Genomic DNA, 62,227 nt, shown 5'->3' on the forward strand with positions numbered 1-62,227 from the left:
CAGGAATCAGACTCACTGGACAAGACTTCATACAGAACCCGAACAAAGGCACTGGGAACGCCTTTCTCTGCTTGTGCGGCGCAGATGGTCACACGAGATGTGGAGGAGCGGGGTTACGATGTGAAACAATATCCCGAGCTTTGAGAACCTGCAGGACGACAATTCGCGGAGAACTCCTCAAATCTAGCCTTTGGGAAAGTGCTGCAAGAGAGCCAAAAGAAGTCATGTCTGCCACGAGCGATAGGAAGAAGGCGCTCTGGTAGGACCGTTTGGTCTACAGGCAAAACAGCCACAGAGAAACACGGAAGTGGCAGCAGCATGATGTGGGAATGATTTTCTTCAGCAGGGAATGGGAAGCTAATCTGAGTTGATACAGGACAATCCTCCAGGCCCAAAATGAAGGTACTCCACCAGCCGGTCCTGTGCTGAGGCTGTTTTCCAGCAAGAGAGAGAGAGAGAGAGAGAGACCATTTGATGAGTTAAACTTTTTATCAGCCAAAGATAATAGGTAAATATATCTCCAACTTTTCTCTTTAAGTAATTAGAGATTCAATTCCATTTTTATTTATATAGCGCTAATTCATGACACATGTCATCTCAAGGCACTTTCCAAAGTCAAATTCAATCAGATTATACAGATTGGGTCAGATTATACATGTTGGCCAAAAAATGTCCTATATTAAGGAACCCAGTTGATTGCATTGAGTCTTGACAAGCAGCATTCACTCTTCCTGAAAGAGCGTAGAGCTACAGTGGACAGTCGTCTGCATTGTTGATGGCTTTGCAGCAATCCCTCATACTGAGCATGCATGAAGCGACAGTGGAAAGAAAAACTCCCCATTAACGGGAAGGAAAAACCTTCAGCAGAACCAGAACCAGGCTCAGTATGAACGGTCATCTGCCTCGACCCACTGGGGGTAAGAGAAGACAGAGCAGAGACACAACAAGATGATATCAGCTAACAGAACGTCAGACCAGGTGTACCTACTATGAAGAAAAAAAAAACAAAGAACAAATAGTTAAAAGTTCAAATAACAACTAACAATGCAAATTGGAGAACAGTAGGAGAACTCAGCAGAGTGAGAGAAGTCCTCCAGTAGCCTAAGTCTATAGCAGCATAACTATAGAGGTAGCTCAGGGTAACATGATCCACTCTATAAGCTTTGTCAAAAAGGTAAGTTTTAAGATTAGTCTTAAAAGTAGACGGGGTGACAGAGATCATGTTTAAGTCTTCTTACTTCATCGATCATCATATTAGTGCCATTGCTAATGGTTTAGTTTTTAGCCTCTTTCAGGAATTTCCAGCTGTTAATGTGATGATTTTGAGAATAAGCACATTTGTGAGGCCAGACACTGATGTTGGACGAGAAGGCCCGGCTCTCAGTCTCCGCTCTAATTCATCCCAAAGGTGTTCTGTCGGGTCGAGGTCAGGACTCCCTCGTCCATGTCTTTATGGACCTCGTTCTGTGGTCTGGTGCACAGTCGTCCCTGAAGAAGGAAGGAGTCGTCTCCAAACTCTTCCCACAAATTTGGGTCCATGGAGTTGTCCAGAATCTGTTGGTCTGCAGAAACATTCAGAGTTCCCCTCACTGGCACCAACCCAGACTCACAATGACTACAGTGTAGGATATGGTTCTGATCCAGAGAGGGTTTGCCGCTCGTGAGAACAGAAGTTCACATGGTCCTTTCTGTTGCTATCCCTCTTAAGTAATTAGAAACCAGCCATGGTTTTCCTTTACTGTAGGAAACTTGTTGTCTGTGTGCATAAATATCCCATTTCATCCCCCAATAGCCCCTCCGTTTCCTGTGTTGCCGTTTTGTTTACACTTGTCAAGTTAGCGTGCGTTGGTGGGGTGATTTTATTCTGAAATTCAACAGAACTTTATCCTGTCTGGCGCCCGACGTTTCCCATTTGGCTCGTAAAATTCGGGAGTTTGATCCGGGAACCGCTGCGGCATCCGGTCAAACTTTCTTCTTGTGTAATTTTTTGCAGCGCTGCACAGCCTCGGTAGCCGGACACCACCTGCATGTGGCTGACGCGAGTGGACACACTGATTTTTAATGATCTGGGATCCTTGAGCCCGGGCTGAGGGGTCAAGCCCAGCTCCTGAGAAGCAACCGCACACTAGGACTCCCAGTTAGCTTTGCTGTTCTGTTCTGTAAACACACTATGTTTTTAAGCTTTAACCTGGTTTAACCTTGTTTAACCTGTTTTAATCTTCTTTAACCTTCTTTCAGCTGCTTTAACTTTGCATAACCTTCTTTAACCTTCATTAACCTGCTTTAACCTTCTTTAACCTGCTTTAAACTTCTTTAACCTGCTTTAACCTTCTTTAACCTGATTTAACACTCTTTACCCTAGTTTTACCTGTTTTAACTTTGTTTAACCTTCTTTAACATGCTTTACCCTTGTTTAACCTGCTTTAACCTTCTTTAACCTGCTTTAACACTCTTTACCCTAGTTTTACCTGCTTTAACTTTGTTTAACCTTCTTTAACATGCTTTACCCTTGTTTAACCTGCTTTAACCATCTTTAACCTGCTTTAACAGTCTTTACCCTGGTTTTACCTGTTTTAACTTTGTTTAACCTTCTTTAACATGCTTTACCCTTGTTTAACCTGCTTTAACCTTCTTTAACCTGCTTTAACAGTCTTTACCCTGGTTTTACCTGTTTTAACTTTGTTTAACCTTCTTTAACATGTTTTACCCTTGTTTAACCTGCTTTAACCATCTTTAACCTGCTTTAACACTCTTTACCCTGGTTTTACCTGCTTTAACCTTGTTTAACCTTCTTTAACCAGTTTTACCCTTGTTTAACCTGCTTTTACCTGCTTTAACCTGCTTTGTGGTTTTAACCATTCTAGACACCGGATTTATTTTTATTTGTTGTTTTCTATCTAATCTTTAAAATTTTCTATTTCTGAACCGATGAAGAACGGTCAACTGTGTATAACAAACTTCATTAAAACATACTGTATATATATATATATATATATATATATATATATATATATATATATAGATAGATATTTCTATCTATCTCTCTCTCTCTCTCTCTCGCTCTCTCTCTCTCTCTCTCTCTATATATATATATATATATATATATATATATATATATATATATATATATATATATATATATATATATATATACACGTGTTATTAAAACTATTTTGTGTCTCTACTGTAGTTCTGGCAAGAGCTCAGGGTAACATCTTAGACTTTCCAGACTGAGGTGAGATAACAAGGTTTGAACAATTACACCCAAAAACATGCATGGCCATGATATAACACTGTATATCATAATTAGAAGAGGCTGTGGTCTCACTCCAGCACCCCCAACGCCCACCTGGCCTCATTCCTCAGCAGCAATTTCACCAAAGAAGCAGGTGGCACCCAAACCTCCTGTAATATTACCCAAACAGAATCAGCGTGCAGATTATACAGCGAGCTGTCTCATCGCATAACGCCACCAGGCAGGTACAGCAGATCGTTCATTTGCCAGAGAGCGCACCCAAAGGCAGGGCCTGATCTGTGTCCGCGCGCTGCAGCTGTTCAATTTCACGAGCGCGTGCTGACACGGACACGCGAACACACGGCGCTGCAGAAGGGGGGGGATTATGGGTCAGCACATGTAAATGCCAGCAGTGTGTTCCCAGGCAGAGAGGAGTAATTAATTGCATCAGTTCAACTGATGAGAGCAGAGTGACTGTGTGGCTTCACTGAGCAGGTGGCAGCAGGCTCAACCTGCTCCATATTATCCCGATCTGGCATTTCGTGAGCCTCGTACCTGCACTGAAACGTATCGCTGGTAAAAGACGGAAGTTTAAAGCGAGCACCGCTGACAGCGGAATGGTGACTGAGAAGAGGACACATGTTGACTAATTTGTTTTTACTAATCTTGTCCTTTACCTGCTCATTAGTCTGGAGGCTCTCTGGGCACCTTCAGCTGTCAACAGGTATTAAAATAATTAAAAAATAAATCATGATCTGACAGTGTTGCGTTCTTCACCAAAAAGGGATAATAGTAAACAAATAGTAAATCTCCTTTTGCGAGAATAAAGTTTGACAGGTTTCAATGTAAATTGAAAAGCATGAATTACCCCATTATCTAATATTGTAGGATGTTACGGTCCCTGGCCTCTGGAGGCTGTGCAGGCTTCATCGTTATGCAAATTCAGCTGTGTTCCAAAAAAAGGTAAAAAACAAAGCAACTGGACTAGTTTTCCGTAGTTGAAGACGTTTCGCTTCCTCTCCAGGAAGCTTTCTCAATTCAAAAAGTCTGGAGTAATGTGGAGTACCAAGCTTTATACTACTGCCCAAACAAAGGCCTTGTAATGACTTAGATAACATGCTAATTCAACAGAAACAGGTCCACCCCTTAGTAATGGGCGGTCGTTAAAGCCATTAAGCCAGCAGATTGGACTAAAACTGGTCCACTCCTCTGTAACGAGGAGTTTTCAGGGTCGTTATTGGCTTGGCTTAAAGGAACAATGTCAGCTGTGTTAGAACACCTACCCGATTGGCTGCCAGGAGGCTGCAGAGGAGCTGCAACCTCATTGGACCAGCAGAGGACTGCCATGCCAATCAGACTGCTCATGAGACCCAGAACCAGTATAAAAGACTCCAGAACTCATTCCTTCTTTAGGGGGACAGCTAGTAGGAAGCGGCTTTTATTAAGCTGTTCCCCTACCTTTGGTGTTTTCAAATTGTTTTGGGCCTCATTTTGAATTAGTTGTGCTTCCTAGTTTGGTTAAACACATAGTAATTTAATTTACACTAAGCACTGTTAAGATTATCAGACCTTTATTTTGTGTTAAACTGCGTTGTATTGTATTGTTTTGTGTTTGTGAAAACCACTGAGCTATATAATACACTGGAGTGCTAATCGCCCGCTGTTAGAACGAGTCGCTTTGAAGCCACCAGCCGCCATATTGGTACTCCCTATTTTCCTCCAGTAACTAGGGAATATGTGCGCTACAGCATCGAATAACGAGGATTTTCTCCTGTTTAGGGGGGCCTAAAGCTTTTAAAATGTCAAATGCCATATACTTTTATGTTATGTTCTAAAACCTTTAAGTACTGAGAAAGTCATGTGCTGAAATGTTTAGCATTTTATTCATTTAAATATATAACATTTATAAATATATAAATAACAATATACAAAAACATACATATATATATATATATATATAATATGAATAGCATGTAAAATATTTTAGCACCTAATTTCCTAGTATTTGATAGTGTTAGTACATCCACTGACTGTAGAATTACCTGTGAAACGTTTTCACTCAGCCAGAAAACTGCTTGTTGTTGCAACCAAATCCTGTGGGATTCTGTGAGAGTAGGGAGTAGCAAGATGGCAGCCAGTGACTTCAGTTTTTTGATGAAATCAGCACTCCAGTGTATTATATAGCTCAGTGGTTAAAACCCATTGTTTTTGTAATAAATCACCTTTTTATTATATTCATTTCTCTGGACACATTTTTATGTTGCCGCCCCTGAACCCCTAGACCTCGGGAAGACACAAAATACTGTACCCTTAGCCCCTATAGGTATCCAGGCTAATAGTATGTAAAACGCCTTAAAGATCAGCTTTGTTGCAATAGCATAACATTCAAACTCATAAATCCAAACTTTAATTTGAGTAAAAAAAAGAAAAAAATACAAGATAAAAACTTCTTCCTGAACAAAATAACTTTATCGCAGAAAACTTGCATTTCTCTAAATGTACCTACAACAATTACATGGCCCAATGGCAGCGTTTACAGATGATCGGGTGTTCTGCCAGGTATGAAAACACCTGAGCGTCTTTCAAAAGAGGAAGAAAAGAAAAAGAAAAAAAATCAGAGGAATTGACAGTGCCTGTGGGGCACTCGATGAATAATTTGTGGACAGAAAGAGCTGCAGGCGGGTGGGGAATTCATAGACAAAAGTAATAAAATGGCGGAGTCAACAGCTTCATGAACTATTTATCTCCCTTGAACTGATATGTCCTCCTCGAATCTCTTTTTGTTCCTCCATCCACCTCAAACGTCAGAGCCCGCAGCAGACCAGACTTTATTGAAACCTTGATTCAGTTTCCCCTAGCTGTCACTTTCTAAGGACTGTGTGTAATAAAGGAGACAGCTTATTGGGGAATAGAAAAGAGAAGATGGGAGCTAATGAAAAAAAAAAAAAAAACACATACCTTTGTTGGAAAGAAAAAGACTAGAGAGACTGCTGGGCGGTGTGATCAGAGGCTATAGGAGACACGGCAGCTGACGGTGATCAATAACATTAATATGGGCTGCGGCAAAGTTTCAGCTTCTGGCATATTAACTATCTGCTGGTGTAGAAGGAAAACATCAATGTGATGTTTAACCTTTTATTAAAAAAAAAATTAATAAACTGGACTCATTAAGCACTCTGTTTTTAGCTTCAGCCAATTAGTGCGGCAGCTAAAGTTTATTTTCCACTAGAATGGTTCACTTCTTAGAGGAAGCTTGAAAGCGTGCGTAAGAGAACTGACATACCTGAGGTCATGAAATAATGAACATTAAGAAAATCCAACCAGAGGTTTGCATACAATCAACTTGAATGTTTTATCATTATAGGTGATTTAATGATTTACTTAGAATTTATTATTTTTCCAGGTTTGAGGGACCATACAACAAACAACTTCTGTTCTAAAAGGAAATCGCGTGTAAAGGTTAAGGTTAATATTCAAAGAGCCAAAACATACAGAAGGACTAAACTATACAGTATATTTACACCCGTCAATAATATTTGTTGACAAAGTCTCACCTTAAATTTGGACAGAAATCATGTGGTTTTTTTAAAAACCTCTTAAGCCCTGGCCTTGAACTAGCCCCCATAGCCCCCAATACTGAGGGAGGTATTTTAATATTTTTGGTACCATCTTACAATAAGGCTCCCTTAATAGATGACAAAAATTTTTTTTTAAATTAATATGTGAGCATTTTATTACTCATTCATAAGTGTTTATTTAGCATTAATTAGCTGTGAGGAAGATACAAAACTGACCGGTTTCTTGCCAAATAGTGAGCCTAATCTTTTCAACTATATTTTTCATCTAGAGTTGCTTATAATTATACATTTCAGACTAATTTACTACATCGTAAGCATAAACCAATCTTGCTCACCCTTCAAGCCCCAGTGTGTAAGATTTTTCCGCTGTAAATGAATTGCGAAGACCTCGCCGTTAAATGCGTAATAACTAAGGAAGCCTCGGAGCATAATAAGTGTGACAATGTGAACGTCATCCTTGCATTAGCTACTGTCATCGTGATAAATGGTTTTTTTTTTTCCTAAAGTCCGCTTGTAAATTCAGAGTCGCATTTTTTTTAGGCTTGTTTGTGAACCTACAGTCGATTATTTGGGGTCTAATATAAGCAACTATAAACACGAGTAGAGACGGTTTTTCTGTTGCACTACAGACAGCGAACGGGTTTTCTTCTCCACCGACGTCCCATCTTCATATAGGAGACAGATAGGATAAATGTGTCAGGCTGACAAGTTTGGCCCCTTTCGGCAACTGAAATCAGAAATAGTAATGCAACATGGCGCCTCCCAGTGGGTGCACCTATGCATTTATGAACTACTAACTTATGAGAACGCTTTCATTTTAGATGTAAGGTTATTAGACTTTGCCAGCATATGTATTTATGAAAGCAATACTTGATTTTTGCTGATAAAAGGCCAAATTAGTTACACACTGTCCCTATAATGCATAATAAACAGCTATGAATGAGGTATAACGTGTAAAAGATTAATAACATATCTATAGACTATTTACTATCCATCTAAAAGGGTAGCCATTTTGTAAGGTGGTACCTATTCTTTAAACAATTAGAAATTTCGGTAGATTCCGCAAATGTTTACAGTGGGGTTTGTGATTGCTAAAGTAAACGCATTTAGATTTAAGCATGTTATTTTGAGCACATACTCAGGAAAAAAAACGCCCTGAGCCCCATTCCCCAGAACAGGGGCCGGGACTTAAGCCATCAGAAAACTTCTGGCGTAATCCTGTCTGGATATTTTGCAGAGTTGGTAGAACCAACCAGCTTTGGTTGGCTTCCTATCACAGAGAGGACCACCCAACCGTGTTCACGTTTCAATCATCTAGATGTTGATTGAGCTGAAGTCAAGAATTGGGGGGAAATCCTTCATCTTTTAAAGAAATGTAAAACAGACCCAACATTCAGTCTCAGCATGATGCTGCCACCGCCATGCTTGAAAGCGGGTGAATTGTTCTTAGGTATAAAATCCTCACCTTGATTCCTCCAAACTGATATCTGTGTAAATACAGATCAATCTTTGTCTCGTTTGACCATAAATCTCTGTTTGACTTAAAGCTGCCAGATGTTAAATGTTATTGTTAAACTGGCTTCACTGTGGACATTGGCAGCTTTCAGTTCTTGATAGCCTTGGTTCTCAGTAGTGCCTGTATTTTTTTCTGAACATCCTAACCAATGGATTTCGTTACGTGATAGTGATTGTTAAGGTCTGGTGGCAGAAACTTGGACGTAACTGTTTGATACAACTGGGATGAACTGTCTGTGGAAGAGATCACGAAAGATTACACCTCTCAAATGACCTTCTATGCTTAAAAGCTGGATCTGTGACAGAAAACCATCCAGTTTACACGAGATCTGCCCGTTCTATTCTTAAGTCTGGGAAACATATTGAGCTTTTTATCTCCAAAACACTGGTAGCTAACTACATACCCAGATATATAGATACACACACAGCAGCACACCCTATGTATAAGACATCTCCCAGCTACGCATACGTTAGCAGAAAATCCAGAATACGATCACAGAACTGTAGACATTTTACATAAAGTCAACTGAGTCGAAGATGGTAATACATGGAGAACGGTCTGAAAACATATTGCTTTGGTCTCATTCAGTTTTAATTTTTTTGGATTCGTAGGTTGATCTATGGATTTAGCCCAAAAAAAAAAAAAGAAAGAAAAATCTAACTTTTCAAGGAATTTTTGCACAGTGCTGTATGTATTTGTATTCTGGGTACAAATACATACATACTGAACTGGGTAAAAAGGCCTTTGCTTACTCTGCTCCCTTTACATGGAATGTGCTGCAAAATAACTTGAAACTTAGTAAATTGGTTCCTTTGAGTATTTTTAAGCTGAGAATGAGATGCTTTGAGTTGGACTCCCTCACATGTCAATGTTTTAATTGAGATCTCATTGTAAGTGCATATTTGGCTTTTATGTGTGTGTCTTTGTACGTATGTAATGATGTGATGTCATTTTGATGCCTATCTTGGCCAGGTCTCCCTTGCAAAAGAGATTTTTAATCTCAATGGGTATTATCTGGTTAAATAAAGGATAAATAAAAAAATAAAAAATAAAAATTCACCGGGTTTCAAGTACGACCAAAATACAGTGTGATCGTTTAACAGCAATGTGGGAAATGCCGCAGCTATCTTTATAAGACAGCTGTGAATTTCATGTCGTGAAGCCATTTCTACTTTTCTCCTCCACGCCGAGCTGGAATGACTGACGCCGGGCCTCGAGGCTTCAGGGAAGTCGATTCAGAGGCGCGAACCAGCATCAGTTATTGAATTTCTGTGGCGACACGTGATGCGACTTGGAAGTCTAGCGCTAACTTTGTCAAAACACTCAGCGACCGCTTCGAAGCATCCCCCACATCCCCCGCGGTCCAAATGCTTCTTCCATTTACGCAAATGAATAATTGAGAAATAAAATATTTGGAGGGAGAAAAGAAAACGGCCCTCCATTTTTGCTTTCCCCTCTCAAAACGCTGTTTGCATTTGGCACCGTCGTCGTTTTCAGTGTTTTATTTAAAGAACAACTTTTCAGTCTCACTGTCCATCTGTCTGCACACACACACACACACACAAAACACTGGTGCCGTTTTTCCTTCCCAGATGCCTTGAAAGCCCAGAAAGAAGAAAAAGAAAAAGAAAGGAGGAGAAAAAAAAAACAGAAAAAGGAATGCACTTTCACGAAGGTAAAAAAAAAAGAAAAAGTAAATATCAGCCACAACTGTTCTGTTATACTGCTACAGCAAGGAACACTGTCTAGACACACAGCTGGTCTTGTCTGATTCATGGCATTCAACAAAGTCTTTTCAAACACTCCGGTGTTCCAGCTTTTACCCAAATTAGCCCCCTTTGTGCAGCTCTGCTTAGCAACAGCGAGCGTTGCCGCAGCCGTCTCTCCACAGAGGCCTCCTGCGCGGCTCAGACCTGTAAAAAGGGCAGCGTGCTGCAGGTACACTCCGCAATGAATAAACCCGTGTGCTCAATTTAGACAGGCCGATGATGGAGCTGAGGTTGTCTGCTGTGAGCACATCAATCCTGCTTATTCCAACACCAGCTCCCAGCTGGCTTCGCCTTCACATTTTATTCAGGTCAGAACGCTGACAAACACATGCATGTCTACATCGACTCACATCCAGCCGAATGCGACGCCACTTACAAGGAAAAGGCAGGTAGGAGTAAAAAAAAAAAAAAAAAAGAAATCAATTTACAGTTCTGTGAAGCAGTCCCGCTTTCTTTTCATCCAGTTTACCCGAGGAAGACGTAATACAGTATGTGCCAGTGTAATTAATGTTTAGACCACCAATGGTTTAAGTATTATTCTTTTAAAGGGGACATCTCATGCAAAATCCACTTTTCTAGCCCTTAAAGTTATAGTGGACGATTTTTCCAGAAATGTAGGTAAGAAATGCTCAAGTCCCTTTGTGGATAACAGCCATTGCACAATACCATCCTTTAAAAAAATAAAATAAAAAAAAAATATTATATATATAGCCCTGCGACAGACTGGCGACCTGTCCAGGGTGTACCCCGCCTCTCGCCCAGTGAACGCTGGAGATAGACACCAGCAACCCCCGCGACCCCATGAGGGATAAAGCGGTTCGGAAAATGGATGGATGGATGGATTATATATATATATATATATATATATATATATATATATATATATATATATATATATATATATATATATATATATATATATATATATATATAAAACACCGACTAGGTTTTAGCCTGACAAACTAGCCGTTAGCTTGTCCAATTAGCTAATTATCTTGAGTCTCACCAGCTCCTATCTTGACTTCCACGAGCCTGAGTTTATTATCTTGACTGTGACTAGTTGTTAGCGTATCTCTGTGTAACATCACTACATACTCTATCGTTATTGCACATTGCATGTTTTCCTAATATGGTGCAGCGTTAACTACTTTAATTCATATGTGGAAAGTCTGACATCTCCAAGCAGCCCCAGGATCAGTGTCTACTATGGCTGCCATCCATTTAAATTCCATTAAACTGCAGATAAAAGCTATTTAGAAGTACTTTAGACCTTTTTGTACCACCGTAAACCATGGGCACGCATAGTATTGTATGATATTTTTAAGACGTCTTCTTTAATTATTCAAACTAATAAGATTAAGAGAAATGTTGTTATTTTTTTGGCTTGTTTTGCCATGAATAGTTACCACCTCAACAATTATAAATTCCCACTGGTGTTCCGTCTAGAACGTGCTCAGCTCGGGTGGGACCGCAATTCCCAGAGCTGAGCGCCAACAAACCAAACACAGCATTAATTAGCATAAAGAGAGTTTATTTGATCTCAGAGGAGGAGGAAACTTTTGATAATTCAATTGGCCGTTTTGGCCACAACTCGGATGCTTTTACTTAACTAAAACCTTACATGCTGTACCTGTGTTTACTCAGGATATTTAGATGATGGAAAACACCAACTCTGCCATTCAAAAAAGATATCAGTCTTTTCTTTTTAATATTTGTTTCTGCTTGCCTCTTTTTTTGAAAAGAAAATGAAATAGCCATTAGCACAAAATTTTTTTTAAAGATGAATTAAACTGAATTATCTAAAAAAGGGAAATTAACATTCATTTTAATTTCCTTTAGTGGCTTGACAACCAACACCAACTGCAGTTTTCTTCTCACATGAAAAGTCTTAACCACGTTTTAATGTATAATCCTTGTTTTTAAATAAAACATGACGTAAAAGGGGGAATGTAAACTTCCTGTCTTCTCCTTTGCCCTGTGTGATGGGTTCACCTCTTGGTCTGGCCAAAGTGATTGGTAAGAAGAAGAAGAAGAAGAAAAAAAGAGAGAGAGTGAGACAGCAGGAAGAGCACTCAGAGCACAGTCATCCCAATTACAGCACAGTACTTGGCCTTTACAAGAAAATCATAGAAGTGACTCAACTGAGGGTCAGCTCGCTGATAGAGCTGCTGAGGGGGCCCCTCCATTTTCACCTTGCTTGCTGCTAAGAGCTGGAGACGGGTCAGGAGAAAGAGCCAGCCTGAAGTACATGGAAACAGATGTTTGTTGTGTTCGACCGCAGGGAGGACTTGCTGACTTGAGTGAAAAAGCAGAGGGATAGCCGACCACTTCGGAGCGTTTATGTTCATGCTGAGGACTAAGAGTATGCTTTTGTGGATTTCGACCTTTTTTTTTTTTTTTTTTTTTTTTTTGAAATGCACTTTCTGAGCTCACCCAAACATCACGAAAGAGCTGAAGTGAGTTTTAGTTTTTTTTTCTTTCCCCCTCCAGTCTCCTGATCTCTGTGTATTTCTGCTATGATCCTGTGGTCCTCTTGGTTTTAACAGACCCGTTTCACAAATACTTCATATTCCTCAGAGTATTCTCCTCCCTGAACACGGTGCTGTGAAAAATACACCGGCCCGTTTCGAATTCCCTTCGGGTTTTTGCTTCTCTGCCACACGCAAATATCTCAGATCAACAATCAAATTTGATTAACAGACAAAAGGGTAGCCACAGAAAAGACAAAATTCAGTTTTCAAATGATGGTTTCCTTTTAAGTTGCGGGAAATAGCCCATCAAAACCTATATGTGGAAAAAGTAGCTGGCCAATTGTAAACCTTGCATTAACATTGAATATCCATATTTTGACTCGGTCAAGGTCAAATGTATTTATTCCAGAGTCCGAAAGGTGACGTGATTTGTATGCGACACAGACAACGCTGCAATGGAGGACATGGACGCATGGCTAACGCGTCGTCTATGGCATTCTCTCAAACTCGAGGTAAAAGACGATGTTCTCCAAAGTGACATGCAAATGAGGATGTAAAAATGCACTTAATATCAAATCCACGATTAAGCTACTTAAGCCGGGCGTACACTGTCGATTTTTTTTGCCCTTTTTGGGCTGATTCTTCACTCCTGCGAGAATTTTCTGGATCGGGCCGAGTTTCAGCTTCGTCGTGCGTCCTGCGTCATGTAGTAAACAGGGTGGTACCGAGGGGGGGTTAGCCTCTCATAACCACCTCCTGATCAGGAATCGGACGGTCGGATAAAAATCAAACATGTTTGAAACTCAGTCGGCCCTCGTGAGTGATCATGAGCTCCTGCTGTTCAAGCGGAGCTCCAAGTGTCTACAAGCCAGATTCCCCCAACCTCGCGCACTGCGCACGGGCAAACAAGGAAATTCTTCTTCTTCTTCTTCTTCTCAGACGAAAACATAGGAGTGGAGAGAAACATGGCGGTGGTACGTGTGCCATAGCGGTGCGTTTCGTTCTTGTGAGCCTCATATTTAACAGTGAGCTTTGACACTTCCGTCTTTTTCTTCTTCTACTGTTTACATTCGGCTTACGGGTAGACGAGTCCGAGTAGCGCCATCTCTCTGCGGGGCTGAGTCCCACATGTGGTTTTTAGACCTACGGTGTGAGCAGTCAGATCACATCAGAGCGTCGGGCCGTACAGTGTGAGAACAGATATGGTGAGCGGTGAACTTTTAAACCCTGTGGTCTCGTCGTACAGTTTGAGCTGGATATGAGTACGATTGAAAATATCGTACAGTGTATGCCCGGCTTTAGAGGAGCACTATTTAGGGTGACAGCTTAGAAACAGTGCAGAGACAGAGAGAAGACATAATGCAGCAGGGAAGTACAGGGCTGGTACATGTCTGCGGTTCACGGAGGCCGTGAGAGAGCGAGACATGAGCGGATAACAGGAAGGCTCAATGCTTTATTTGATCTTTTTGGGATTTTAACAAGGACATTTGTCCTTGAGCATGCTGGATTTAAAAAATTTCCGAGTAATGTTAATACTTCATAAAAAACACAAATGATGGCAACAGTTTGAGTGATGCTAGCACCATAAACCGCTAATATAAGATGCTAAAGGACTGTTTTGAAATGTCAACTCTCTCTTTTTTATAGCGATTGCTCACCACACAATGCTTGATGACGGACCTGTTTCTAATATAAACAGAAGATGTCTATGGCAGGGGAAAAAAACAGGATTATTGATTTTAGATCATTTATTCTAAAAACTGTCCCCTTCAATAACTCGTCGACCTCTTGAATTCATCAAACACAAAATTTTTACATTTTAAGTCACGCAACATCAGTGAAGTTTCTTGCCAGTAGTATAAGGGCACAGCAGATCAGCAACGGCTTTAAGAGATTAAAAGGTTCCCCATCCTCTCCATGTTGTCGACACGCTGTAACGCATCATTAGCATTTCGCTGGTTCATCAATAAAAACACTCCCATGAGCCACCGGTCTTCCTCTGAGGAACCTCAGAAGGCCCTGTGCTGGGTCTAGTGTTTTTCAGACAAAGGCAGTTTGTGTTAAAATCCTCAACCACTCCTGGATGCCAGGAAGGCGGTTCTTTTTCCGCGGCGCTCTTGTTTGTCGTCTCTGTCGACTTGATCAGTCCCTGGAAGTTTCTGTGTGGGTGCAGATGTTGGAAGAGAGAGAGAAACCAAAAAGAAAAAAAAGATGCCATTGATTTTCTCTGAGTCGGAGGTTTAAGCTGTATCCGTCAGCTTCAGTAATGTCTCGTACAGAGTTATCATTTATACATGCAGCATAGGTGTAGCTCTGTATGTGTGACAGTGTAAATGTCGGATACGGTGGCGTCGGTGTCAGTCAGCCAAAAGACTGTGGCGGTGTCAGCGTATGACAGCGTGATGTGAAAGTGTGCCGCGGTGAATGACAACGACTGCACTCAGAATCCAGCAAGCTGTCTCAGGCAGAGGGGCCGGGGAGGAAACGAACAAAAAAAAAAAAAAGACAAGAAGTAAAAAGAGATGCTACAATTCATCATGTAGGAGTTCTCCCTCAGCGTGGTCCAGAGCGCCCATCAGCAGCAGGGCTCCGGTGGCGTTGTCTCTGACCAAGATGATAAACGGGTGGTCGGCGTAGAACATCTTGGGCTGCTCTACGTTCTCCTCCTCTAGATCCGCTTCCCCTTTGCCGGCCTTGGGACCAAGCTCCAAGGAAGCCCAGTGGAGGACGCCGCCGAGGTGAAGCTTCCCTTTGCTCTGGTCGGACATCCCGGAGAAGTCTGCGACCTTCTGGTCCCAGGCATCGGTCAGGCCCAGAGCAGCCAGCTGTCTCTGGAATTGGGAAAAGGGGAAAAGTAATAGTGTTATTAGACTGTCTCAAACGTGGACATAGGCACCACTTTGGCTTTAATGCCCTGTAAGGGGACACGCCAGGGCTTTGGAAAGAGCATGCTCTTAAAATGCTCTTAACTGTGCAGTAGCACCCAATATAATTTAGTGGTAAAACTGTTTTTAATTTTTCAAATTGTTTTTTTTTTATTAGTCTTCAAGTGGTGGATATGAAACCCTTTATTTTGTTTTTCAAGATGCAGATGGATGGATGGATGAATGGATGGATGGGTGGAGGGACGGATGGATGGAGGGACGAACGGACGGATGAATGGACAGACAGATGGCTGGATGGACGAACGGACAGATGGATGGACAAACGGATGGATGGATGGATGGATGGATGGATGGATGGATGGATGGAGGGACAAACTGACGGATGGATGGACAGACAGATGGATGGATGGTTGGACGTATGGATGGACGGATGTATGTATGGATAGATGAACGGATGGTTGGACGCACGGATGGATGGATACGGATGGTTGGATGCACGGATGGATGGATGTTTGGTTGGATGGATGGATGTATGGATGGACGGATGGTTGGATGGACGGACGGATGGTTGGACGGATGGATGGACGGATGTATGTATGGATAGATGAACGGATGGTTGGACGCACGGATAGATGGATACGGATGGTTGGACGCACGGATGGATGGATGTTTGGTTGGATGGATGGATGTATGGATGGACGGATGGTTGGATGGACGGACGGATGGTTGGATGGACGGATGGATGGATGGTTGGTTGGATGGATGCTTGGATGCACGGATGTATGTATGTATGGATGGATGGATGGACGGATGGATGGATGGACGGATGTATGTATGTATGTATGTATGTATGTATGTATGTATGTATGGATGGATGGATGGATGGATGGTTGGATGACGGATGTATGGATGGTTGGATGGACGGACAGATGGATGGTTGGATGGACAGATGGATGGATGGATGGTTAACCTCTGGAGGGACCTCAGGATCAAGATGGGGGCAAGTAAGCCTTGCAACCTCTGACCTCTGACCACATCACCAAAGAAAGTCCAAAAAAGATTTTCCATAGATTACCGAGAAGGGTCTAAATCATTTTCTACATGCCATTTTTTAAATAAAATGTAAACAAAAGCACACAAATTATTCAGAACATTTTAACTTCTTGTACACAGTTTTATTATCTGAGTGTCAGTAACAAATCTTTTGCTTGGGTTATAGTTTTTACTCTAAATCTGCAAGGCGTTTAGTGCTCAACTGTATATAAACATAAAAATAATTATACTATTATGTTTAAATGACATATTTCATTAACTATTTCTTCCATTCATTTAGTGTCCCTGCGATAGACTTGCGACCTGTCCAGGGTGTACAACGCCTCTCGCCCATTGGCAGCTGGACATAGGCACCGGCACCGCTCATGACCCCACAAAGGATAGACGTGTTAGAAAACAGATGGTTGGATGGATTTAGCATCCATTTTTAAACTTTTTCTCACCAGTTTCCCAACAGAGCTCACAAAAAGTCGCCTTTACCTAAAACCCTTCCACGTTTGAACGGTCTCGACTCGGTCGCCCCTGAATCTCCGGGCCGTGCGACTCGGAGACGTCCAGCAAAGCGTATGCAAACAAGCATCTGCCAAGACGCTGATAAATTATGCACTCAGGGAGACCAAACGACGAGTGGGAGGGGAAGCATATTTTAAAATTTTTATGACGCCGTGACATTCAGAAGTGAAGACGTGCTCCTTCTCCTGAACCGCGTCACGTGATTTACCCGAACCCAACACACCCTCCCAGACAAGGGAACGTCGTCTCCGCAAGGGGTTCCGGGCGTACCGCTTATTTACTTTGTATCCTAAAAGCGGGAGACGGGGGAGGACGCTGACAGTTGCCCTTGTTGTGATCCGGCAGAACAAAGTAGGCGACAGGCCGAGAGGAGACGGAAGGAGGAAGCAGCGGATGAATAATGTAAGAGTGATGCCCCGTGACCTCGGCACCTTCTTTGTTTTGCCTCTGATATGAATTCCAGAGAAAGTAGCCGGCGTGACAGGTAGTTTATCCTCGCGTGGCAGAAGGCCACTCACGGTGACAGGTTTCTCCGGGGGGCCACGCGGGGAGCGCGTGGGTGGGGTGGCTGTGTGGCGGAGGACGGCGAGGAGGAGGAGCCGGGGAGGGTGACGACGTGATCTTCCTGGCACGCTTTACACCGCGGCAGACTGAAGTGGAAATTTGATCCTCTGAATCATCTGGAGGGTGACATTTCCTGCGTATCGCTGTCTCCGTCAATACAAGTTGCTGTGGGGGGGGGTGGGGGGTGGGGTTGGGGAACTGAGCTATATAATACACTGGAGTGCTGATTTTGCCGAAAAACTGAAGTCACTGGCCGCCATCTTGCTACTCCCTACTCTCACAGAATCCCATAGGATTTGGTTGCAACAACAAGCAGTTTTCTGGCTGAGTGAAAATGTTTCACAGGTAATTCTACAGTCAGTGGATGTACTAACACTATCAACTACTGGGAAATTATATATTTATAAATGTTATATATATATATATATATATATATATATATATATATATATATATATATATATATATATATATATATATTTAAATAAATAAAATGCAAAATATTTCAGCACATTCCTTTCTCAGTACTTGATAGTTTTAGAACATAACATAAAAGTATATGGCATTTGACATTTTAAAAGTCTTAAGCCCCCCCTGAACATGAGAAAATCCTCGTTATTCGATGCTGTAGCGCACATATTCCCTAGTTACTGGGGGGAAATAGGGAGTACCAATATGGCGGCCGGTGGCTTCAAAGCAACTCGTTCTAACAGCGGGCGATTAGCACTCCAGTGTATTATATAGCTCAGTGGGTGGTGGCCTAGAGGTTAGAGCACAGAGCTTCGGTCCCAGAGGTTCTGAGTTCAACTCCCACAAGCTGCCATTCTGGGTCCCTGAGCAAGACCCTTAACCCCCAATCGCTCCCCAGGCGCCGCACGGTGGCAGCCCACTGCTCCCCAAGGGGGATGGGTTAAGATGCACAAGTGAATTTCTCCATTGTGAGATCAATAAAGTTAAAAGTCAATTATTAATCATCCAGACAGAATATCTGCTTTTTTTTTCTACAAAAGCACTGGCAGGCAAATGAGCCCCGATCGTGTCACGCCTCAGCATAAAAAGGAATACAGGGGTATTCACATGTGCCCGCTAATGCAAAGCCTCCTTCCGCTGAAACTCAAATGCCACCTCCAGCTCTAATGCATTTCTACTGTCTTCATCCATTATTACTCCACTTTTCCTGGTTGCTTTCCCCCCCGCCGCCGCTACATCACTGTCTTCCTCTGCCTCTTCGCCACTCGCCCTGCCGTCGCCCATCGTTCATCCGCGCCACTCGTTTTTTTTTTTTTCGTTCCCAACTTGGAACCTTTTCCCTCCTCCACCTCATTCTTCTTTGGCAACCTGTCTGCTACAGTTACTCGTTGCTCTCGCTACTTCCCCGGGTCTCCATTTCGAGCGTTCTTATCGTTGCAGGAAACAGCTGGTTTGGCTGGAGCCGGCCAAGACAAATGACCGCGCGAGCGTGAGGAGACGCTGGGATTGTTTTGGGCCTATCCGTCCAGGTTTTCTGCTCGTCCACTACTTTTTCCTCTACGTAAGACACAGCGTCGCTATTCAGACATTTCTAGTTGAATTTTAAAAAGGACAAACAAAAATTAAGATGAGGATTTCATTATCGTTTTCTCGAAAAGGTCAAAGAGTAGAAATCTGAAATGAAAGTGCTTCAGGTGACTGAAATAGAATCCAAATGAGAAGCGGCTTTGCTGTAATGTCTTTCTGGACTGAAGAAAAAAAAAAAACATCATAATTTGCCTGGAGTAACTGTTTAGGAGAGAAGAGAAGTAAACAACCTTGTATTTTTTAGTGCAAAATAATGTTGAGAAGTACAGAAAATCCCCAAGTCATGAATCAATGATGATAACTAAACCCAAGCTCGTTTCCGTTTCACTTCAGTTAACCCTTTAAAGCCTCAGACAGGTAATTGTGAGGAAACTTCATTTCTAAGAAAGAAAATATGTTTCAATTGAATTCAACTTTATTAATATAGCGCCAATTCATGAAACGTGATCTCAAGGCACTTTCCAAAGTCAAATTCAATCACGTTATACAGAATGGATCAGATTATACAGATTGGTCAAAAAGTTTCCTGTCTAAGGAAACCCAGTAGATTGCATCAAGTCTCTCCAAGCAGCATTCACTCCTCCTGAAAGAGCGTGAAGCCACAGTGGACAGTCGTCTGCACTGTCAATGGCTTTGCAGCAATCCCTCCTATGAGCTTACCTGACTCCGCCAGATAGATTTGCTCCACATATCCATCTGGAAACCTTCCGTTGAAGTAATTTTGGGAAGGGGCGAAAATACTGGTTAGCTGATTGGCCTATGTTGGTGATAGACGGGCCAAATGAACCAATCAGATTCGTCGTCGCTCGTAACAGAGCGAAGACGAAAACACAACCACAAGCCAAGCTACTCTTGCTGCTGCAGGTAAAGGCTCGTTAGCTCAGCAAAGAAATACTCTGTAATTCCGATAAAACTTGCTCGATAGCCACGCTAACGCTAGTTTCATCGGCTGAAGCCGCCATGTTCTTTAGACTGAACTGTCGCGCTTCTCGTTGCGTCACACCTCAACCCGCCTCAAAGCCAACGCTGATTGGACGTTCGTTTGGTGAACGGCTCCAAATTTTCTTTAACGGAGAGTATCCAGACTGATCTGCGAGTGAAACTTTGAAAGCTCGCGAGATCAGGATGGTCTCACGAGGCTACCTATGAGCATGCATGAAGCGACAGTGGAGAGGAAAACTCCCCTTTAACAGGGAGGAAAACCTCCAGCAGAACCAGAACCAGGCTCAGTATGAACGGTCATCTGCCTCGACCCACTGGGAGTTACAGAAGACAGAGCAGAAAGCCTGATAGCTAAAGGATCTGCCTCCCATTCTACTTTTAGGGACTCTAGGGACCATCAACCTTTGGTTGCCCTAAAGCTTTTTTTTTAAATGAAATGTCAGGTTTTCAAATTTCCATTGTGTCGTAATTGATACTGTGATGGCGGAGAGCTTCCAGTTGGCCCGTTAGTTTTTCCTTCTCTGTGGTAATTGGTTTTGCTCGTTACAGACCAAGTGGCCCCTGTGAAGTAGGTGTGATTGGGTATAAAGGTGGCTCCAACACAGTAGACGGGACCTTCACTCTTCTCTTCTCTGTCTCCTTCAGAGGGATTGCTTTGACAAAAAGGGGTAATGTTATTGGTTACAGTTTATTGGTTGTTTGGTCCTACTTTCCTGCTACTTTCCTTTGTCTGTGGAGCCAACTAGGAGCCAGGTTGGTAACAAAACGTTAGACCAAAACATACATTTCCCTCATGTTTTCTGCAATTTTATGTAGAGTGTGTAAAATATATTGATTTGCATGTTGTAAATTGTATAATAAAAGATACTGACTTTGCTGAAGAGGTACAGGTATCAGAAATATTTGTTTTAAAAAAATTATACATTTGAAGTTGTAGGGTTAAGATGCACTCATGCTGGCTACTTGACCAGAGCAGACATGCTTGCCTACTTTTGCTCCAGACCAACACAAAGACTGCATTTTTTTAAGCAGACCTATGCTGTCTGGAGTCCAATCTAAGATCATGCAGATTTTTTATGATGCTGTTCTTGGTGGTATAATTAGAGACGGCACGGGTGCTTGGTTTGGCTCACACGCTAAATCTAAATCTAGACTCACAAATATAGAGTGAAAATAATAGGGTGAACTTCCAGCCTCTGCCGTTGCAGTCTTTTGTGACGGCTCCGTGATCAAAAAGGCAAAGAGGATCTTGCAGGACTCGTCCCATATGCCGTTCTCCGATTACGAACTACTATGTTCGGGGTACACGTTACAGAGCAGGGGTCACCAACATGGGGCCCGCGGGCACCAGGTAGCCCCCCAGGACCATATGTGGGGCCTTCAGGCCTGTTCAATAAAATAGCACAACCCTCCAGTGAGCTGCGTGTAAAATGTTATTTTATTTAGTTGCTCTTCCCTTTTAATCTTACTTGTACTTACATAGATTTAAAATGAGAAATACATTAGAAACATGTTTATATTACATAAAGTTAACGTGAGCTCTGACTCTTCTAGTTCAAAGGTAGCCCTTCGTATCACACGATGGAAATTAAGCAGCTCTCAGCTTCTAAAAGGTTTCTGATCCCTGCTACAGAGTTATTCGGTACAAAAGCAACCACTTTCAATTAACCTTTCTCCCAACTTTCATCTCTCTTCTTGATAAACCCTGACCGCCTTTTTTGCTTGCATGGTGGAGACGGCTATTTTACTATTTAGTTTATGTTGATGTTTCCCCAATTTATTACAGTTTATATTAACGTATTTCATTATTGGCTCTTTATTGCTTGTTATTGTGATTGCGATATTTATTAACTTGTGTTGCGCTGGGACGTGCAACAGTTCTTATTTATTTACTCTTGTGTAATTTTATTGTCCCACGCTTTAATGCCACGTTTTAGTACGGGTTTTCTTATCCATCTTTGTTTTGTCTTGTTCTCTTTGCGTTTTTTTGCAATGGGTCTGTATGTATTCCCTGTTCCCACAATGAAGTTCCCTACAATAACGGGGACAATAAAGTATAAAGTATATAAGTAATAAAGTTTATCTTATCCTATCTTTTATATGCTAGGTATACAAGAAAACGGTCAACTAATGTAAGCGGAAAGATCCACTGAATTCATTGCATTTAAGTTTTTTTACTCTCTTTTTCTCAGTTTCTTTTTTATTAAATACTTCCCTGATCAGGACTCAAAGTAAAATGCATTAATATTAAAATAAAAATATTGCAATCCATTTTTTTTCAACTCTTTGTCGAAATTTAGTAGTAAAATATTCTCTCAGATAAGCCTTTTATTGAAAATCTCAAATATATGTATACAAATTACATCCCAGGTTGAGTTGTATGTCCTGGATTAGATGTAGTGCGGTGAAGCTGGAAAATCTACCGAATTCGATCACCTGAAGTTAAATTGTTTTCTCTTTGCCAAGTTTAGTATTGACGTTTTTAGTTCGTCATGATTAAAAGTTAAAAATGCCAAATTTTCAAATGAAAATTACATATCAAGTTCAGGCCACTGAGTGACAGAAGTCCTGGATAGAGTTACGAGTTTCGCAAATTAATTAATCCACAAGATCGCATCTCTGCCCCGAACATTTCCTTTATAATCTTTATCAGGATTAACTCTACACATATTTTATCAGTCAGGTTTTAAAACAATTTAAATTAAACATCAATTACAACCCAACTTCAGACTTTTGACTTCTCTGCTAAAAAACGGCGAGTCAAACGAAGCATCAAGACGTTTTGCTCCTCATCAGGATTTGCTTTTAAAATGTTTCAGCCAGGCTCCAAATTCTAGTCAAAATCCTCTTAAGTAAATGTATTTCTAGTGCTGGTCAATGCTGGTTTTGATTGATGGACAATTTTGACTAAAGATATGAAAGCTTACTCCAGCTTTTAAATATTTTTGTCAGGTTGTCATTTATGGTAAAATTTTTGCAGTGTTTCGATAAAAAATGCGGGAACTCTCAGTCATTTGTCCGTTTTCTAAAACATAAAAAAAAAAAAAAAAACATATTTAGTCACCTCCATGAAATCAGTGCATCAACATTTGTTCACTCTTTATCAAGATTTTGCACTCAGGCTGACAAATGAGAGCAAAAGTCAACAATGTTTAAATTGCTGCATCCTGATCACTGGTCCATTTGGCAAAGCAGAAAAATCAACCAAATCCAGGCTATTCTGTACAACCATCGACATTGCCTTTCCTTTACTGGGATTAGGTCAAATTTAAAATCAGTTAAGTTAATCAATTAATAAAAATCAGCTTAGTTGAATACGTTTTAGAGCTGGATCTGCGGTAGTTCCAGTTAATATGAAAAAATCTGCCAAATCCTATAATAAGCAGCACAAATCAACTTCAAATGACAAAGTTCTCTAATCTGATCATCTTTGACATCGCAGCAAAGCAGAAAAAATAAATAAATAAATTTGCTTAATTGTTTTGCGAAGCAGCGAAGGGTAAGACCTAAGGGAACGTGAAGCAGCATGGGGGGGGGGGGGACAGGGGACGAGATGTAAGAGGAGCCCTGCAGAGGTGTGGCACTGCATTATATGGGGAGCAAAGACCTCTGGGAGGTGCTCTTTGGCTGCCCTTTCTCCTCGGCGCTCCGCATGAATCTTAGATGGAGGAGCTCTGGGAGGACTGCTGATGCCTCGCGCGCGGCCTCCACAAGACATTTGTCTGCGAGTGAGAGCTGGAGGCGCTGTCAAGCTGGCGGTTTCTTCCTCATGCGCACGTGAGCGAGGCTTATTCCGGCCTACAGCACTGTGTACGCATGCCATCCCTGAAGCTGAAGCGTCAGCCCCTGGGCACAGATAACCTCCTCCATCACATTATTTTTACCTTAATGGTTAGACAAACTAAGTAGGGTTTTTTTTTTTTTGTATTTATGATTGTGTGGGGGTCATTGAAAGGGCAGTCTGGGGCACCCAGGGCATAATAGAGGGTCTGTAAGGAATCGCTGCAGATTTTAAAAAGCAGGAGCATTGTTAATTACGGCAAGGTGGGGAGAAGAAAAAAAAGCAGAGATCAAACAGAGGCTTCTACAAGAGGAAGCTCTTTTTCCACTGCTGCATGCAACTTGGAGATCTGAACAGGGAAAAGACGTCAAGATCAAAACCTGAGACTACAAGACAGCACGCATAATGACTTTTTCCACCAACAGACAGGTGGTGTAATGCTGTCAGGGAAATTAAAGCCCAAAAAAAAAAAAGAAAACAAACTAACTAACAAAAAAAAAAAAAGGTAAGCTGAAAATCTGGAACTTAATTGGTTTATTTGTAGCCCCAGTTGCACCGTTTCTTTTTATTTTTAATTGTCTTTTGTGAAGTTTTATATCTACAAACTGCATATTGCATTTATTGTTTTTCGGAACCGCAGCAGAGAAAGCGGAAATTTTCCCCAAGGGTACAATTAATTTTTCCCCCCCAAAATAATCCGCCAAAAAACCCTGAAAATAAAAACTGACATCCATCAAAAAAGTGAATCCATTGGTAATTTTTGGTACAAATACTGTACAAAAGATGATCAAACGCACGCAGAATAAACTGAAACTTCAAGGAGATACTCAAAATGTAAGCAGTGGTACAAAGACAAGAGGAAAGTTTAAACATTTTTATTTTATCATGCTATCGCGCAATTTAGACATGATTTTAAGAATTTTGCTGAGCAAGCAAAGTCCAATGATAAAAGCAGTCTACAGAGCAAAATTAAACACAAAATACAAAAAAAAACGAGTTCTCAGGGGGCATTCATAGGAGAAAAGTAAGCTTAAATAAGATAATCTAGTGGTATCCTGTTAAGGATCTGAGGAATATATATATATATACATATACATATATATATATATATATATATATATATATATATATATATATATATATATATATATATATATATATATATATATATATACACAGCTGCACACTGGTGAGTGCATTAAACTCTGTTGTGTCTGAGTGTTATATTTAGCCTGTGTCTGTCTCAAAAACCGTTCACTATAGTAACACATGGTGACAATTAAGATTCTTGGATTGATACATTAAGGACCTGAGACTTGACTCTGGTTTTAAAGACGTTTTACTACCATCTAATGTAGAATAGATTACTAGATCAATGTGTGCTTCTGTGCTTTTTTGTCTCTCTTGTTGTGTCTCTGCTCTGTCTTCTCTAACCCCCAGTGGGTCGAGGCAGATGACCGTTCATACTGAGCCCGGTTCTGCCGGAGGTTTTCCTTCCCGTTAATGGGGAGTTTTTCTTTCCACTGTCGCTTCATGCTTGCTCAGTATGAGGGATTGCAGCAAAGCCATGTACAATGCAGACGACTGTCCCTGTGGCTCTACGGTTCCCCAGGAGTGAATGCTGCTTGTCGGGACTTGATGCAATCAACTGGTTTCCTTATATAGGACATTTTTGACCAATCTGTATAATCTGACCCAATCTGTATAATATGATTGAACTTGATTTTGTAAAGTGCCTTGAGATGACATGTTTCATGATTTGGCGCTATATAAATAAAATTTTATAAAAAAAAAAAATTTAAGTGACTTAAGGACTAGATTTTTTGTGTACTCTCTCACCAAAGACTGCTTTAGAGACTCAAAATCTGACCTGGACTCTTTAAAGACCCAGGACATGAGTCACTGTTTGAAGACTTAACATATAATTTGCTTTTAAGCTTTAAAGACACCAGACTTGACAGTGGACTCGTATTTTTTAGACTCAATACTTGACCTCAAACTTTAAAAAAAATAAAATAAATTGACAACGGTTATCACTTAAAACTTGAGTTGGACACACGTGTTTGAAGAATAGAGGCTGAACTAGGATTCACCCTTTAAAAGGCTCCAGACTCGGACTCGAACTTTAGGACTCGTGATGTTTCCCAACAATATAAAAACAAGCTGGAGGTTAGTTCTCAAACCACGGGTCTTACAAGGTTACACATGTTCTCGCTGGCTTTTATTTGTGCAACTCGCAGCTGGTAATTGTAGGTGCATGTTACATTGCACTACAGTGTCTGAACTGCATCAATCACTGTATTAATAATGAGTCCTCTACAGCAGTGAGTGACAGATCCAAACTCCAGCTTTAAATTCCAGTTCAGTTCACTGACTGTGTTAATTGTTATCAAACTTAATGAGCCTTACTTTCTGCAGTTAACATGGTTTCTGCTGATTTTCCACAGACACAGCTGTCATATACCGTCTAGTTTTCCCATTAGTAGAGTCAACATCGAAGTTAATTCGCTGAGCTTCTCAATTGGATATTAGTTTGTAACCTCAGAACTAAACCCATGTGAAGGAGCTGTGAGATTGTAACCCTTAAATTACTGGTAGCAATAATCACAGAGAGCAAACTCATTTTTCATCCATTAAGCCGTACACACTGAACGACGGAAAGTAATTCATCGTGTTTTGATCAGTAGCTCTGATGAAACATTTATGGCGTGGAGGTTTGTGTTGCATATTTAGTTTCTTTCAGCCATGAGACACGATAGCTTTTCTGACACATTAAGGCAAACAAACATTTAAAGTAGTATTTGAAACAAGACTTAAATATACAATTGATTAAAATGACTAAAATCGTTCAAGTACTATGAAATCCAGAGCACATGCTGCAAATAGTGGCAATACCTCAGCAGTTTAAATGAGGTTTGCCCTGTTTGAGACTGAAGACATATGTACTGGAGTGCTCCTGACTGTTGAAGTGAGAGCGTTCGCTTTGGTGAAATCCAAAGAACTGTCTAGGACAGGGGTGTCAAACTCATTTTGGTTTAGGGGCCGCATTCAGCTTAATCTGATCTCAAGAGGGCCACACGAGTAAACTCATTGCAAGATTAAATAGAACTAATAAAAGTGGACTTGTTGTTGATTTTTATATTAAATTAATTTCACTTTTACACAATATATTATGAATAACCTCAGCGTTTTTAAGAAAAGTATGTGCAATTTCAACAATACTTTTACTCAGTTAAACATTTACTTGTGCATTATGCATAAGAACTGATCGCAGTGATTGTACAATGTTGAAAAACATTTATTCACATTTTTTGGATCTTAAAAACACTGTCCTGCATGACAAAAAACATCAAACAGTTAAAAATTAAGAAATTATTTAAATTTTTCCACACCTGAAGCTTAATCCTATGATTAAAACACAGCGCCCCTCGTGGACAATATAGGAACTGCAGATTTTCAATTAAACAAAGTACGTTTTTTTCAATAATTGTTTTATCATTCTCTTCCTTTTATCTCCTCTTTTACCTTTTGTTTTTTTTCTTCCTGTTCTTCCTTTCCTCTCCTACTTTCCCATTGTAGTGTCCATATCATTTGAGATATTCCCCACATGAATCATAATAAAACTATTCACATCCATAATTCAAGCGGAGCACTACGGCAAAAGCAGTACTGCTCCACTTGTGAAAATCAAATCTGATGAGCTCTCTTTGGCATTAAGACAACAATTCTTATTGGCACATTGCCAGACAGGACACTGGGAAAAAAAAAATGTATTTATTTATTTTTAATAATGATAATGCATTTAGCCACAGGGCCGGACTAAATTGTTCGGCGGGCCGTATGTTTGACACCCCTGGTCTAGGACCTTCAGAAAGACAGGGTTTTAGCAGCTAATGGGTCTGGTAGGGGATTTAATAAGGTCTCAAAAAGACTTTAAAATCACCCATTCTCTACAAGTTGAAGACAGTCAGAGCTTCGTCCATCCCAAGAAAGTTCACCCACCCACCCCCAAAAAGAAGAACCTGAAATGCTAAAAAAGTCTCAGAATACACTAAAATCTTTTCACAACTGTTGATGTGAAAATGCATGCCTATGCGAGGACATGTTTGGCCTAAACCCAACACAACATTTCAGGAAAAGAACTTAATGCCAGGTGTAAATTATGGAGGTGGAAGGGTCACGATGCAGCAGAAACTGAAGAGGGCGTCATCAGAGAGTCCACGATGAATTGTAGCGTGTATCAGAAGGTGCTGGAGGAAAATGTGAGACCATCCTTAAAAAAAATAAATAAAAAACTCACAGCTGAAGCAGGATTGGATCCTGCCACATGACGATGACCCAAAGCATACCAGTAAGAGACCACCAAGTCTGGGCTGAGAAGCGACACATGTAAAGTCCTGGGGCGGGTCAAAAGGCTGGGTGTTGATCTTATTGAGACGCTGTGTGGCTTGAAACAGGCTCTACAAGCAGGAAACCCGTCAGACACGTCACAGCTGATAGTGCGGAGTGGCGAAAAGGCTTCAGAGCGATGCTTTCCAAGAAGCTTCTCACCCAAGGGGGCAGCACTAGTGGTTCAAAGCAGCTTCCTCAGCCAGAAAACCCTTTTTGTATATATATTTTGTGTGTAAAAAAGTTATTTTTCTGAGTGCTTTTATATTACCTTTTTTTTGTTTTCAAAGATAGAAAATCAAATTACCTATAAACCGGGCTTTTTTTTTTTCCCTCGGGAGGCCTATTTTTTTTTTCATGACTGTATGTTGAGCTGAGTGCAAAGCGAAGGAGAGCTGGAATATTCACACACATCCTGACATGACTTCACGTTAAAATACGCTCACAGGTTGGCATGTAATGATTCACGGCCAGATTGCCGAATCTACAACTGAAGCCATTATGAGATTAGCTTTACCCTAGGCACCTTTTAGACCACAAATCCCAATAATCAGTCTTACCGGCTTTATTACTCCAGGCCCGTGAACTTTGCTTTATCAATTTGATCTGTATATTTTGTCTCCAATCTCTGTTGCCAGCAGATTATAAGTCCCGCGTGTTTAAGAAAAAGCAAATGTAATGCATACAGTGGCGTGTTGATAAATGTTAAATGCTATCAACCATCTGAACGCATACAGAAAGCTGAAGGAATTGAGTAATTGTGGTAATTTGTCTGGCAGTTAAGCAGAACAGTCTGGAAAAAGTTCATCAAATCACATGAACCCGTAACACCGAGTCTGTTTCACCTCCATAAATACATTTTATTTACATTGAATTAAATGCCATTAAATATCTTTTTACTGCTATGTTAAACTAGTGAACTTGGGTTTAAAAGGACCTCTGTGGGCTACACGCCGGCCTCTGCAATTGTGGAAAACTGTTTTCCACAAAGTTATAGACGTGTGGGACCGTGCAAACATACCCAGATCCTGACCACCAGAGAAAAGTATGTCCAAACCTTCTCCACAGTAAATAGCAGGAGTTTTTCCAGCAGTGACTTCACTTTACAGCAGCCGTTCACACCCTAATATGTTTGTTTTTGCTGGATATTATGAGAGGGAACAGCGCTGCATTCAAGTTAGCCAGGTATGAATCAGCTTTGTTTAGTTAAACCTAAGCAACGCAACGTTTGATCTGCCCTGGAAATGGGAACTCGGACCTGAGAATCTCCGGTGGGGAGACCAGCACCAAGAACGACTTAAGGAAACAAGAACAAGGATTAAGAGCTTTGATCCGCTCAGAGTGACCATAAAGAATAAATTAATCAGAATTTGGTGTCCATGATTCTTTCTGACCACCAAGTGCTGCGACATTGTGTAAAATACCCCCCCCCCCCTCCCCATTTTTGCACCTGTTCAGGCTGCTAATAAAATCACAAAGACACCAATGGTGCTTACTCAAAGCTGGAACTTGTGGCAGGGGCTGCAAAAACCTCCTAAATGTACCGGAAAACAGTCCACCAGATTTTCAGAAACCCAACCTAGTGCAGTTGAGAGCCTGATGGCTGTATCGTTGCCACAGGACGGCCATGAAAGCTGCAGGGGAAGTAATGTGAGCTGAGATTCACAGTTTTCACCATGAGATGACCCTTCGCATATTTGTCACAATCCAGTAATGTTTCACTGTTTTCACTGGGGACAGGGTACCACAAATGTTCACATAAAGACAACCTTTACAGCTTTGTGTCATTTAGGTTCATTTTAAAGTTCACTATAAAGTAGGCAGAAAGATTCAAAAGAAAGTTACGCCAAAATTAAGGAAGGAATGGACATGGACACAGAAGGTGGAAAATAAGAAAGGAGGTTTGGATAAAAGGAACAAAAAACCCAAATTGAAGCGAGACAGAAATGGGGCACAACGGGGAGAAGGCAAGCTCAATAGAAGGAAAGGTGAAGGGATGAAAGGTAGGACACAAGCAAGAGATTGGAAAACAGAAAGGAAGGAAGGAAATACACAAAATGAAAGGAAGGACATGAGGAAGGGAAGAAGGACACAATCAAGGAAGAAAGGTCACTACATTTTCATATTGAATGTCAGAATAAAGTCTTGAAATACACATTTCTTTTCAAAACTCTACGTTTTGCCGGAAAGGACTGAAATCCAAGCCCATATTTTTCCGGCCTGAGTCGGAACAGTGCAGAGACCCAGTGGTTCTGGTGTGGCGAGGCCGACTCTTGCTAAGCTAATCCGGACCGTTCTGAAGACAGGCGTAGCTGATAAAGAGCACACCTGGGCTCAAACCGTGACATCTGTGAACACCAGCAGAACCAGACTGGAGCAAATGAGGCCTCTACCTCCCCCCCCCCCCCCGGACAGACGGACGTCTCGTGTCCCCCTCCCCGTTCGCCGCCAGCCGCGCCGAGATGCTCCCTTAAGCCGCTGCCGCCTCGAACAAACGGAGCCACGCTCTGCTCGACGCGGCGCTGCCCGTAACGTCGTGAGTGGGTGTCTCTAAAGCAGCACGCAGCGGCCCTGGCGTCGTCGCGGCTTCATTTCATGGAGCCAATGATGATGCAGCCTCAGAGAAAGGAATAAACAAAAAGCTCTATTCCTCACAGCTCCCTTAAGACTTCAAAGCCTCTCTCCTCCTTTATTGAATCTCATCAGCTCCGCTGGTGTATTATCTCCATGGGCTTTTACCTCTTTTGCACGGTCAATATGCTCTGTGTCTCATTCAGATCGTCCGCGCGCACGCACACACACACACACACACACACACACACGCACACACGAGCGGCTCGTTTTATTCCACAAGGCCACATCGGCACAAAAAAAAAAAAAAGAAACGAAGGGAGCTTTCGCTTTCTGGTGTGAGGCTCCGCAAACGAAGCACATCTGGTTAATTCGTACGACGCGGCATCAAAACAGCCCCCCCCCCCCACCCCTGACACCGTACACGGCGGACTGAGCTCCTGTAAATATTTGATGCCCTCTTGACCTCATTAGCCGTGATTGAGTGAGCTCTGCGGCGGCGCGCTCGTACGTCTTAGTCACCGACCGGAGGCGCAGCCTCGGCGTTGGCCATTAGTGTGTGCGTGGGGGCCAGGTCCGAGGAGGATCGCCGAGGGAGAAAGGGTGGCTTATCGCTGACCTCTTGTTAAGAGGGCTCTTCGTCTCCAGCTGGAGAACCCCCTGCCCCCCCCCCCCCCCCACCACCCCCAACGTAATGCGCCCTTCGGAGGAAAACACCACAAATTGGAAAACGAAGGGGGGAAAAAGAAAGGGCTATTTATAGCCCCGTGTTACGCTCTCCACCTTGTCCCTGAGCAATCTTTGGCCCCCACCACCGCCGCCACCATGCTCCTCCACATCTCTCGCTCACTTCCCTGCCGAATGTCACTTCCATTTAGGTCAGCGGGGCTGAGATACACTTGCTCGGCGATAGCATATTAGAGGAACATGTGAGTCCCGCAGAAAAAGGGAAAGGATTTAGATCCCCGGGAACGATAGGTCAGAGAAGCCGGGGGGGGGGGATAGGTGCGTCTGGATGCGGGGGGATCTGCTCGACACAACTCCAAAGGAGGGTTTCATGTTTGTTTGTTCTCATACACCCAGACACACGCGTACGCGCCCCCGCACAGGACAAACGCACGCAGACGTAGCAATAATCATCTGTTTGTCCAGATGCTGCCCTCTAATCTCCACGGCCGACCGGAGCGCCGACAGACGGAGTCGGTAAACAGAATTAACCAACGGCGATGGGCAATCGTTGCTCCAGACTTCGCTCGGAAGGAGAGTTGTCAACGAAGACGTGGTGGGCTGTCGGCGGGCCGCGGGGCTCAGCCCGATTAGAGCTTCTCGCGGGGCGGTGGGAACGCGTGACGCGGGGGAAAATTTCCTGCCGTAAAACACGATCAACTGTTGTTGTTGTTGTTTGTACAGCTGCTGAAATAAGATAACATGTCTGTAACTTGAATTTGACACATAGACTTAATAAGATATATAGATTAAAGGAAATAGGCAATGGTGGGTTTAGGAGGGAAAATTTTCTTTCCTGGAGGAGTAACTGAGGATCTGATTTTCCTTTCAATTTTCAAACATAAAGTCTGTAATAAGTAGAACGTTTCAGTTCAGGGTTAGCCTGTCTTTATACTGACTTTTTTATGTTGGTCTCAATCTAAGGATTGAGATTTCCTAAATCTAAAACTGGGCTTTAGGAAATACCAGTTGTGTGCAGACAGGGCATGAGATTTTGACCCAATAACAACCTTGAGTGAACCGTGGTTTTAATGAAATGACGTTATTAACGCCAAAGTTCAAAGCATGAGCTGATTCTTTTACTTTAAACAGAAAACTAACAAACATCGCATTCTGTTTATAAAATAAGATTGATTATTGCTATTTTAGATATTTAGAGGTTTTAAGGTACTTCTTGTGTAGAATACCGCACATTTCAGCTGTTTCTCACAGAGTAACAAGCAGAGACGAGACGTTACAGGATATCATGAGAATGACACAATACTTTACCGGTTATTAGAGAAAAAAACCAAAATATCTACATTTTTGTTTGTTTGAAATGATGCTGCAAATGTTTCCCAGATCTCCCAGAATGTTTGATAAGGAGTCTCAAGAATATTCTTCTCCATATTTGACCAGTCTGCATGTTATAGTTTTTATGCACGTCTCAACCTAAGTGGGTCCACATACCCCCCCAAAACAAAGAAAACAGAATGTTTTATGTATATTTCAGAAATAGTGTCAAACATTTATAAATCCAAAGCTGTTTTAAAAAGTAGTCTGTGTTAATTATAGAAAATGCATATAGAGGTAAGAGATTCTGATGGTAGCCTTGAGTAAACAATGGTTTTGTGGCATTAACAGGTAGAGTTTAACCACATGTGCAAAACAACATGCCATTTTAAATAAAAAAGCAACAAAAGTCCTTTCAGCTAAGCCCTTTTAACACACCAGCTTCTCCCGCTGCTGCTGTTTTAAGGATACGTTCAGCTGACAAAGTGAGGCGATGCACGATATTCGGTTCACGAGAACTATATAGGATTTCATCAGACCTTAAGGGAAAGAAAATAGCTATACGGATTTATTTTGCTTATGCTAAGAGTAAATGTTTTTGGAAATTACAACTTGTTTTAAAGAATCTGTAATGAACATTTCAGTCCACGTTTAATCAGTCGTTGTTGTGTTTATGCTTGACTTAATCTAAGGTTGCCGTGATACTAGGAAGGCACAGAAAAGACTCTTTTTGTGCTTCACAAATAAAGATTTCAAACATCCAAAACTATGTTTAAAACAATTCAGTGTAGATGAGGCATGGCCTAATGTGCAGTTCTTATGCTATGGTAAGATGTTAAACAAATGCAGATTATTTAAATGCTCATACTTAAAACTGAAAAGCAGCACTTAATATTTTCAGCTGCTTAAAAGGTGTAAGACGTGCATGTGAGCCGACTTGGAAGAGGAAGAACGTGGGGCACTTGACAAGCGACCCAAACCCCCCCACCAACCAACCACACCCTCTGGTCTGCAAGAAATGTCCTTGGTGAGCTTAAGGTTGGGAGCTCTGCCTTAAAGGTGCATAGCACAAGTGGCGCAAATTTTGAAGTTAAATATTATTTATTTCCCACCTATGCCCTTACAATTGGCCAATGTGTAAAATTAGTTATCTTCTATTTACCGCATTTCACTCTATAGGCCCCATTAGTCAGTTTATGAGAGAGAGAGAGAGAGAGAGAGAGAGAGAGAGAGAGAGTCGGGCCGAATCCTCTGAGCAAGCGTGTGACGCGCTGGACGCTCTCATTCAAACGGTTCGAACTGTTGTTCCATTGTTACTTTTTTGAAAGTCTCAGCTGCCACTGAGGCATTAGAGAACACCGACTGTTTTGGAAGATGGACCAAAAAAGGACCAGCGACAAGGTCTTCTCAGACCTCAGCACAGACTCCACACGAGAGTTAAAAAAAAAACTATCTCTAGTGCGACGAAAAGGGCAAAATTGGACTCAGATCAGCGAAGGAACAAAACCAGAGAAAATACCGGGGCCATTTTCAAGCAATGGAGGGAGCTCCGCTCTGCCCTGGGAATGAAAAGGGACCAGCAGTTGGCTCTCTTTTTGCCACAAAGATAAGTTGCTGTGACAAAATTTGTATCCACCGAGTCGAGAGCGTGCGTTCAGCAGAAACAGTGAATCCAGTCAACTCCGCCTCAGCGCCAACCAACTACTTGATAACTCCTGATAACAATCTATGGCGTTCATGCGCTGGCTCGCTCGTCTATTTTCTGTGTCACCGGCTACCTGGGGGAGCAGTGATTCCCTTTCCACTTCAGCCTCACAGACAGCTGCTGCTGCTGCCTCATTCTCAGAATCAGAAACAGAATCAAGTTTATTGCCAAGTAGGTTTGCACCTACAAGGAATTTGACTTGGTGTTGGTGGTGCAGACAAAACAAAATAGATATATGGCTGCAAACCCCGCTGTGAAGCTTAGACCTGCCTGCAGACATGGTGGGGTTTGCAGCCAGGACCAGGGTGGCCTCGTCCTGGCTGCAAAGACAGCAGACAGTGCTGTCTATGAGACTGGCTGCAAAAGTGGAAAGGCAATCAGGTATTTAATTTATAATATCATAGTACAAAATAATATTGCTAACTTTCTTACCTCAGAAGATGTTACGCCTCTTTAAAAAAAACTGTGATGTTCTAATTGTTAGCTTTTTTTTCTCTTCTGGCATGTGCGTGCACAACACTGGTGTCATTTCAAAGTCAGCAAAAATTCTGGAAGTTGCGCAATGCACCTCTAATGGAGCAATAAGCTAAATGTCATTATTTTCAATAGAAAGCACTAAAAATAGTGATGTGAAGAACTAAAGGTGACATTTCAGATGGACTATGGTATGAAGTCACACCACTTCTCTCTGTGTTGATCTCGAGGCTCTTGTTTATGTAGCCGGGCCGGCCACACGTGCACGTACGTGCATGTGAACAGCTGCCACTCAGAGCTCAGCCCCGCCCTGCCCTAAAATACCACCGCCAGAGCAGAGCAGCGTTGGATCAACCCCCAGCAGATTAAAATGTTCTCTTGCTATCAGCATTATAAAGTTATGAGTAACTTACCTCTTCACTAGACATGTTCCTCTGAAAGCTGAGGCTGATTTGCTGTGTTTTTATCCTTTACAAATATGTCCATACGAGGCGACCCGTGAGAAGAGAAAGGAGGCGCCGGGTTGTAGCTGGAGTGAAGGTAGAGAGCGGTGTGGCTTGTCACACGTCTTGTTTTTGGTATACAGAGTCCTCAAGCACCACCTAGTGGTGAAATGCCGCTTATTGCTCCTTTAACACATTGATCTATTTGCTATCTGGTGCAGCTTAATCCATGTATAACAGGTAGAGCTGTAATGACACATCCAGCTCAGCATGATCGGGTTTATAAAAAATAAGACACGATACAATTTTGGTGCTTTTTTTTTGAGGTGGGAAAAATCGAAAAATCCATTGCTCATTTTTAAAGTTCATGAAAAGCTTCAACTAAAACAGCAACTTGTTAGTGCTTCAGACAGATTTCCACTAAAATCCCAAATATCAAGTGTTTCATTGGCGCCAGATCCTTTGCCACAAGATTTTGCTCAACGAACGAATAAATACGAAGCTGATGTTAGCTGGTCAATTCTACTGGCTAACTGCTGGTTAGCTGTAGTTTTATAACTGCGTTACCTAGTTAGGACTGACTGACTCCACACAATGATTGTCTCTTTGTTTACCAACCATGAATATTTGGTCATTCTTATAAGTGAAGGAAATGTGTAGCAGTCGTCATTTCAGCCAGCTGACCGGCTGTGCGCAGAACAGGCAGGGGAGGTGCAGCAATGTTGCTCTCTATCATTTTCTCTTGCAGCCCACTGAAGCTGTAGCAACAGTGTGACACAATGTCGGTGGTATTTTTTTAAAACCTTGGTGTACCCGGGTACCGGCAACCAGCCTTAGCCTTTTCGTCACCATCCCTCAAACGCAGCTGGCCTGCGATGATTCAGACAATCAGAGGCCAGATTTGATTGCATAATCAACCGCTCTACAGTCACTTTCCGCTATTTACCGGAGTTACAGCTTGTTTTCCTTCAGCCTGACAAACTCCTTCATGGAACAAATTAAGATTTGTGCAACACCGGCTCTTTTCTCTCGCCTCCTCAAGCGGGGCCGCAGCCGTGTCAAAAGGAGCCGTTCCAGGCTTCAGCACTAGATTACGGCCTCCTCCTCCCCCCGGAGAGTCCTGACAATGTTAATGTCAAAAGCTTGTTCTTCAGGGCACGGCCAGCGGAGCAACATGGCAGCGCGGCTCTACAGAGATGTTTGTCAAAGTAGAAACGAGGGCAGAGCAGATTTCATTAGTCGGCGATGAGGTTACAGCGTGCACGCGAGGAGGACATGGTAATCGGTTTCAGTCCGCGTGTCCTACCTGCAGGAAAAGGGTTTTACTGCCGTGTCATCTGTATCTGTCTGGTCCAACTAACCTTGCAGTCTGTCTTTTTTTTTTTTTTTTGCTCCACGTGTCTTTGTTACCGGCAGCTGCAGCCCAACATTTATGGAGATAGGATTGAGACTGAATATGTCAGGAGGGCGTGCAGAAAAAAAAACGGGAACGGTGTGTAGGTTTGGACGTGCCGGTGTGAGATCATCAAGGTATGACAAAGTTGAATAGAAATACCAATGATTCCCTGTAGCAAGATATTTAACAGGAATGCATGACAAATCTGCATAACAGGAAGGGTCAAAACTCTGTCAAGTCTGAAAGCAAATTGTAATGACTTGCTGAGGTGACCTCTGAATAAGGGACCAGCTTTCACGTCAACTTAAATGGTTAGAAAAAGAAGAAGCTGCATGTATTCAGGTCAAAGAAAATATTCCAGAGTCCTGTAAAAGTATGTGGTTTTACAGATTGACATGAGTTTCAGCTGCTGCATTTCTTGGGTCAAGCCGCTCTGGAACGACAGACTAAAGACCAAAAGGACTGGAGCTGCTTGGTCCAAAGTTATGTTCTCTGATTAAAGTAAATTTTGCATTTCCTTTGGAAATCAAGGTCCCAGAGTCTGGAGGAAGAGAGTAGAGGCACATAATCCACGTTGCTGGAGGTCCAGTGCAAAGTTTCCACAGTCAGTGATGCTTTGGGGTGCCATGTCATCTGCTGGTGTTGGTCCACTGTGTTTTCTGAGGTCCAAGGTCAACGCAGCCGTCTACCAGGAAGTTTTAGAGCACTTCATGCTCTCTGCTGCTGACCAACTTTATGGAGACGCAGATTTCATTTTCCAACAGGACTTGGCACCTGCACACAGTGCCAAAGCTACTAGTACCTGGTTCAAGGACCATGGTATTCATGTTCTTAATTGGCCAGCAAACTCATCTGACCTTAACCCCATAGAAAATCTAAGGGGTATTGTGAAGAGCAAGAGGTGATACCCCAGACCTAGCAATGCAAAAGAGCTGAAGGCCACTATCAGAGCAACCTGGGCTCTCACAACACCTGAGCGGTGCTACAGGCTGATCGACTCCATGCCACGCTGCATTGCTGCAGTAATCCAGGGAAAAGGAGCCCCAACTAGGTACTGTGCATGCTGTGCATCCTCATACTTTTCATGTTCATGCCTTTTAGTTGGCCAACAATCCTTTTTCCTCTTGCTCTTAGGTAATATTCGTATTTTCTGAGACACTAAATTTGGGGTTTTCATTAGTTGTTAGTTATAATCATCAAAATTTAAAGAAATACACATTTGAAATATATCAGTCTGTGTGTCATGAATGCATATTATATTCAAATATCATGAAAAAACCTTTTTCATGATATTCGAATTATATGATCAACACCTGTACTATACTAAATATTTGAAGCCAGTTTCAGTATTGTGTTGTTTTCTTATTTGTGAAACCCACAGATAATAAGAACCAACTAGCAGGTCCAAGGTTAATAGTTTGTACTCAAATGCCCCGACTGTTGTGAAAATGTAGAAACAAAACTAGGGTATGGTGATTCTGAGTCTGGAAACGTAACAACAAATATGTATAAGAAGCCTGAGAGCATGAAAACTACCAAAAAGCTTCCTTTATAGATCTGGTCCCAGTCAGATTATTGCAGTTACAGTGGAGCTATTATCTGTTTGATGGAACGACTTTATCCAGCTAGGCAACTCCGGTCAGAGCGTGGCCGCAGACACCAGGGAACAGTTCAAATCCGTTATAAAGAACCTGACATCTGGGAGCATTACAGATGACTCTTCAGAGTAATAAGCTGACTTTAAGATGAACGTATAAAATGGGGTGTAGCATGTAGAATGATTTTTCTATGTGGATGAAAAGCATTCTCTGTGCAGCATGTGCTCATTAACTCCCTACACACTCAGGGTAAACCTCACTAAGACCCTTCAGCACACCGTAGCTGTCCAAACGGGTGCCTGACTAAAAACACAACAGAACATCTGGTTCTAACACAGTAATGGAATTTACAACACTACAGCAAGTGAATGCTTCTCCAGTAAAATCTTAGCCTATGATTTCAATCGTTTCTTAATATGCCCATCAGATTATCGCATCGCCTTGGTTTTAATATGCTAGGGCATGGGTGTGGCACCTGCGGCTCTGCAACCATATATGGCTCTTTAGGCTCTCCATAGTGGTTATTTGTCACTTTGGCCCAAAAAGGACTTGAGAAATATTTTGTAAATGTAAAAGATAGAAGGAAAAAAACAAGCTCTATCAATTTATTTGTTTTTTTGTGCTGTATTGGGATACAATTACTACAACAGAGTGACACAAATGATACAACCAATTTTTTTCATTAGTTTTTTTCTTCTTTTGTTTTCGTTAGGCATTACAACTACATGTTCTGTATTCATTTTCCATAGTTTTACAGAATTTGATTTAAAACAATGGTTTAAAGGTGCGTAGCCACATAATTTCACTTTGTTTTCATTTATATGTCAGTAGCTCACCCTGGTTGCATATATATTTTTTATGAAAGATTATTACATCCTGCTGGCAAATTAGTTGTTATTTTTGCATTTTGTTTCCACTCAATTAGTTAGTAAATAAAGCCTTTCTTGTTTGTTTTTAATAACAGAGGAAATTCAATACTGTGCATGTGCAGCAGGGGATAAAACAAGGAAGCGGCTAACGGCTATTAGCATCTCCAAACAATGAAGAATGGTCCATGAATGGTCCAAGATCCAGTGGGGGGAAAAAACAGCAAAAAATATATGATTCAAAGACGGAAAAGACTGGAATATTGCTGAGAGTACCGTATGAACTTTGGTGTTCACTGAAGCGGACACTAAACCTGCCGAGGCTCAGATCTAACAGTAGAGTTGATTGACGTGAGTAAATGTTCTGATATGAGGCTATTAAAGTTGCTGTTAGATCAGTTTATTTAATTAATAACGGTTGGTCTTGGATCACGCCATGCAGCCGCTTTACCACGAGGCATTGCAGAGGGTCAGACTCGGTCTGGCATTATTTAATACTGTTTTATTAATTAAGCAAACAGGCATGATAGTTCTGTGATACTGTCACTAGATGGCGCCACATCCGTTTATATCTGGTCATCACGCCCGGCACTGGGACTATTTTCATCCACCATAAGGATCATCAAAATATTATCAGGATGGAGGCTTCTTGTATATAACTTTATTTCATCATGATCAAATGTTTTTTGGTCATAGTCTTTAAGCATATAACGTGGCTATATACCTTTAAGAGTCTTGTAAAGGGTAGACATTTTTCTTTGTTTTTAAAGCTACAACTTATATAATTTTTGTTATCTATTTTAACTATAAATAATAAAGAACATCTATGGTAGCTATTCATAAAACGTGTTAAGCTTTTTTTCAAAGAGGTGCATTTAATTTATTAGGAATAGGGCATAAATGTCTCTTTGAATTGTAAAGGTTGCAGATCACCGACCTAGGGGAATGACGATCAAGCATCGCCCTCCTTCACATCTGGAATTGCAGCATATGTAATTGGATGCAGCTAAGCCAGGCTGCCATGCACTTTTTGAACAAGTCAAAGGTTTTGCAGCAAGAACATTGCAACTCTGAGACATAAAATATTCCGTAATGCTATGAAATTTAAGGAAGTGCTTACAAATGTTATAGCAATGAATTAAAATTAACATTGTTTTATGATACACCATGCAGATGCTCTGTCGGCACTGACGAAATCTGCAGACAAATCTGCCAAATCAATCGCCCATATAAACACATAATTAAAACCATTCATGTTTTTAAAGAGCACCAATCTACGAGAAAACTGTGACAACTGTCAAGCTAACAGTGCTTCACCAACCTGCAGACTGAGCGCGCTTGTGATGTTTGCCTTGGGCAGTGAGACGGCCGCACTGGTAACGGCTGTCCTCTTCAGCCACTTGGAAAGCAGCTCTAGGGTCAGCAGCTTGTCCAGCCTGGCCAGATTTTCCACATGAAAGGGTAGCAGGAGCATGAGGCTGGCCTTGCCTCCCCACAGAGGCACCTCCAGAACCTGCACCATGTTGTCAACATCTTCATGGAAGCGGTACAAACCTGCAGGAGGGGTGAGGAAAGATCACAGCATTGAAGGCAGGAGCATTTTATATTTTACTGCTTGAATGCAGAAGCTCTCGGGAGACATGATTTTTCTTTGCAGTGCAATGATTCGGAGCCACTTGAGTTCTCATTGTTCAGCTCAGCTGAAGTCAAACAGGAAGCGAGACGTTCAGCTGGGGCCATAGAGTGAGCTACGTTTCTCCCAAATTGATAACGACGTTGTAGAAATAGCATTAAAATGAGCACAATGCATCTTTTTGACATCTTTTACTGCTTTAATGGCAGAAATTCACTCTGCCTTGTTGTTGTTTGAAGACGATCCATAAAATATAAAGAGCCTGCTTAATAAATCATAAGGTGCACAGTGATAAATGGGAAGGAAGTTGATCGGACCTTACAGAAGCTGAATCCCTTTTAGTTGCGGTTATTTAGCATCAAAAAACACCCAAACGCATGCTTATATATTTTTTATTTTTTTACCTGCTCTGTGCATCATAACCACTTTGGTGTATTTCTTGCCCAAGAAGGTACGGCGATCAGTGCTCTCCTCGCTCAACTCCCTCTCCCACAGCCCTGAACACACAGACATTTTTAAACACAGAAAAAAAAAAATGAAAAGGTTGCAAGAAAATCATCATGCGCTGAAAGTTGTGGCTGATTAAAGACACTCAAAAGGACAAGACATCTCTAAGAATACATGCGGGCCTCGTACAGTGACACAGAACATGAATTATCGATTATTTACAACCAATTAAACAATGTAAACCCCTCCCAAAGCTGCTGAGTCGGAGAGGCTTGCAGAGGCTGTTATAGAGTCCAGAAGGCCACTGTGTACTGTTCATTGTCCGACACGTCCCACTTGGCCTCGCTAACCCCCCACCCCCCCCCCCACCCCAACCCCGACAGCTGTCAGTTTAAGAGGGGCTGAGAGCAGTGGAATTACTGTTGTAATAACCTCAAAACACACTCTCAAAGCCATTGGAGCATCGCTTTGTGTGTGTGTGTGTGTGTGTGTGTGTGTGTGTGTGTGTGTGTGTGTGTGTGTGTGTGTGTGTGTGTGTGTGTGAAGGCTGAAGAAATTATGACCATTTGGGCCTTTGTGAATGACACTTTAGACAGGCTTTGGCAACAACAAGCGATGACTCATTACTGATTAATCTTTTGGAAAAATCTTCACTCTCAGCACACAATACTGCTGCTGCGAAAACAGGTCCAAAAAGAAAAAGTGACAGTTTGAGAACTTATGATGATTAAAGACTTTTGATTAAAAAAAAAAGGAGTGTGCTGCTTTATGTTTTGTTCGTATTGTTGATTATCGATTTGATCTGAAGGCAAAAAGCACCCAAGGTGACATCTGTAGATTGAAGTACTTGAAAAAAAAGACTGAGAGGAAGGTTTACGTCGTCTAAACTTAGCTCTTTATAGAAAAAGAAAACTGAAAACTTCAAAGGACTAAACAATGTTGCATCAAGAGAAATAAATAATAACTAGAAATTAAACTAAAACAAAGAGAGAGAATGTAGGTAGGAGACAATCTGAGAGTGATAACAAGCCCTTTGAATTGAAGAAGCCTCATATTTAAATCTATTTTTCTTTGTTCGCTCATCACACATGTCATGTTTTGATGTTTCAATAGCAAATTTGTACAACAAAAAGAAAACAATGAGAATAGAAATTGTAACATTTTGGAAGTCAACATTAACCCTTTTGATTGAAACTACCCCCGCACATCCAAGGTGATATGTTTACCACCAATACCTGGTGATGCAAATTCTACACATACCGAAGATCACAGTGGAAGTCCTTTGCTGCCATCTATGGGTCAGATTTATGCCCAGCTATGCCTAAATTAAACTAACTACATTACTGTCACACTAGTATATTAAAATCATTTAGTGTTAATGGCTGCAGAAAGTGTGTGGTCAAGGTGTAACTTCCTCAGGGAGATTGGCCCAAGTATTAGTGGGGGTTAATGTATGTATTTGATCCTGTATGTATAATATTGACCCTGTGTGGATTAGAGAAAATGCACCTCAAATTTAAACTTGTGGACCTTATTGTTGTTTTTAAGAATCATTTATTTTTTTTCCTGTTTCATGATATAACCCTTGAAAGACAACGGTTAACTAAAAAAAAAAAAAATTTAAAGCAGATTAAAAAAAAAGTTAAATGTAATGTAAAAAAATTATTGACATTCATGCACATAATTAGTGCATAAAAAATGTAAGTCTGAAAAAGTGCTTGAACTTTAAATAGAAGTCCAGACTAAAATCTATTAGAGCTACCACATTTTCTTTCAACTTTTGATTGCACGGCAAAGTGGGATTTCAGAAGCTATTATTTTAGGATAAATATGCAGGGACTTGTTTCCCTCCATGTTGTCGCATTGCCTTGTGTAACTGTGTCTCTCCTGTTCCTTTCATGGTATTATTTTATACCGCTGTCACCGACGTTGCTCTCCAACAAAACAAATCCTGAATTAATTAAGCAGCATGTACAAGAACTCCCAAAATAAGCCTTTAAACACCAATATTTCCCTCCCAACCACATATGTCAATGTCTCTTATTTTACTATTCTTTGTTTGTTTCACCCCTTAATTTAACACAAACTAATTCAACCAATGTCTAAATGTCTTCAATCCATCCAGGCATCTTATTCTAATCTTTTCCGCCTGTCTTCTGGCTCCGTTTTAAACAAAAATAACACCAACCATTGTTCTAATTGTTGATCTGTGGCTTGGCCACTCCAAAACAAATGTTTTATTCTCTTTTTTTCACCAATCAGTAAACACAATGTAGCTGAACTGCTAAGCAACAGCATGTTCAGTGTGGAAGTTGCAGCTGAGTTAAGAAGAATCAAAGATGCCTGTGCAAATTCTCAGTTATCCAGGTCATCGCAACAGCAAACAGACTTAAATCGGAGGCAACCAGACTTTGGCTCAGTTCTTTCTGAAAATGTTTCGACACCTATCCAGGAGTCTTTCTCATTTCTGGTGGTTCGCACCTGAGCAAGTGTTGCGCTTCCGTTTTTAAGAACATGGAAGCACATTCTAAGTCAAATCCAAATCAAGAATCATTTCAATCATATCTCTATCTCTATGTATTAAAAAAGCACGACAAACAAAAGATATACACAGGCTTCATGTAGATTGTATCTTAAAAATGACCACTGTCCAGCACTGGGCACACTGTCATCCTGGTAAAACATAGTGGTGGCAGCATCACGTAGTGGGAATAGTTCTTTTTTTCAGCATGGAATATGAATAATTCATAGGACGATGGATCGATCTAAATACAGGGGAATCCTGGGAAAAAAGATCTACCAGAGGCTGGAAAACACTTCAGAGTGGAGCGGAGGTTCACCTTGCAGTGGGACAACGACGCTCAACGTTCAGCCGGAGCTGCAATGCTTTAGAACAAAGCATATCCATGTGTTAGACTGGCCCTGTCAAAATCCAGATCTAAATTCTATAGAAATATTGAACTTTGAGTTTGAGGTTTTTGCAAAAATAATACAGTATTTTTGAAAATATAAGGCATACTCAAAATGTGATGGTGTGCTTTATATATGTTTAGCGTTGTACTTACTAATCTAAGCTCAAAAATCTGTTAAAATGTACGAGTACGACTTTGGTAAGCAAAAAGCCGCTCCGCTCAATGGATATTCGGAGCATTACGGTACACTGTGTCACTACCTGATCGGACCACTGAGCTGTCTACAAGACTGCCTGACTGTAATGTCTAAACTAGAAGTGCATTCATGTAAGGCAGCCCACATACTCGGTAAGCGGGTACTCGAAGTGCACTTAAGACGTATTCTGCGTGGCCGCCGCGCATACATGGACATGTTAATTCACTGTGTGCCTTACGGTCTGAAAAATACGGTAATACAAATTTATAAAACATTGACTCATGAAGGATGAATAAAAACGCACATAAGGCTTTTCAGTTTATTTGAAAAAACTAAAATAATTGGAAAACGATGTATAATTTTCCCTACACTTCACAGTTATGCACTACTTAAAGCTAGAGTCTGCGATTTTTCCGGAAATTTCTCCAAGTTACCTTCCTCTTCAACTCTTCAGGGTGTTCATGTGAAATAAAATCTCCCAAATCCACTCTGGTCTTATTTCTTTCGACTGAGTCCTTCCCATTCTTCCCATAAACACGAATGTGGTTCGCCTCTTGCGACTCTCAGTCAATTTCAAAGCCTACTGTGAGGGCAGCGGAGCTACAATGAACGGCTAACTGCTAAGCTAACCGCTAAGCTAACCGGATACATAAACACTAGCAGTGCCCTACACTTTGGACCAAACAGCAAAGATTGGTTATCATTTTAACAGGCCTGCAGCTCCCACAGAGAATTATTTTTTAGTCTCCTTTTTGTGAATACATAATGTATTCACTACTTTCAGGATGGAAGGATGATTTTACCCAGAATAACAAAGAGTGTTTCTGAACAGGATTACCAGCTATAGCTTTAGCTGTATCGATTCATCTCTCCAAATCCCAGTAAAAACACTGAAGTTTGAGGTTTTAATGTGACAAAAGGTAAACGAGTTCAAGGAGCATGAAGACTTGCAAGGCTTTGTACAAAATAATTTTGTGTATCTTTTATCAAACAACTGAACAAACCTAATTATAAAAGCAAGGACATGTTTAGGTTTCCTTGATACAACAGAAAACTAATTAACTACATGGTTGTCCACATTTCTGCATGAAATATGTCGCTTTATGGTCCATGTATTTATCACATTTCTACTTAACTCAAAGCAAGAATTGTGGAAATGAACATTATGTCTGTCGATGCAGAAAGTAGATACACAACTTCCTTAAATTAGAATATCCATTTCTAGGTGGCTTGCACGTCAAATGAAAAGTACCTTTTGATAAAAAAATACACAACATTCAAGCTGCGATTCCTGCATGATGTTATTGGTCTGATGTAATCTTCTAATCTTGAATGTTGTGTTTTTATCAGCTGAAAGTGTGGGGGGGAGGAATCATAATTAACAGAAATAAAGACTTTAAAACATCATCAGTCAGTGTTTATCTGTATAATGTGTTTCCCTTGGTGAACTGAGTTACTTAAATTAACTGTTCAGTAGTATTCTAACTTATTGAATGTGACTGTAGTTGTTTTGACAGGACCTGATCTGCCGATAAATTGGAAAACTGACAGATTCTGATCACGGGCCAATTAACTGTTGCAGCACTGGAAAAATCTGAACTAGCCTAGAAAACTGATCGGTACATCTCCACAGTTAACATCTCATCACTACATGGCTCTAGTTATACCCTGAATTCAACTTTTTAAACTTTACATACAGCAGAAAGCAGAACAGATGGCAAATGGCTTTTTTTAAATCTCCTCTTCAAGTTTTAGCTAAAGGAAAGCTGGCACCTTGTCAGAGGACGATGCCCAATCACTGCCATCACTAATTTGGGAGCCTGAAAATCAAAACCAAATAAAAAAAATAAAAAAAGAAGCAGCTAGTGGGAGCAAGATGCAAACTATCGACTACTTTTAAATTGCGAATCAACACAATAGGAATCCAATTTTCTGTAATCTACTTGGTGAGGCGTCATGGTCGGAATAATCTAATTTATACATTTTCAACCACAAAATTAATGAACCAACGAGGGCTGCTGCACAGGAAAGAAAAAAAAAGAAAAACTAATTTCATAATAGAGTCGAATCATCAAACAAAGCAAAATTAATTAAGCTGCTTATCAATGCTTACTTTGTTTAGAGAATGTTGTTTTGGAGGGGGTTCTCAACGTGTGCCCACTTCAGCCGCCGTTTCCTAATAAAAGGAAAACCTGCAGGGGCAAAACAGCTGCAGATAGACGCAGATAAGGACACGGACTGGGGACGAGTGGAGAGAAGGAGGAGGGCCGGCGGGGAGATAAGGCCGTCTGATAAATAACGACAAAAGCAAGAGAAACAGGGAGGACACGGCACAATGAGAACAAACGTAACTGAAGAAAATGTTTAACACCTCATCAGATTTTCCAGAGGAAGCAAACAGGAGGCGTTTCATTGGGACATTCGCTTTGGGATTGAGCTCCTTAAAAGGTTGTCACGAAAACGGACAATGGGCCCGTTTTTGTTTGACTAATAGAGAAAAATTCCCACAGCCCCCTCGAAAAAAAAAGAACATTTTTACCTTTAATGATGCATCTCTGCCGCTACAATGAAGCGCCAATAAGGATTAGATGGATGCGTTTTGGGAATGCGGCTATTAAATCACAGATGGAGGTTCTGAGGGACTGGATCGAAGCCGAAACAATGACAACTTTCCACCACTGCAGCCTGCCACAAAAGAACAGAGCCGAGCTGTGCCGTGACAGACTTGGAGCGCTACGAGCGCAGATGTTAGGCATGACGATGAGGCAGAGGGTCCGGACACTTGTTACTCAATTATTTAAGACGACACATCACCCCCACCCACGCTACCGCCAGCCGCCGCCAAAGGAAGATGAATTAGCTCTTAGCGACTAACCCCAGAATCATCTTTTATCCGCTGCGTCCACCAGCTGGAGTCCAATGCATCAAGGATGCGCACTTGGTGCGCAGGTGGCCATGCTGGCACGCGGCCTTGCAGAGGGTACGTTGCAGTCTGAACGGGAGAAAAATGGTGCCATGCTCACACGCAAAGTTTTCTCTTCTTCATTCAGAGCAGCGAGCGAGTCCAAAATGAACAGATTGGATAACTCAAAATGACTCTGCTCGGTGCAGAAACGATCCAGTGTTTCGTGTCTGTATCATCCAAACAATTATGTAACTGGAGATCCGCCCAGATCCACGGTATAGAATTGGTTTAGTAGGGCTGCAAACCAGTTGAGTCGGGCTTGTTTTTTTTTTACTCAGCCCCTCTGAGTCGACACTTTGTAGAACCGCCGTTCGCTCCGATCAGAGCAGTGATCCCCAACCTCATTCGTCTGGTTAAACGTCAGGCGACGTTTTCCCAGACCGGCTTTAAAGGTGTGGCGGATAAATACGACAAAACAAAACGGTACCAAACATTTTCTAAATACAATAATACTGTATAAATATTTACTAGCAATGTCAATCAGCTTGAGCCTCTGCAATAAGAGGGTCCCATCGGGGGGTGATGGGAGACGATGACACAAGTGGTTCCTTATGTCCAGTCTACTCTGCAATTTTATTTTTCTTCATTGCGACGATCCTGACACACTTTTAATGCCGCCATTATTCCACAGCCTCTCCTAGAAGTTCATGGCAAATGTCTTTAGTGGCATACAAGATCAAGTCTTCACCCTTAGTGAATGGCTTGTTAGCCTCGGCATTACAGTCAGCCACCAGGTACGACGCTATCAGTGCATTCTTAGGGCTGGGCAAGTTAACGCGTTAATTTCGCGTTAATTCATTAGACTATTAACGGCGATATTTATTTTATCGCGCATTAACGCATGTTGCTCAAATGCTTTCAGTCAGTGTCAGTCAGCACGCGCGCTGACTGCAGGGCGCTGTCACGGAAGCACTCTCCCGCCCCCCCTCCCCTCTCGTACATGGCTCAGCGGCGCCAGCCAATCAGCACGCAGGCTCAGCCTGGCCCGCGCACTCAGCTCTCACACAAACTTCAGCGCCATCTGACAAACTTAAAGAAACAGCTGAGAGAGACCGCAGCAGCGAAAAAACATGAACAGGGAAGTAGCACCGTTTGGCTTTATTTTAATACCGTAAATGAAATCAAGCTGTATGTTTTGTAAAAAGCCGGTTCATTTTAGTGGAAACACAACAAATTTATCTAAGCACGTGAAAAAACATGAAAACATCGAGCCCCAGAAACGGAGAGAGGAGACAAAACTTCTCTCATTGCCCCGACAGACCCACAGACTGACGTCTCTGACTGAGGCGTTTCAGTCCTCCAGGGAACATCCAGGTAGATCAGTGGATGGATGGATGGATGGATGGATGGATGGATGGATGGATGTTACTGAAGCCCACACATAACATGTAATTAAGACCTTGAAAGAACCCAGTACATATATTAAAAAGTGTTATTTAAGATAAGATAACATTAGCTAATCCTTTTTTTATCCCACGACGGGAAAATTTATAGGATTAAAGCAACAGGCAGGTGCACACAACACAGACAAAATTACATAAGGATTGAAATATATAAGAGGTGGATTAGCGAAAAAACACTGAACATAACATTATTATTATTATTATTATTATTATTATTATTTAATTGTAATAATAAAATAAAAACCACAAAACCCAAAAGATCAACAGTTTCATGATACATCAAGCTTAGGGACTGGCTAATATACAGCAGGTCAAAAAAGGCCATATTTTGGCTGCAGTGCTTGCTATTCTCTTATGAAGAAAAGATCAACTAGTGCACTAAATTCAATAGATGGGTTGAAAATATCCTGTATAAAATAAGTGCTACAAATGTTACAACACTTTTGTTCATATGGCAGCAGAACATTAAAATAAAAGTGCTTTTTACACTACTTTTGAATTCATTCTTGGAGTTTGTAAATACAATGCGATTAATCGCGATTAATCGCGGTTAATCAGGGCGATTAATCGCGATTAAATATTTTAATCGTTGCCCAGCCCTATGCATTCTATAAATTTCTTTACCTTTATAGAGGGTCAAGTATTTACTAATGGTTCTTCTCTTTGTTTTCATAGAACCAGTTTAGAACCAGCTTCAGAAGAAGCCCTGCTCAAGGGCATAATGCCATACATTTAGGGAATCAGAAAACATCTAAACCAGCCATAGCTGTGGAATTGAGAAGAAATACACCATCAGTCTAAGTTTATCTGGGAGAATTGACAGTGTTCCAGAAAATCAAAAGATAATTTTAATGGAGACGTTTTTTGCTTTTCCTTTACTCTTACCACCCTGACAAACTACTTTTTAAAGACCAAGATTCCCCAACCTTACCCTTTGTCTACATGACAACCCCCCCCCCCCCCCCCCCCCACCCCTCAGTGTGGCCCTGTATCAGGAACTTGTTAGGGTTAAGGTGCGGGCCAAGGTTGAAACCGGACTGACCCTTGCAGACAAAAATCAGAACCATTTACACCGTCCTGCTGTAACACTGGATTTTTTAATGCCGCCATTATTCCACAGCCTCTCCTAGAAGTTCACGGCAAATGTCTTTAGTGGCATACAAGATCAAGTCTTCACCCTTAGTGAATGGCTTGTTAGCCTCGGCATTACAGTCAGCCACCAGGTATGACGCTATCAGTGTTTTCTATACATTTCTTTACCTTTATAGAGGATCAAATATTTACTAAAGGGGACGTTTTTAGTAACCTAGTAAAGAGGGGTTCACTTCCTCGCTGGCCAAGGAAAACCAAACTGGTTCTGCTTTTTGTTTTCGTAGAACCGGTTTAGAACCAGCTTCAGAAGAAGCCCTGCTCAAGGGCATGATGCCATACGTTTAGGGAATCAGAAAACGTCTAAACCAGCCATAGCTGTGGAATCGAGAAGAAATACACCATCAGTCTAAGTTTATCTGGGAGAATTGACAGTGTTCCAGAAAATCAAAAGATAATTTTAATGGAGACGTTTTTTGCTTTTCCTTTACTCTTACCACCCTGACAAACTACTTTTTAAAGACCAAGATTCCCCAACCTTACCCTTTGTCTACATGACAACACCCTCCCGCCTCCCCCGCCCCTCAGTGTGGCCCTGTATCAGGAACTTGTTAGGGTTAAGGTGCGGGCAAAGGTTGAAGCCGGACTGACCCTTGCAGACAAAAATCCAGAACTGTTCACACCGTCCTGCTGTAACACTGGATTTTTCCCACAAACCTTTGAAGCGGAGCGCGTTAGCCAGGATCATGGTCCCGGCTTCAGCCTCGATCTCTGCCTCCAAAGGAGCTCCTTCCTCCCCGCCGAGTGCAGCCTTGGCCCAGTCGCCAAGCTGCTTCAGGTCAGCCTCGGCGTCCCCTTTCCCCAGCGTCTGGAGCCGCAGCATGAACCTGCTCTGGCTCAGCCCGGCAAACGCCCCGCTGAGGGCAGGCGGCTGCTTGGTGAACACGCCGGAGGACGAGCGCACGTGGAAGCCGGTCCGGTTGGCGTCGACGAAGCTCCTCAGCGCCGCGGAGAGCTGTTCCCCGAACGGTTCCCTGGCCTCGGACGGCGGCTTGAGAAGATCTTGGATCTGGCCGGCGGTTTGGCCCCCGGAGCCTTCAGAAAGCGCCCCGAGCGAGGAGGCCAGGAGGAGCGGGGAGAACAGCGGGTTTACGGAGCTGGGGTCAGAGCGCAGGGCCCGGTACAGGCGCACGCCCAGAGCCCAGCTCGAGTCGCTCAAGGGAGGAGGAGGAGGAGGAGCGGGGCTCACTGGGGTAACGGCGCTCTTTGGTGGCTCAGTGGTGCCGCTCTGCACCAGGAGAAGATGCGGAGAGAGCAGGAGGCACAGAGCGAGCATCGTGGACCTGTAAGGAGAGCGCAAAAAGAGAAGGCAGAGTGAGACGCTATGGTTACAACAAGCTTCAGAGTATTTTAGTAAGAGTTCACGTGACAAAGCAACGGGAATTGCTGCATAATTGCAACCTGGAAAGAACAAATCTGGCCCTCATGGAGGAGTGGTAACAGGGAAACCAGCTACAAGCCCTGCAGGGAACAAATGCTGATGGGTTTTACCTCCGAAGCTGTAAGTGGGGCTTAAAGGAATAACACCTAGCTTCCTCATGTTCTAGTTCTATCTTGGGACAATTGTGACACTTTTTTTTTTTTTTTTTATGTCTTTGGCCGTTGTCGTAGCAAACCTTCATGTCTGCAGATATGACTGGCTAAGGAGAAACACCCAAGAGGCCTTTAGTAACTCTGGAGGAGCAGCAGACATCCACAGCTCAGGTGGAGTTCGTCCAAAGCACAGACAATATTTAGTTAATAATAGGACCGGGCGACACGGGCCAAAACTAATATTTTTATATTTATCTCAATACGTTTTTCTCTGAATCAAAGCATTGTCCCAAATGTCTCACAGGGACATTTTTTATACAAACATCGGCAGATAAATATGAGAAACGGCTGAAAAAGAACCTACGGGAATACATAAAAGTAATATTATAACGTAACAAAGACCATCTCGATTTAAATGATATAGTCCTATTTTGCTTCTTTTTTTTAAAATGGTGATATTTTTTAAAATCCCGATATATTGCCCAGGCAATATCAATCAATCAATAACGCAAAAGTAAATTGAGTCTTTATGAAAGAGTGGCGAGAGGAAAGCCGTTGTTGGAAAAAAAAAAAAAGTTTGGCCCACATGAGACATATCTTGTTTGGCTGAGAACCAACAAGGCCCATCGCTCTGACCAGATCACTCCTTTTATTAAAAGCGGAGGCAGCAGCATCATCATCCAGTGGGGGGGATTGTTCTGCAGGGAGAGGGAAAGTAGTGAGAGTATTGGAGGATGGATGGAGCACAATACAGCAGAACCTGGTTCTATAAAGTACCTTCCGCTGCACTTTCTAAGGGGCTGAATCAGAATAAATGCCACAACGTTCATACTTTTACCTGCGCTAATATATCAAATCCCTTTATGGTTATGCTCTACTCTGCGTTGGTCATACCTAAAATAATGCACTATAATGACAAAATGCATCCAACTAATCAGAATCAGGTATTCAATTCAATTTTATTTATATAGCGCCAATTCATGAAACATGTCATCTCAAGGCACTTTCCAAAGTCAAATTCAATCAGATTATACAGATTGGTCAAAAATTTCCTATATAACGGAACCAATTCATTGCTTCAAAGTCCCGACAAGCAGCATTCACTCCTCCTGGAAGAGCGTAGAGCTACAGGGAGAGTCGTCTGCATTGTTGATGGCTTTGCAGCAATCCCTCATACTGAGCATGCATGAGGTGACAGTGGAGAGGAAAACGGCGCTTTAACAGGAAGGAAAAACCTCCAGCAGAACCAGAACCAGACTCAGTATGAACGGTCAACTGCCTCGACCCACTGGGGGTTAGAGAAGACAGAGCAGAGACACAGAAAAAGCAGAGAAGCACACATTGATCCAGGAATCCTTTCTATTTTATATGGATATAGCGGACTCCCCTGGATGATGTCACAGTAACGTTAAAAGCTGAAATAAGACAACAAACAATGCAAATCGGAGAACAGCAGGAGAACTCAGCAGTGAGAAAAATAGACCCAGATGTCCTCCAGCAGTCTAAGCCTATAGCAGCATATTCAAAGCGTCAGAGACAGCGGCGTCCAGCACGTTGCCACTGGACTCTAGAGCAGTGGAGGCACGTTCTCTGGAGTGACTACCCGCACCTCTCCGCCTGCCGATCTGATGGCGGAGTCTGGGTTTGGCGGTTGCCAGGCGAACGGCACTTGTCTGACTGCATCGTGGCCTCTTCAAACATGACTGTGCAAGGAGCAAGGCCCACAAAGCCCTGGATGAGACAGTCTGCTGTGGAAGACATGGACGGGCCTGCACAGAGCCCTGACATCAACCAAACAGAACACCTTCGGGAGGAATTAGAGTGGAGACCGAGAGCCAGGCCTTCTCGTCCAACACCAGTGTCTGACCTCACAAATGTGCTTCTGGAAGGATGGTCAAAAATTCCCATAAACACTCCAGAACTACGTAGGAGTTCATAGGTGAGTCGTGGAAGGTGAGCAAATACTTATCTCCCAATACAGCTGGTTTCAAGGTGATAAAATGTGAAAAGGTTTAAGGCGGGGATGGATCTCTCAGGCCTGCACCGTGTGTGCGCATGGCAAGAGGGGCGGGAGGAACGCCCCCCTCTGCGTTATTACGCAAGCATGAGAGCGCATCTCTGTTCTTCGCGCAAACCGGCGTCCCCTTTGCGCTGCTGCTTTAACTCGCTGTTAATATTTGAGATAAAGCACTGTAAACAGCCTGAGGGTTCCCTCTTCCCCGTTACAAACTCCCACATGCGCAACGCGCTCCTGCAGAGCCGCGGCGGCAGCAAACTGGATTTTTGTAAATTCCTCCCCGCTTGATAATTATCTCTCCCGCAGCGCCAACAAAAAAAAATATATAAAAAAAAATATCAAAGTACGACAATTAAGTTTGATGAAGAAGTTGTAATAAAAAAAAAGCTTTTCAAACTGAACAAGCGGGTGAATTTGATACACTGAAAGTCGTTCATCTTGTTGGGGAGGGCTAAATAGACCCCGGGTTATTGATTGTGAAGAGACGGGAAACAGCTGCTGTCTGGTTCTGCCTACTCTGTTCTGATTTCCTAAAGAAAAGGGAAAGAGAGGGAGAAAAAAACATCCTGACGACAAACAGAGAGGAAACAGGAGAGAAAAGGCTCGGTTTGTTCGTATTTACCGTGAATTCATGCACTCGTCTCTCTCTCTCTCTCTTTTTCTCCTTCCTTTCACCTGAGCCTCCGGAGGAAGTGCAGGCAGCCTGGGTCCGAACCAGGGGGGCTTCAGACGTGGCAGGAAACAGAGAGCATGAACTTTTTTTTTCTTTTTCCTCCCCAGCTTTTCCCCGAAACTTCCAGGCTCGGTGGAGCGAGCGCGTTTTGGGAGGCTGGACCTAAAGCTGGATTTAAAAAAAAAAAACGAACCAGCACCGATTAACAGTATGAGTTGTGATATCGTTGCGCGTTTAATGTAGTCTTGTGTAAACACATTGCTTTGTGTAACTAAAAAAAACTATTGTACCACTTTACAGGGTAAGAAAAAACATGTATAAAGACTAAAAAAACAATTAAAGACATGATTTAAAACGAGCATAAGTCTACAGGTGGCAGTAAATGACGCACTTTCCCCCAATGCGTTCAACTTGTTTTCCCGGCCTGGATAATAAATCTATTTCTGAGGAGGAGGAGGAGGAGGAGGAGGAGGAGGAGGCTGCAGTTCTCCTGATCGTTCGAGCGGGGTCGCTACTGATCTTCTCCTCGCCTCAGTGGTCTTTAAGGACTTGGCTTCCTGCTGGCCAAAAAGAAGGGGCTCCTATTATATATATATTATATATATATTATTATATTTGACACCCAGCCTTCCCATCGTGGAGCTGGCTGTTTGATATGACAGGGTGGGTCCTACACGGATCAGGGCCCCGGACAGACCCCGGACTGGGGCCCTCCCAGCTATCCACTGTTCGGCACATCGTCTAAACCCAAAACTATCCAACGCCCCTGCCAGATTAACCAGGTTTTGTTTTTAAAAAAAATCTGGTCGGAAATGAGGCAAGGTTCTCAAACGATGTAAAAGGAGAATTTGTTTTGATAAAAGTAGTTTATCCCCGTCAAAAACGGGTGCGTTAAAATTAGATGGGATGGGTTGGTCAAATTAAATGATTAGTGGCCAGGGTTATGAATCAACTGAACATGATCCACAGTTGAACGTTTCTCCTTTTTATATTTGACACAAGTACGATTATTGTTGATAATTATAAATTAATTCAGCTTTATTTCAGTCAAAATAGGTTGATATATTAATGATAATAAACAACTATTAGTTGAGGGCCACAACTTCTCAGCTAATAGCCGTCCTGTCAATAAATTCTTCCACTTGAGTTGTGCTGCTCCTCCAGAGTGTCCATAACCCTCCAGGCTGCTTCTGTGACCGATGCTCTTCCTGTGTACGGGTGGCAGGTTGTTTAATATCCTAACCCTGCATTAAACGTCTTCACGTCTTTCTCCCTGAACCTCCCTGCTGTGTGCTCCCGGGTCTCAGCGACGCTGTTTGCTCTCAAATGTTCTCCGAACAAAACTCCGAGGCCTTCACAGAACAGCCTGTCACGGGAAAAGAGAACCGAACGCGAATCCACGCCACTCTTCTCAGGCTTTCATTTGTAAATCAAACAAAAAAAGGTGCGTTCCAGTTACCTGCAACTACCTGGTGTTGGTTTATTGATAGAGCTGCGACAGCAAAACGTTGAAGCTCGTGGCTGCACTGTTGCCAAACTGTGAAAATCGTCCTACAAAGCGCCTCATGCCTTTAATCGGTTGTGAAATTTTAGGATGGGGTTTTGCACCTTTTCTTGGTGACCGTCACATCAAATCTAGATAGATTATGGCACGTTGAGTCTCCCAGAAGTCCATCATTTCAGCAAAAAGGTTTAAGTCCCTGTGATAAAATTACCAGGGGGATCCCTTATGTTGCAGAAACTGCCGTCCTCTGTCAAGAAAAACTAGGCCAGGTCCCTTTGACGTCTGCTCTGGCCCTTCCAAACGTCCTCATCCTGCATTCTCCTCTTCCTTCTACGTCCTCTTAACAAAACAAGGCGTGGAAGGCGGGTAGCTTGCAACCACAGCGCTTCGCAACGGCAGATTATTGTCCGGATTTAAAGACGTACGCCGAGTCCTGATCAATGCACCCAGGGAGGAGGCTAAGGAGGCTGAAGATGGATCGGATGAGGGATACGGAAGAAGATAACTGCACAACAGCACCGATGCTCCGCAATCAGGCCAAACATGACAGCTCGTAGACCCGGCCAATTATTCAGCCCAGCCAAATCGATAGCGCTCCGGCTGATAGATAGCCATCACTTGCTCCGCCTGGAACACATTCACGGCAACATTTGCAAACACACGTGCGTACGCTTACAGAGCTGGGATAAAGTGTGTGCCTCAAGGTACAGCTTTCCTCAGGTCGCACTGCAAAAACGGAACTAAAAATAAGTAAAATAGTCTTAAAATTTGTGTATTTTTCCTTGATTTGAGTAGGTAAATAAGATGATCTGCCAATAGAATAAGATTTTTGCACTTAAAATAGGAACAATGTATCTCCGTCATCTTATTTCAAGTGCAGTATATCTAATTATCTTATTTTAGGGGTCAAAATACTCATTCCATTGGCAGATAGTCTTATTCACCTGCTCAAATCTAGGACAAAAACACAAATTTTAAGAACATTTTACTTATTTTTAGATCCGTTTTTGCAGTGCGGGCTTCCTGTTTCTGGCATTTTTTTTTTAAACATGAAACCAGTTTTTGATACAGGAGATAAATTAAGTTTTTAAATGATGATTTCATCCGTTAAGGGGTAAAAAAGGCTATCTAAAGCAGCCTGGTCTTACTTATATGTGAAGAAGTGATCACCCCATACATATAATAACCGCCATGAGACGTCTGCAGCCACTGGCAGTGAGTCTTTTCCATAAATATGGAGGAGTTTCATTGGTGAAATGTGTTAATTCAGCCATATTTTAGGGTTTTTGATCATCAGTGACTTGCATAAGGAGTTGCCACAGCGGCTCTGCTTACAGTAAGTCCAAACTTTGTCCATACCATTTCAAAACCTTCGTTTGTTTTGGTTTATGTTTATGAGCCGTTCTGTGGAGGACTTGCCGGGGGGGGGGGGGGGCCTTTGAGTAATTGTTCTGCTGCTTGACCCAAGTGGGACTGAACGAGTAGATCACAGAATGTCCCGGGGTCCTGAAAGCAGCAAAGCGACCCCAGGCCATCACCTCCCTGTTTGACTGTGCGTTCTTTTCCTGAAGTTCTTAACTCAGTTTCACACCAGATTGTGAAGACGTCAGTTTAGAGAATATATTCCCAAAGGTTTTGGTGGATCTTCCAGAAGTTTACTTTGGTAAATTTGAGATGGATCTTCTGTCTCATCATAGAATCATGAACGCTGCTCTTAAATTAGATCTGCCGTGCTGCAGATGTTCTTCTGGGTTCCCCTGTTAGCGCCTTGATAAGTTGTCGACGAGTGGATAATGACTCTCGCCGTGGCTCAGAGGAGTCTTAAAGCCTTAGAAATGAATTTGACATCTATCACTGAAAAAGGTTACAAAGTGTTTGTTTCTCATCGGTTTATTTTATTTTATTTAGATTTGGGTCTAAGCTGATACTTTTGGGGATCTTTTAACCTACTTCATGTTGTCAGACAGGCTCTGCTTAAGAAATGCCTCATTTCTGCAGCTCTAAACAGTAATCAGACTTGGCTGGTATTGGTGAAATGAAACCAAACTGTGTTTCATCATTGTCAATTCACTATATATATATATATATATATATATATATATATATATATATATATATATATATATATATATATATATATATAAACTGGGTACGATTTGCTGGGGGGGATTTACCCCCCCTCTGTTTGTGATGTCCCCCCCCTCTGGTCTAGTTACATCCCCCCCCCGATCTGAATAAGTGAGGATTTTTCAAAATTTATATTAATACATGTCTTGTGTCCTTCACATTTGTAAATTTAATTTTTTGTTTGTTTTTAAAGAGTATTGTTACGTTTTCTGCTAAAAGCGGTTAAAGAAAACTAATACACACTCCCGATTCCCGACAGTAGATGGCGCAAGTTTAAAAACAAAAGTCTAACCTACTGGATCTAGCTAGCTACCTGAAAGAGCACCTGCTAGCTAACCATTATTAATAAAACTTTTATTTGTTAATAAAACTTTTGAAATGATCCCCCCCCCTCGGTTTTTTTTTTTTTTTTTGCAAATCGCACACTGTATATATATATATATATATATATATATATATATATATATATATATATATATATATATATATATATATATATGAGAGAGAGAGAGAGAGAGAGACAGACAGAGAGACAGAGAGAGAGAGAGAGAGAGAGTTTTATTTGTTTATTTTACAAAGGGACATAAGGCCAATAAGTGCATCAAAGTGCAGCAAGCAGAAAGCACGCATTTTTCTATATTTTTCATGCGGCAGAGACTCCCCGGCGGACACAGGGTGGTATCAGCCAGCCTATAACCCCCGTGAGATGAGTCACCTTCCTCCTCCTGAGACCCCCTGGGATTGTATCACAGCGAGCCTTGTCAGTAATGAGCTGCGACACACATTACAGTGTAGGTGATTCAGAAAAAAAAAGAAAAAAAAAATAGAGAGAGAGCCAGGCTCGCCCCACAGATAAACGAGTCCCAGGGGGGAAACTGGGTCGGAATGAGAGAAGCGTCTCAGTCAGCGGATTGTCAGGTTACACTTTTCACCACGGTGCCCCCCCCCCCCCCTCACCCCGCCTCCAGGGGGCTCACCTGCACCGTGCCCCGGCCGTACCCCTCACCTTTCAGCACCCCCCCACACCCTGCCCTGAGCCTTGATTTCAGGTTCGGAGTTCCAGATGTTCTCGTCTGAGGCGGTAAGGATTGTAATTCGGCTCTCATGTTGTCCATTTGTGAGGCTGTTAGCCATTGTTCTTGGCCGCTGTTGAGTTTTAATGCCCCTGGCTCAAGGGCCTCGGCAACAGAATCAGCGCCTTGCTACAGAAGTGCTCACAGTCCCTGCCAAGTCGCCTAAAGCCATCTCCTCTCCACATGCTCGGCTCCTTTTCCTCACTGATTCACTCCGGCCGCGCTGTTGGCTTTATTCTGCTGTTGGCTTGTAATTTATCCTTTTAAAAACACACATATTCTTCTTCACAATACCGTGTTGGGTCTCTTACACACAATTTCCCTCCAGAACATCCGATTCCAGGCTCGACTCCTTCCTCCTCTTGCGGAGCACTGTGTAGAAGTTTCAAACCAAGCCCTTCTTTCAAATGCTCTGTTTTAAGCGGGTCCAGGAGCCAAAGTCCAAAGAAGAACTGAATGTACAGAAAGCCTGAAGGATTATTCATCAAAGCAACAAAGATTACAAGAAAGCCTGGCATGCTTGGTAGGGAAAGTCCTCCAGGCTTATAAAAGTCAAATGAACGAGTGATATAAAGTAGACCTAATCACATCAGACAGTAATGCAACATAACGTCTACTTTTTGTTTTGAAAAAAGTATTTGTATCTGGTACAAGACATCAAATGTAATATATTTTATGTTATAGACACAGCATCATTGAGAATCAGTAGAACAGTTTTATAAGTAAAACCTGAAATATTCAATTCAATTTTATTTATATAGCGCCAGTTCATGAAATATGTCATCTCGAGGCACTTTCTAAAGTCAAGTTCAATCAGATTATACAGACTGGGTCAGATTAAACAGATTGACTCAGATTATACAGACTGGTCAAAAAGAAATCCTCTTTAAGGAAACCCAGTTGATTGCATCAAGTCTTGACACGCAGCATTCACTCCTCCTGAAGAAGTGTAGAGCCACAGGGAGAGTCGTCTGCATTGTCCGTGGCTTTGCAGCAATCCCTCATGCTGAGCATGCATGAAGCGACAGTGGAAAGAAAAACTCTCACATTAACGGGAAGGAAAACCTCCAGCAGAACCAGGCTCAGTATGAACGGTCATCTGCCTCGACCCACTGGGGGTTAGAGAAGACAGAGCAGAGACGCAGAAAGCACAGAAGCACACATTGATCCAGTAATCTGTTCTACATTAGATGGTAATAACCAATAAATATGTGGGTTTAGGGTAGATCACTTTGATAACCTGTGATTAAATTTCACTAAGTTTAGGAGGTAGCGATTTGTCGTCCCTCAGTTTGACCGTGGTCAGCTGAAATCAGCGTCTTGGTAAGTTGCTTGGATCCAGTGCTTCTTCTACAGATATTTCTATGTGTTTATTTAACTAGGAAGTCCTGTTAAGATACTATGTTCAGACAAACTGAAGAAAAAAGGAAACAAAGCACAGGATCAGTAGATGTGTAATATGTTGTTAAACCTATTTTGATTCTTATCATATTTTTATCATTGATTTAGGAGGAAGAGAATGATCGATTAAGTGAAAATAAAAGTTTACAATGTAAGGCAGGTTTTTGATCTTTGAAATAAATATAACAAATTGTATGTACAGTGTATATATGTATACATATATATATATATATATATATATATATATATATATATATATATATATATATATATAGATAGATAGATAGATAGATAGATAGATAGATAGATAGATAGACACATTTTACATTTTAAAATTTCCCTTTTAAAATGTTCCATCTCGTGTTTTTCAGCCAGTTTCACCACCAAATTTTTTAAACCCTGATCAAAAAATGTTTTTAGTTTCAGATTTAAAAAAAATTCTTATGGTTTTACTTTAATATTCCCATTTCTTCAGTGTCAAAACTTTGCCCCTTCAATGGCAATAAGGGTGTGATGGCCACACCTGCGTCCACACAGTCGTTAACCCCACAAATAATTATTCTTTTGCTTTTGTGATTGGCTTATTTTGGTAATTGTGTTTAGTTATTAGTCATGTAAATTTAATCCTTAAGCTAACTGTGTTTAGTTATTTTTTGTTAAAGTTGTGTAGATCTTCCCTTTACATCTTCCTCAGTGTGTCAGTCTGGTCCGATCACCCAGTATTTAAGCCCCCTTTGTTTGTTGTGTGGGAGGGTCGGTTTGTTTGTTTGGGCAGTTAGTTTGAGGTTTTGTTTAACCTTGATGTTGTTTGCCTTGACTTAATGCCTTCATTTGAACCCTTTTAACGCCCCTGTAATTATTGTTTGGACTTTTGTTACTTTGGGGAAATAAAGCCCATTTTTCTTGAAAATCACCACTGTGTCCTCATGCTTGTCCGGCTCGGTCCCTCACAATGGGAAAGAGTATTAAATAAATGATGTTGAACTATTTACATTTAGTTAATATCTAAAATGTCCGTCAATATTTTTTCATTGTCAAATGTAACATTTAAATAAGAATTTGGCCCTGATTTAATTACATGTAACAGCTTGACAGACAAGTATCTCCTGAACATAGTGCAATGTTTCCTCTTTCATTCAAAGGGGATTTTGTTTCCCAAAACAACCTCAACATTTATTGCCTAAACTGTTCCTTAAGATAGACACATTTTACCAACTGGCTCTATATGATCAGCTGACTGTGATTAAACTGTTTAACTGGACTGGGATCAATTAAATTGGTTTGAACTGAATTTGGACCTTTATTATAATTGGATATGAAATGGACCTGTTTGTCTTGTAAAGTGCCTTTAGAAGTTATAATGTGCCGCTATATAAATCAACTTAATAGGATTATTTGAAATCAAACCCATGGTTAAAATAAAGGTTTTTGACTTTGAACTTTGAAAAAAAGTCAATGTCTTACAGTTTCCAATAAGATGTTTTACATTGTAGATGGTTTTAGGTGATTTCTTTATACTTATAATTTTCGCTATTATGTCTTCTTCAGTCAATGTGTGGTGATTAAGTTCAAAGTGTTTTTTCAGTTTCTTATGACCCTTTCTATCTTTGGATCTTATGTGATAAATGTTTTTGCAGTTTTATACTTACCTTTTCCATTCCCAAACCTGTGGTACTGATCTGGTATGAGGAGCAGAGCTTCTCGTTGAAAGAGCAATACAGCTTCTGTTTTTTTTCGAATATACATATTTTTCAGTTTTTGTTTTTAAACAAACAATTTGACACCAAATGGCCATAGAAGGTTTCCATGGACAGAAAAGGGAAATGTGTGCACCTAATCAAAGGTTGAAGGAGCGAAGCGGCAGCGTAGAGGAAAGGTGAGGAGCAACAG

At 41.8% G+C, this 62,227-nt stretch overlaps 1 protein-coding gene across 1 annotated transcript; it reads right to left on the minus strand.

Moving 5' to 3' along the window:
• Positions 1 to 14,302: 14,302 nt before the first annotated feature.
• Positions 14,303 to 54,370, minus strand: serpinh2 (serine (or cysteine) peptidase inhibitor, clade H, member 2). Its single transcript, XM_036146629.1, has 5 exons — positions 54,182 to 54,370; positions 50,667 to 51,292; positions 41,342 to 41,434; positions 40,626 to 40,858; positions 14,303 to 15,400 (listed from the first exon to the last, which is right to left on the minus strand). Exons 1-5 carry the CDS (start codon positions 54,190 to 54,192, stop codon positions 15,095 to 15,097), a joined length of 1,269 nt encoding a protein of 422 aa, XP_036002522.1. The 5' UTR covers positions 54,193 to 54,370; the 3' UTR covers positions 14,303 to 15,094.
• Between the last annotated feature and the right edge of the window lie 7,857 nt (positions 54,371 to 62,227).

Source organism: Fundulus heteroclitus, chromosome 14 (assembly GCF_011125445.2).
Source record: "Fundulus heteroclitus isolate FHET01 chromosome 14, MU-UCD_Fhet_4.1, whole genome shotgun sequence".
NCBI classification, from domain to species: Eukaryota; Metazoa; Chordata; class Actinopteri; order Cyprinodontiformes; family Fundulidae; genus Fundulus; species Fundulus heteroclitus.

Coding starts and splice junctions, on each gene's coding strand:
- serpinh2 (XM_036146629.1), bottom strand. Junction 41,435..50,666: donor TAACGCGCTCCGCTTCAAAG/GTTTGTGGGAAA, acceptor CTGTGTGTTCAG/GGCTGTGGGAGAGGGAGTTG. Junction 40,859..41,341: donor GGTTATGATGCACAGAGCAG/GTAAAAAAATAA, acceptor CCCCTCCTGCAG/GTTTGTACCGCTTCCATGAA.